Source organism: Rhinolophus sinicus, chromosome 1 (genome assembly GCF_057876585.1).
Source record: "Rhinolophus sinicus isolate RSI-liver-muscle chromosome 1, RSI-T2T, whole genome shotgun sequence".
Classification (NCBI taxonomy): Eukaryota; Metazoa; Chordata; class Mammalia; order Chiroptera; family Rhinolophidae; genus Rhinolophus; species Rhinolophus sinicus.
This window is the reverse complement of record NC_142501.1, coordinates 107,076,800-107,135,404: the sequence shown is the minus strand read 5'-3', so window position 1 is coordinate 107,135,404 and position 58,605 is coordinate 107,076,800. Positions and strand designations below refer to the sequence as shown.

Below are 58,605 nucleotides of genomic sequence, written 5' to 3'. Positions count from 1 at the left end.
GCAGATTTGAACCTAGGTCTCTCTAATTACAAAGCTCCAGCTTTTATCCCAACAACGTGTTTTTCCCAACTCTCTCTCTTTTGAAACTGAACTATACATATTCTTTGTGTGGGGGACCATGTCTCCTCCGCCTCCATGCTACACCATCAACATTCCTTGACTAAACCTACATCCCACCTTCACTGCACACGGAAGGGCCATCATCCCTGCCCCCAAGGGACTTACAATTTAACCAGGTCTCTCTCTCCAGCACCTTCTTTTGTGTTTCGTCACTGAGCAGTGGTAAAGACAGGATGGGCGGGCTCGTATCCGGCAATGTTACCCTCACTCCTCCCCCCACAGCTTCTCGACCCATCATCTTCACAAGTGAGTCCATTTACAGAGGCTACAGCACTGAGAAAACGTCTAGACCACCTGGCCCTCCCCTTCCTCCCAGGCCCGACGAGGCGCGCACACGCAAAGCCATGCAGAGCAGAGCGAGTTACTAAATGGAGGTGATGGAGCCTTGTCTAAGAGGCATGGCTTGTCCGCCGTGTGTCACCCAGGGAATGACGGCTCTTACAACCCGGCTGCTGGTGACTAACCTCCCCTTATTTAAAACCAGGCCCAGCATGTGGCACTTCTACCAGTCCTGAGTAAGATGAGACACAAAAGGGGAATCATCTTAAGGAGAGGTGAAATTAACTTGCCAAGACAAAGTAACAGGCCCTCCAGCGGGAGGAAACAGTGAGGTGTGTGTGGTAAAAGACGACCTGTAGCCTCATTTTGGAACAGCAAAGGGGACGTGGGAATAGTTGGTTTGTCCCTGGGACGGGGAAGGCGATAGAAGATGGGAAGCTGCGTGCAATCTGAGCTCAGGCTGGAATCAGTGGACAAAGCTGTGTTCATTTTGCTGTGGGGTCGAAACCTGAAACGGTGATCAGAACGAAAGAACAATCAGGGCAAAGTTAGTGTCTCAGACTTCTAATTAAACGTGAGTCTAAAGCTAAACTTTTGATGGACTGCTCTGTTTACTTGCCCTTTTTCGTTTCCCACTGTGCCACCAGTGACCTATATGCAGAGTAATCTCCAAATGCATGTGAAACTGAGCTGTTCCAGACATGAGAAGCCTGGGGAGGAAAATAAAATGTTGCAGGAGGCCAAAGGACTGAGATGTCATGCTACCTTAAGGCAGTAATAAAGGCAAGGTGACAGTCTGACAGACATGCTATGAAATTATCATGGCTCGATTGAGGCTACTGTGATTGTAAAAACTAGACATGCTGCAGAGACGAACACGGAGGACCCCATCGAATGCAGTGGAAGCAGGTCCCTGGCTTCAGAAGCATCAATTCAGATGCTGGGTCCTTTGTTCTGAAAACAGTGTCAAGTCTACAGATCTCTTGTTATAGGAAGGCCATGCTTCTGATTCCCTCCCTCCAGATGAAAGTGCTCACAGACGTCAAGCAAATGCACCCACTTGAAGGAGGACGAGAAGGGACAAGCGCCCCGAGGGGACAGCTGAGTTCTCAAACGGCTCTGCTTCTCATTCACTGAAACCTGGACCAAGTCATTTAATCTTTTAGGGACTCCAAATAAGGGGGTCGGCGAAGATAATATCTCGGGGCCCTTCCAGCGCGGACATTTTCTGCTTCTAATCTGAGAAGCTGCAAAAGGTCGATGAGCAATACTTTCCACACACAGACAGACACTCACTGATTCCACCCTCTGCAGCCCTGAGGCAGCCTGAGGCCCCTCCTGGCCTCTCAGCCGTCCTCTCCCTCGTCCTGGGTCCCTGCACACCCCTGCCCGTGGAGCCAGCGTTCTCATTGCCTGGAGACCCACCCCCAGGACCCAGGACACATTTCTAAGAGTTGGCTCTTAAATATAATAACATCCAAATTTGTATCCCCCCCGTCCACAGTACCCAAAATGCCATTTAATTCCTAATTGACTTTATTAAATGTTGCCTGTATAAATTTGCTGGATGACTCACAATATTAATATTCGCCTTGGCTATTAGAGTACACAAAGGACTTACACATACCATGCTGTCCTTACAGGAACCCTGTAACATCATTCACATGCTTACTAAAATACCTACTTAGCAGATGAGGAGGGTGAGGCTCAGGGAGATGGTGACTTACAATCACAGTAGAAAGTTGCCCAGAGGAGATTTGAACACAGATGTCTGCACGTGAGACCCTGCCTCCTCCAGGCAGCAGCATCTCTCCAACAGTGTTAGACCCTGTTATTGACCAGGAAGAGGGGTAAGTAGACTTACCCAGTTCAGGTTCACAACTGGCCTTACCTGGCCCATTTCTAGGGAAATAAGCACTGGGAGACAGTGTCACAGACGCCGGGCCCTGTCACGGCCACCCCCGGTTCTTTCCCATAGGGACTTCTGCCTAGACTCAGTCTTGCCGGGAGAAATGAGAACTTTTCCTTGGGGCCCAGTCAAAGGTATCGGAAAAGAACAATCAGTGCTTCTTTTAGGAAGATAAGGACTGAGCATTTCACTGATTTAATGGACTCTTTACTACGTATGCAGACAAATGAGGGGAGGCGTGAGTGCTTCCGTGTACCAGATATGGGCCCCTGAGAGAGGCTGCCCAGGGTTTTCTCGGAGCCTGTTAGCCAGCCCACCAGGAGCAGCTGCTGTGCTGGGGCTTCGCCCACCAGTGCCTACGTGCACGGGGAGAAGTCGCACAGCACCGGCCAGAACACAGATGGCTTTGCACATGTACAAAAAGTGCAAACAGAGGTGTCCGTATTCAGAACATCTGTCTGGGAGGGCCCAGCAAGGACCCTTGTGAGAGAAAGCATCTGCTTTAATCACCTACCAGGCCCACAAAATGCCAGAATCCATTCACCACAGTGCAAATCAAAAAAGACTTCTCCCACCACCCCTTCCTTACTCTTTACCTCTCCTCTCCCAACTTGGTGGGTCGGGGTTGGGGGGCAGCAAATACCATGGTTATCAAGGCGGAAAAGAAGAAGACTAAAGCCTGGAGAAGTGACAAAGCATAAAGAAGCCGACCACTTCCCTCCTGCCCACAGCGAGCAGCCCACACGCAGCCCACCTGGCCTGGAGAAGGGGTGACGATTTACTGTAAGTGGGTTTGGATTATTCCACGGAACCAAACACTGCAATTGCTGAAATGAGACTTGAGGGGAAACTGTAAGTGACTGAGGACATTGTCAATCACCTGAAAATAACCAGAAAAGTCTTTAGACTCATGAGAATTCAGAGGTTGGAAGAATTAGCCTCACAGAGCAAATTGGAATGGACAAAAATAATAAAGTAGGCAAAACTCATTAAGATTTTTTATTTTGCTTCACCCTATGAGCTCTGCTTGTTTGTACACATACGTGTAATGGAGCCAACATCACGTTGTTCCCACTGCATGAGCGATTTCAGATGCATGGGTCACCTGTCCTTTGTCACCAGTCCTGTCACCCAGGCAGGTGCTCAGCCAATACCTGTTGAGTGAGTGAACTGGAGTGGAGGTGAGCACTCAGCTGTGCCCATCTCTCAGTGTACGGGACGGGCTGCTGACAAGGCCCAGGCGTCAGTGCTCTCTGTCCAACAGCGATTCACGGAACTTTGGGGTCAGATTGTCTCTCTTGGAGAATTTCTTGGTGACCAAGAGCAAAGTTATCAAAGCAGAAGCCACAAGGCAGCACAAGAGATGACCAGCAGAAGCCAGGAGGTGGCAAGCCCTCACAGAAGTCGCCATAGAGAGTCTGTCTGTCACCATAATGGGGAACTCCAAGAACCAATTCGGTGGACACCTACAGTTGCTCTAACATCCTGGAGTTACGGAAGGGTCCTCCAAGCTCAGGGAAGTTAGTTTTGAAGGCGACACTCAACTCAGTCCTGCGTCAATCCTCTAACTCACCGAACTCACTCTAACTCACTCAGGGAGCCATCCTGACAGAGATGGAAGCACCCCCCAAGTGGAAAGCCTGCCAGGGAACTCAAGCTACTGGATGCATTCAATTCCTCAGGGACACACATCCAGTCTCCATAAGGGTTAGCAATGAGGTGGAGTCCTGACTGCTTTGTATCGCCACGTATCCTCATAAGCCCTGAGCCCAGCGTCGTGAGTGTGTCTCATGTGTGTGTATGTGTATGTGTGTGTGTGTGTGTGTGTGTGTGTGTGTGAGAGAGAGAGAGAGAGAGAGAGAGAGAGAGAGAGAGAGAACTAACTAAACCATTACAAACACAACACACAGTTACTAGCATCAGACTCTGTTGACTCATTGTTCCCTACATACCTGATGTGTATTCCTATCCCAGAACTTTGACTCATTTTCTCCACCCAGCCTGAGAGGCCCTCCCACATCGTTTGGAGTAAACAACTCAAACAGACCCACTCCCCAGGGCCCAGCTGATGCTTCAGCCTCCAGCCTGAGGCCTTTGCTGACCACGCAGCTTGACAGTGGTCAGGAATACTTCCCTGCTCATGATGTATTTTCAAATGATAGTGGTTACAGGAGGCCCAAACAGCCCCAAGATATTCAGGGACGGAGCAGGCACCCCCAAGGTTGTTTCTGTGTAGGGAGAACACCCTTGAAGGGGGGCCTGATCGGGAGGTGGGGTGACATCCCACGGGGGAGACAGGGAATCTATGTCCTGCCTCTCCGTTCTCTGCCTTCTCTATCACTTCTCTTGCTGATGAAGGTTTGGCAATAAAATACAGCAGCAGAGAAACGGGTTAGCTACAATAACATTCCCAAGAAGCCCACCCTGTTACGTGTCTCCCAAAAGCAATCACCCCCCAGGGTCTGTTAACAGAACACTGATTTTGTTCCAGAATCATGCAGGCAGCAATATGACCCAGGCAAGTGGACCTTTCCCCAAGGAACGAAAAGACTCACATAAGCCAGAGTGAGTACACTTCTGTAAATGGCCAGAGGGTAAATACTTCAGGCTTTGTGGGCTATGTGATTTCAGTCACAACATCTCAACTCTGCTGTTGCAACAGGAAACAAACGATAGACGATATGTCAATGAATGAATGGAACTGTGTTCCAATAAAACTGTATTTATGGACGCTGAAAAAAAACACATCATTAGAATGTATTCACTTCATTAACTGAAGTGCTTCCTGGTCCAGCCTCTAGCTGGCAAGTGCAGAGTAAAAGATTTCCTTATGGAAAAATTTTGCCAAGTACCAGGTGCCGTGTGAGGTGCTTTGCATACATTATTTCCCTTACTCCTCAGAACAACCCTTTGAGGACAGCATGATTGCCCCATTTTATCCTAAGGACACTGAAGTTTGGAAAGGTGAGATATCTTGCCCACAGTCTTAAAAAAAGAGCTGTTTCATTATAACGCCCATGCTCTTTATCACTGTGAGGGTGTGCAAATCATCACCATGGTGGAGCAGGTGGGTTCTGGAGTCAGAATGGCCATGTCACATCCCTGCTTCACCACTACATGATGCATTAACCCTGGACAAGTCACTCAGGCACTCTGTGCCTCAGTCCCTTCATTTGTAGAATGAGGATGATAACAGTGCCATAACAGGGACTTGTTATGAGAAATGAATGAGATAACACATGCAAAGCACTTAGAAGACCACTTAGTGTATAATAGGCACCCACTAACATATCAATATTGTTGTTATACTAACGTATCCCACAGAAATAATTTAGAGACCACTATTATACGAAAAATAGTTCTGTCTGATCACCAAAGATGGGGATCAAATGTAAATATGAACAAGCAAAAAAAAAAATTACATAAACTCTACCTTATTGTGCGTATGCAGCTATAAAACCAAAGTAACAGTATGATTTGTAAAAGTTAACATAAAACTACAAAAACAATAACATTGAAATTAACAATATTAACTTTATGTGATAGTGACATTGGGAGGCTGAAATTAAACCACCACTGCTGATATAAATGTGTCCTGACTACCACAATGCAAATTCTTTTGAGTTTGAGCATGGTCAGGTGTGAGGACTCAATCCATCCATCGCTTTTCTCCACTGGAACTATCAAAGAAGAATCAGTTATGTGTCTTGATGCACGTGACCATCATTCGTCATAAGTGCGTAAGGGCCCCTCAGCTCTTTTCTATAGTAGCACATGGCAGTGTAATTCCAGCGGTGCCCACGTCACCGTGAACAAGTGCAGCACAAGCTCTGGCTTTCACACTGTCTAATGGAACTCAGTGCTGTGATGGAAATGGACTGTATCTACGCTGTGCGAAACAGTGGCCAACAGCCAGAGGCGGCTATCGCACACTTGAAATGTGGCTGCGACTGAGAAACTAAATTTAAATTTTCTTCATCTTAGTCACCTTATTTTAAATTTAAACAGTCACATGTGTCTAGTAGCTACCGTGTTGGATAGCGCAGCTCGGACATCTCATGGTAATACTTGGTTAAAAGGCAGTCATCTGTGATAGATAGATAGATAGATAGATAGATAGATAGATAGATAGATAGATAGATAGATAGATAGATAGACATAGATATCAGACCAAAATAACATGCATACGTGTATATGCATATGTGTGTACATATATGCACACAAAACTTTCAAATGTGTACCAAGAACCTTCAGACCACTACCACTCTCCTAATTTGAGGAATGCTGCGTTACAGTATACTGTGCTCTTTCTTTTGGGAAGATTTATTTAGTTCCAGACTTGCACACTAAGGCTTCAGCTTCCCCACAGAAGACCTGGTAGTGGGTTAGAGGTAAAGTAGAGAATCTAGGAACAGTAATAATGCCATATGCTGAAATTATCAGGCAGTGCCAAGAGTTTAAGGGTTACAATTTAAGAGGGACCGAAGTTCAAAGAACTGAAGTTCATTAAGAGGAAGGTTACCAAGAAGATGGAAGGACACCAAATTACGTCACATCAGAATAGTCATGAAGTTAGAGAAAGCAGAACACTGGCACAAGTAAAAATGATAGCAACTGTAATTAACATAAGAAAGACACATGTGAATTATATCTCAACTAAAATAAAAAGACTCTTTTAGCTATCATGTTGTCTGAGGGAATAAAAACACAGTGCACTGAACAGAGCATTTCATCCACTGCCTTTCCAATCTCACTTAATTCTTTTTTGAAAGAAAGCTATATTACTTAAAAAAACAAAGTGAACAAGAAAAGAGATCACAGAAATGAGAGATGTTAAAATTTTGGAAGCTAGAAAGCAGTTGTAAAAAACTTGGCCCAGTAAAGAGAGAAATCCTAAATCTGAGGCCTATTTATTCCATAGATTAGAAAGAAGCAGAAATTCAAAGTGCACAAAAGATCCTAGAAGGCAACAGCTGTGTATGGTGAAGCCGAAGATGGGAGGCTAGGCTGAAACTTTTTAAAGGCAGCAGTTACGTCTTCTGGGGTTACCTTCTCCATTAAGCAAAGATACCACTGAATCTAGCAGCCAACAGAAGACGTGAGATTTGCTCCCTTGAAAAGATCTGAACTCAGGGACCCTCAGTGGAGACTGGGGATAAGTTATTATGTCAAAAGGTGGGAGACTAAGTTAAAGTCTATATATTGAATGGGGAGACGCCCGCCACCCCAGTCACCTTCCCTCACTTCATTTCCAGAACAATTATTTCTCCAATAGCTGGAGATTATGGGATTCCTTTCTGAGGAAACTGGTCTGCTCAAGAGACAAGGCCAATAGACCCAGCCATTTAGGACTCTCATGGAAATGGCTGGGTTTCTGCCTCTTTCAACTTAAGTGAGTTCCACCAATGTAACAACTCGTCACAGGCACTGAAAATTCCCAATCATCATTTTAGTCTTTCTCCAAAATGTGAACAGATAACTAAGAATCACCAAGCACTTGAAGAAAAGCTCTCACCTAAAAGACAGAAACCAAACTAACAGGAAAAAACAAAAAACTGGGAGAAGACAAAGACAACAGAGAAAATATGGGAACAAGAGAAAACTAAATGATAACAATTATTATTATCTTCAGAGATACAAAAGAAAGTACTGCTTCTATATTACATCCATGAAAAGATCTGGATGTTATAAAGAAAAAAGAATTTCAGAGAGCATTCAAAAGAAAAATTATTTGGTAAATTTAAAAAATTAATAAGATAAAATTTTTTTAAAAACCCAATAGTTTGGAAAATAAAGTTAAAGAAATCCCCCAGAAAATAGATCAAAAGAAGAGCTAGACAAAGTTAGAAAAAAAGATAAAGTTTCAGTCCTGACGTTCAATGTCCAAATAATAGGAGTTTCAAATAGAGAAACAAAAATATCAAAGAGGAGGAAGTCATGAAAGAAATAGTACAAGAAAACCACTCAGAACCGAAATACTGTTTTCAGTTTTAGCAAACTATTTTGATGACTAGTAAAATTAATGGTGAAAAGATCCCCACTAAAGCACATAATAAAGAAATTTTAGAACACTGGTGACTTGGAGAGAGAGAGAGAGAGACAGAGAGAGAGAGAGACAGAGAGAGAGATCCAAAAACCTTCCATAGAGAAAAAAGAGGCCACATACAGTGGATCAGGGAACAGAATGACATGTGACTATTCATAGTAACACTGAAAGCTATAAGACAATGGAATGATGTCTTCAAAATCCCTGAGAGAAAACAAATTTAAACGTAAAATTCCATCACTAACCAAAACTGTTATTCAGGTGTTAGGATATAATAAAGACACAAGTTCCCAAAAAACTTATCTCCCCTGCACCCTTTATCAAGAGGATGTATTTTACATTAAAAAAAAAAAAAAAAAGTGTGACGGGGGAGGGCATTATAATACCAGGGAAGGGAACTTAAGCAAGAAAGACAAAGACAGAGGAACTTGGAAACAGAGGACCCAACTGAAGAGTGAATGGAGCAAAAGCAATTCGCAGAATAATTATAAAAAGAAGTTGCAAGGCAGTAGCTATGCTGTAGCGGAGCCCTGGAGAGCAACCAGTTCAGACTATAGCAGGATGACAGAGGGCTATAAAAAGGTTCTCCCTTAGGGAAAAAACCCAAACATACAGATGGGAATATCTGGTGTACGTAAGCGCATTATAAGAGATTTCAATTCTGTCTAAGATTTGAGGGTGAATTAGTGATAGATACACCAAAAACCAAGCTTATTAATAAATCAGGTAATTCTTAATCCTAAATAAATATAAAAATTTGTTCAAAAATGCAAAGGTAACCATAATACATTAAATAGATCCACTGTAATAATCACATGACAGTAATTATATACATGCAAAATTAATCAAATTGAGAGTTATAACCTAACTGGGCAAATAGAGGGTGAGTAGAGGGTATGTGTATGGGAGAGAAGGTACAATAAATTCTCATCTTTATCAGTATGAAGCACAAAAATAACTTGAAAGTCTAAAAATCAAGACATAGCAGTACACATATCTGCTTGAGATATATTAAGGAGAAACAGCTAGAGATTTAAAATCATTTGCATTTATTACTTTAAACTCAGACATTTAACATACACTGTGTGTGTGTGTGTGTGTGTGTGTGTGTGTGTGTGTGTGTGTGTGTAGAGACAGAGACAGAGACAGAGAGAAAGGAAGAGAGGTAATAGATCGATGATAGACTGATGATAGATACCATTTCCCTGAAAATAAGACCTAGCTGGACAATCAGCTCTAATGTGTCTTTTGGAGCAAAAATTAATAGAAAGACCCAGTCTTATTTTACTATAATATAAGATCGGGTCTTATATAATTAATATAATTTAATATAATACCAGGTCTTATATTAATTTTTGCAACAAAAGATGCATTAGAGATGATTGTCCAGCAAGGTCTTATGTTCAGGGAAACATGGTAGATAGATAGATAGACAGATAGATAGATGATAGATAGATAAATAGATAGATAGATAGATAGATAGATAGATAGATAGATAGATAGATAGATAGACAGTAGATAGAGAGGCAGGCAGACAGGCAGGCTCCTTGGGAGGTAGGCAGTTCCCTGGAGCTGGAACTAATCAAGCACAGACTACACAAGCACTTTGTCAGAGGCGTTTAGAGAGTTTTCAAACATTCGATTCTAGTTAAAATGGAGTCAGTCGCCAAGTCTCCTTTAACCTCTATGAATCCTTAAGTAGCCATGAGAGTTTGGATAGAGAGGGGCACTCACAGCTCCTGAATTGAGTGCCAAGAGTGGGGTCAGGGTTGGAAAGCACCCTGTACAGAATGGAACGGTAGAGAGGGTTTCCTTCCCCCTTACTGCAGTAGACCACCAAGGCTAGAGAGAGAAGAGAAGGAAATGATGGCAACAAGAAGGAACAACCAGGCTTAGCTTTGCTTCCTGTCTCCTTGAGGAAGTCAGAGACACCCTGACTGATTTCTGATGGGAGAGAGGATGTGGGGATTTACACCCCGCAGAATTCTAAGCATTCCTGTCAGTTCTTAGTAGTTTGCCAGCATCCTCTGGCAAGGACAATTACCAAGAAATTTTATCAATCTGAGAATTTTTCATACTCAAAGACTGATTTGACCTCACAGATTTTAGAGGTGCATCTTTTCCTTTCTTCTTAATAAACCCAAAAGTTCTCTGAACTCACATGGGGTCCTTTCAACTGCAAACGGGGCATGTAATCAATTTAAAAACAGGGATGTTGTTATTTGGAAAAAGTCAGTTTAAATTCCAAAGAGGAAGAGAATTTCTCTGCAAATGCTTGTAATTATGACCGCGTGGTTATTGGTTTTTTCCAGTGTTTAAGAAGCTTTGGGTGTCCAACCAAAGATATAAATCTGAAAAACAAGTGGAAAATCTAAGTCCAGCAAAGCCTACTCAAATTTCAGTCAGTATTTCAAAACAGCAACAGATGACATCCACTCAAGAGTAAGTAGAAACTACCTATTGAGCTGCCCCAGGGTCACACAGATTACCCTCTCCTCAACCCCCTACCATCCTACCCCTCAGGGACAAGACACCCACTCATTGTTGCCGTGGAAATTGTTCTTTTAAGGTTTTCCTGAGATGTCATTTGTTGTATGGTAGAGTGGAGACCTCTAGTGCCCCAAACTTGTATTTCCTCCGAGAATAAATTACACTGTTGGTGTTCATGTGGTCAATTTATTAAGAGGGAAGCTGATCCTACTGTCAGGGTTTGGTCCTAAAATGGCTGAACCCCACAGGGCAACCAAAATAAGAATCTTGTGTATTTTGCACTCATTACATGTCTGGTCGACCATAGCAAGAAGCCACACTGCTTTATCATGGTCAGTGTTTGACTGCCCCAGAAGGCACGTTTGCCGAGTAGCCTATAAACTGGTCCAATCCTTTCTCAAAGGAGAAAAACATTAGACAATTGCCGACAAAGGAGCTCCATCCATACTGTGACCCCACCAACCCCAGAATCGCACAAACGTACAGCCCCAGGAGTCTCACCATCAAGGGAATTTTATGGCTGGAAGTAACGTGAACCAAAGCCTTGCAGTACGATTTGTCACGTCCCCTCACCTTATCCTCGTGCCCTCACCTTCTTGAACTAAACTAGGGGGTTCTTACCTGAGATTTGTGAATGAGCCAATATTTCTTGCAAATTTTGAATGTGTGTGTCTGTATGTATTTTCTTGGGTTTAAGATTTCTCTTTCTCTCTTGTTTTAAGAAATTTGATCATGAGATGTCCTGATGACCTGGTGCGGTTGATTTCATGGCTCCCTGTGTAGGGGACTCATTGAGTCTACTGACTCGGAAGTTTTCATCATATTTGTAAAATTGGGGGCTGTTATTCCTTTAAATATTGTTTTCTGCCTCCTCCCTTCCTTTGGGAACTATATATTTATATCTATATCTATATCTATATCTATATCTATATCTATATCAATATCTAGCCATTTAAAGCCATCCAGTAGGTCATACTAATGTTCAGTCATTATTGGTTTTTTGTTTGGTTTGTTTTTGGTCGCTTTTCTCTCAGGGTTTATCTTGGATGATTTCTATTGCTACTCTCCAGGTTTACAGATATTTTCTACTGAGATATCTAATCTGCCATTAATCTCAGTTAATGTACTGTTCATCTCAGACATTGTAGTTTCCACTTCTAGAAGTTTAATTTGATGTTTAAAATACCTTCCAGGTCTATACTTAACATGTTCAATATTTCTTCTACATTGTTGAACTTATGGAATGCAGTTATAATAATACATTCAGTGTCCTTGCCTGTTAATTTTCTCTGTGTCATTTCTGAATCCATTTTGATTAAATGATTTTTTTCCTCCTCACTGTGGGATTTATGTTCCCTTCCCTTTGTATGCCTGGTAGGTTTTTTTATTGGGTATCAGACATTGAAAGTCTTCTTTTATGGGTCCTGGATATTTTTGTACTCCAGAAAATATTTTTGACCTTTGTCCCGTGCTGTGGTAAAGTTATTTGGAAATTGTTTGATCCTTTCAAATCTTGCTTGAAGCTGATAGACAAGACTAGAAAAATGTTTAGTCTAAGGCTAGTTTTCCCACAGTACTGAGGGGAGATCCTTCTTTGTACTGTAGCCACTGTTCCGTGGAGTATGAAGTTTTGTACTCTGGTTGCTGTAAACGGGCACCATCTCGGGATGTTTGTGAGCTCTAGGCACTGTTCCTTCTAGTCTTTTCTGGTGGTTTCTCCCCCACCGTGGGCAATTTCCTCATGCACAAACGCTATACAGTACTCAGCTGACTCCTTGAGTGGGACCTTCTGATGGTCTCAGGAGATACTCTCTTTCTCCTTCTCTGTCTCTCGGTCTGTGTGTGTGTGTGTGTGTGTGTGTGTGTGTGTGTCTTCCCGCTCCTCTCTCATACACCATCCTCAGGGATCTGGCTGCCTTGGATTCTCTGCCCTGCTTGTTGCATCTACTTACCTCAAGGAAACTGCCAGTCTTCTTGGGTTCCCCCTCCATTCACTATGACCGGGAAACTTTCTCCAGGCAGAAAGCTCGTACAATCCTAAGGCTCCCCTCGTTTGCTTCCCATTCTTACCTGGTGTGCAAGTCTTGAGAGCTGTTGTCATTTATTTTGTTGGTTTTCAGTTGTCTCAGTCAGGAGGGTAAATCTAGTCCTTCTTCCTCCATCTTGACCAGACGTGGAATGCTCAAACATTTTTAATACATTTTCATTTAGACATTTAATGCAATGCTTCCTAACTCTGTGTATGTGCGTGTGTGATAATTTTTTATCTTCCCATGTCGGTATCTACCTGAAGCCTTAAAATACTTAGGTTGAAGAACAGACTATTAAAGAAGGGCCCAAGGAATGCAGAGTCGGTCGTTTTCTTATTCGTGACACTAATAAGAAGCTTTAATATTTATAGTGCATTTGTTTTTGTTTTTGAAGGTAAGCCTAACCTTTTTAGAGTTGTTGAAACGCATAAAAAATTAAAATCTTTTCACAGAAAACTAGGGCACATGAGCAGTTGGGCTCATGAATGATTGTGGAAAACAGCAACAAGCCTAGGAATTCTGACACCACTGGTTGTGCCCAACTGTTGAAGGGATCAGTAACTCGAGCCACTTGTAACAAACGTGTGCTCTAGCAGTGCAGCAGCACACTGGCAGGAAGCCCTGATCTAATCAATTAAGAATTTCTTTAATTATGGGGTGACGTAGGGAGCTAGCCCTACTGATTTTTCAAATGGAAAACCGAGTCACTCAATACTGCTCATCAAATGGATACTTCAACGTTTCCCCACTGATTTAAAATTCTGTCTTTGTCATGTATTATTTTACCATACAGATCATTGAATGTTCTCCATGATGATCTATCAAGCTACTTATCTATTCTTCTACCAAGAACTAATTGTTTTGATTAAAATCATTTTATAAGATGATCTGATATCATGTAAGGTAATTGCTCTTTTTCAAAAACTTCTTGTCCATTCTTATATTTACCATTACAAATAAATTTTAAATGAGCTTAAATTTGACTTTTAAAATTCCCACTTGATATTTTTATTGGGATTGTATTGAATTTATACACTGATCTGAGGATAATGAATTTATTTTACATCTTAAAGCAAATTCCAAGATAATTAAACTCTCCTTTGCCCAATTATCATGTCCTAGATTCTTCTAACCATAAATTGATCACATTTAAAAGTCTCTCCTCAACATCTGGCTATTGCCTGGGTTCACAGGCTGATTTTGCCAGTAGCTAACTGAATAAACTTGAGGGCAGTACTGACAAGCATTATTTTAGGTACTTATTTGAAAGGGGTTAAGACCTGTGAAATACTTAGAAGCGTGCCTGGCCATAGTAAGCAAATACATGTTAGCTATTATCATCAGTGTTATTATCCCTGTAGAGACCCTTTGTTTTTATCTTTTTGAACTATGTTTAGAAATGGCCACCAGGTAACAGTGGTAAGTGGCCATAGCATAAGGTAAATTATGTGCTAGACCACAGGTCAGCAAACTTTTTCTGTAAAGGACTACACAGTAAATATTTTACGCTTTGAAGGCCATACCGTCTCTGTTGCAACAACTCAATTCGTCTATAGGAAAGCCGTCATAGCCAATATGTGAATAAACAGCTGTTCCAATGTAACTTTGTTTACAAAGCAGACTTTCATCTAAGGACTAGAATTTGCCAACCCCTAGACAAAAATCAGAAAGTCAGTTATATTTATGATGTCCCTCTGTTCTCTTACAATGATCCCTTTTGTCCTTTTTTTTTTTTTTCTTTTGCAGTGACTTGGCATCACAGGAATTTGTCTCACCCTAGAGAAAATATTGTTGGACTCTTCCAGAGAGTTCCCATGTCAGAGTGATGTTTCTGCAATAATTGCCGCGCAATGGCCAGTGTTCCCAAGAAGAATGAGGAAAAAAAATAACCATGGCCAGCATTTTTGAGTGCCTATTATGTACTTTAAACGCATTCACTTATTTAATCTTCATAACTACTAAGATTATCCTCACTTAACTGATGAGGAATTGAAGTAGAGAGAGGCTAAGTAACTAGGCTGAGGTTACATACATCACTATGAGAACCGAGTTGGGCTATGAACTCTAGACTCTTCTCTCATTATGAAGTAGAGACTTAAAAATCACTTATTGCCTAAAAGTTTTTGGATTTTCTATAAAACCCAAAGGCCAAAGCACTGACTCCCCAGAATAAGTCTGCAATGTTTCTCAGCAGGGTGACTAGCATTTGGGGAAGAACCCTTATTTGCTGGTTGGAACTATTCAACTCATTGTTTGCTTCCCTGACCCCCCAAGCACTCACTGCCAACAATGCCCATTACCACCACCTCCGGGGCCATTTTTAAAAACCAAAAGTGCCGCTATGCATTTCCAAACACTTAACGCCCTTGTCATGAAGCTGTTTGGGGTCAACCTTGGCAGCTGTTGACCTAGAAATAAAGCTCCACCCTCTGCCCTAGATTTCCTCCCAAGAAGATGGTAGGCATTGAAGAAAAAGGTATTTTCTTGTCAGCCTCTCTCAGCCAGTGTAATGAAGAGTCCCAAACAGAAAATCAGCCGTGATCTCTGGCACTTGAAATTCCAACTTTGGAGCTTTATTCATTTACTTAAAGATTTACATTAGTTTAGAAGCGCATGTCCTGCCAAATTGGTAACACATTAACCAATCCCATAAATATCCCTCAATGAGAACAAATTGCAAATCTTCTCAAAATCAACCGACCAATAAATGAAGACATTTATTGAGAAGTGAGTGCCCAGTATTAAAGGACTGGCTTGCACTCTGTCCTACAACCTTCTCGTACACCGTTAATGAGCTACTACCAGATTTCTTCTAATGGAGGAGAGTCCAGAATTAAACGAGGTCTCTTAAATGTTGTGTTTGTCATAGTATCAACCGGCCTTTTAACACACTTCACCAAAGGCATAATGAACTAAACCTTCTACATTACAAGATTTGTAATTTTGCCATTGGAGTAATTGAACAAAAGAACTTCATCTTGGTTTGCTACCTTAATCCTATGTTTCCCATTCCATGAAAATGATAGCTTCTGTATAACAACATTCTTGCTATAATGTGTCCTCCATGCTACAAAATGGGAGCTACCCATCTGTAGGTTTACTCAATTTAACCCACATGGAGAATATACTGCTATTATCAAAACTGTGGGGTTTGAAAGTTCTTCTAGGAATAGTTGAAATGGAATTCCAATTCAAAATTCCAGAAGGCATACACAAAATGAAAAAGAAATATGTACTCCAACTTTGGGGGTGGACAGAGAGCAGCAGTATTAAGTCCTGTTTTATGAAGTTATAAAGAGCAACAAACATCTGGATTTAATTCTTTCTTACATAAGTCCTATTAAAGCCGACTCAGATTGGATGGTGAGGGACGTCCTTGGTCACATAAAACTTTTACACTAAATTTCCTTTCACTTCTCTCCATTACTGTGAAAATGGAAACTGCCATGAAATACCATCACACACCCACCAGATGGACAAAACAAGTTGGACAAGGGAGTGAAGCAGCAAAACTTCTCCTCCACTGCTGCTGAAAGGATACACTGGCACAACTGCTTTGGGAAACAGTTAGGCATTGGCTAGTCAAGTTTAACTTGAATATACCCTACAACTCAGCCATCCCATTTCTGGAGAAATTCTTGTTCAAGTTATTAACCAGAAGGCAGCAGAACAATATGTATAGCAACATTATTCACAACAGCAAAAACCTGAAAACAACCCAATGCCCACCAATATTTGAGTGGATAAATAGTAACATCTAATGAATTCATCAATCTAGGCATTAAGCATCAACAGCTTCTAACATCTCCAAAAGAAAGACAACCATGTTTTATTTGTCCCATGAAAGAACAGGACATTGTTTATAAAGTAGCCTTGCCATACATACACACATACATACATACATACACACATACATACATACATACATAAAATCTGCATCTGGCCAAATCTCTATATCCAAGTATTAATTTATAGAAAATACAGAACACAGAATAGTATGTCAAAGTACACTCTGGAGATGTAATCAAGCAAGATCCAAAGCGGACAATTGTATATGATAAAGGTTTTCTTCAATAAATAAATTGCAAGGAAAAGGGGGAAGAGGTAAAACTATAGATTTAAGAAGACTTTGTAGGGTATCCGATGGACACTTGTCTTATTAGGGAGACCACTTCATGCATGGTGTAGGTGCCTGACTGCTGCACTGTACACCTGAAGCTGAAGCTGAATAACAATGAATGTCAACTATAATTTTGTATATTATATATATATATAGCATTCATTTTGAATAACAATGAATGTCAACTATAATTTTGTATATTATATATATATATAGCATATATATTATATATATATAATATATATATAATATATATGTATATATATATTATATATATATAATATATATATATTATATATATATATATATATAATATATGTATGTATATGGTCACGGGATATGGAGTACAGCATAAGGGATAGAGTCAGTGGAAATGTAACGGCTGTGTGCGATGTCAGAGGGGTAGTAGATTGGGGGAGTAGTAGATCACTTTGTGAGGGTTATAAATGTTTAACTATTACATTGTTTTGTACACATGAAACTAATAATAATTTATTTTTTTTAAAAAAAAGGAGACTTAAACACATCAGTTAATCACAGTGTATGGACTTTATCTGGATCCTGATTTTTCTTAAAAAAAAAAAAAACATAAAAAAGAAAAACAAAGTGAGTCATTGGAAATTTGAAGAGTAAAATCTGATGGTATTAAGAATTACTGTTTATGGAAGGAGAACTGACTCTGGGTAGTGAACACACAATGGGATTTATAGATGATGTAATACAGAATTATACACCTGAAACCTATGTAATTTCACTAACAAGTGTCACCCCAATAAATTTAAAAAATAAGAAAGAAAGAAAGAAAGAAAGAAAGAAAGAAAGAAAGAAAGAAAGAAAGAAAGAAAGAAAGAAAGAAAGAAAGAAAGAAAGAAAAGAAAAGAATTATTGTTAATCTTCTTGGTATGATAATGGTATTGCGATTGTTTTTTTTTTAATTGTTCAGAGAAATTTAGAAATACATATATACTATTTTATGTATTTAGATACAGTGAAATGATGATATATAGGATTTGCTTCAAAATAATACTGGTGAGAATAAATTAGGGATATGAATGAAACAAGACTGGTCATGATTTGATAATTGTTGAACCTGGATAATGGGTACAGGGGGATTCATTATACTATTCTATGTATATGTGTGGTTGGAATTCTCCATGTAGTAAAACGTTGTGTAAAATCGACAATTATGTATAGCATATTCATTCAATGAAATATAAATACAACAGTTAAAAATGATGTACAATTCACGCCTCAGCATTTTTGAATCACAAAGGCATAAAGTTGAGTAAAAGAACTAAGTCACAGGTGAATATATACACTTTGATTCTGTATATGTAAAAGTCATAAACAAAAGTCAAAGAAGCAAAGAATTGATTTTTTAAAATAAAGAAAAGAAATTAAAATAAAATTCAGATAGTGGTCACCTCTGGGAGATTCGGGGGGGACACAGGATTCCTGAGGCATAGTTATATTCTACTTACTGGCTTTTTTGATGGATATATGGATTTTTTTTTCTTTAAACTGCACATTTGCCTTTGCCTATATTCTTTGTTATGTATGCTATATTTTTTAATTTTTTTAAAGAAACCAAAATATGTTACTCCCAATACCACACAAACCCCAGGAACCTGTTTTTATTATTAAATTTATTGGGGTGACAGTGGTTAGTAAAGTTACACAGGTTTCAGGTGTACAATTCTGTGATACATCATCCATATATCACACTGTGTGTTCCCCACCCAGAGTCAGTTCTCCATCACCACACATTTGACCCCCTTTACCTAGGAACCCTATAACATCCATATGTTATCTGGGAACTAGATGTACAGCTTGCTAAATTTAAATAAAGCCACCTAAAGATTAGTATGCCTAGGGTTTTCTTTTTAATGTTTTACAATTCATATCCTATTCAAAACCTTCAGAGAATGATTTGCTCCAGAAAAAGAACCTTCAGAGAATGATTTGCTCCAGAAAACAGAGTCCTACTTATTCCTGAGAGTTAATTATTCAAGTACCAGAAAGCATTATAATTGCTTTTGACAGAAATATCTGTAAATTGTACTGTGTAGTTCCCTGAATTAAAGTTCAGTTAGTCTTATTGACTCAGGGTAAGCATCAGAATGAAGATATTTCCGGGGGAATCTTGAGTTATGGCTACACTGAGGATCACTGACTGGATAGCTACTATCTCCAACAGTAGTTCTCAAATGCACTTTAAAAAAAGAGAAGAAGAAGGAGAAGGAGGAGGAGGAGGAGGAGAAGAAGAAGAAAATAAATCCCACATTCATATGTAAAGTTTGTTGCTAATTTATCCAACAAAAATGTAGTGAGTGCCATGGCAGAGACAGGCTATCTGTTCTCCAAATTCCTTTTTCCTCTTATCCATGAGCACACAACTAGGCTAGATTTCACAGACTCCCTTGCAGTTAGATGAGGCCACGTGCCTCTAGCCAATAAAATGTGGGAGAACATAATGCAAGTTATTTCCAGGCCTGACCCACAAAAACCTCCCATAACACTCTCCACTCTCCCTTTTTGCTGTCTCCCACAGGATATTTACATCTAAGGATATTATGGAAGCCACACGTTGAATATGGTGGTGCCTCTATCAGCCTGGTTCCTTGGACACTGCACGGAGTAGAATCCTCCATCCACCCAACTGTTCATCAAAAACATCCATTTTGAACTTAACATGAGCCAAAAATGAAGTTTTATTGTGTTAGCACTAAGAGTCCCAAGTTCTCTTACAATGGCCAGCGTTGCCTAACGAATACAAGGCCCCAAACTGAGGCATTATGCTAGGGACACACCTTAAACAAAACAGACACTGGTCGCTGTCCTCATGGAGCTTGCAGTCCGGTAAAGTAAAAAGATTGATATAGCTAGTGATCATGTTAAGTGCTTTGTAAGGAAGAACGGGTGGGGAGGAGAAGAAAGAGGGATTTATGAGAAAGAATAACAGATTTTTAGATAGGCGGTCAGGGAAAGTTTCTCTAAGGAAGTGACATTTAAACTGAGACTTGATGAATAAGTACGCATTCATCAGATCCAAAACGGAGGGAAAGAGCTTGTCCAGCAGAAGAAATAGTGAATTTGAAGGTACTAAAGTAGGACAGAGATTGGCACATTGAAGCATCTGGAAGAAGGTCAGTGTGCTGGAGCCTGAGTTAGAGACACAGGTAGGGCATTGCATGTAGGCACTTTTAGGCAGTATTAAGCGAGTGTTGTTTCCCATTGCAATGGGAAGCTACTGAAAGTCTTAACATGGGAGTAACATGATCAGATTGATACATATAAATGTGCAAAAGTTCATGTGATACTGGAGAATAGTTTGGAGTGGAGAGGAGTAAAACTAGGGAATCAGACAGGAAACTACTGCAAGTATCCAGCCAGGGGAGGAGGCAACTACAAAGGAAGAGGAAAATAAATCAATTTGGGTTATATTTTAGAGCTAGAATCTATAGAATTTGATTATAGATTACATGTGGAGGCAGAAAAGAGAGGTGCTGAAAACAATTCCCAAGTTTCTGGCATGAGCAAGGTTTGGGTGGTATTTACTTAAACAGGGAAGAAAGGTCTGGGGAGAAACGCAAAATGACCAGGTGGTGATATTAATCAATAGTTAGCATATGATCCTGGAGATTAAATTTTTGAGGTGGAAATTTAAAAAGTCGGAGTCTTAGCCTATAGAAACTGTTTCAAGTCACCAGGGAGGATTATATTGGAGGAAATGTTAGAGAGAAGAAGACCCAAGATTCAAGGTTGACTGAATTGGGAGACGAAGAAAACCCGAGAAGGACCAAGCAGAGAGGAAAGTCAGGAGCACATGGTGTCACCAAAGTGAAATGAAAAGAACATTTCAAGCAGCAGGGTGTGGTCAGTTGTCTCCTGCGTTGCTGAGAGATTAATCAGACAAGAACTAAAAAGTGACGATTAGATTTGGCACCTCTGAGGTCAGTGGAGACTGGCGGGAACCATTTTCATGGAAGGAAGGAGCTGGAAACCAGATCGGATGAGAGGTAGAAGACTAAATAGGGACACAGGAGAATAAGACGTTCATGGACAGAAGCTTTAAGATGCTTGAGGTCTTCTCTGTTTTATAAAAAATAAAATCATTATATACACTTTAATGTATATATTTCTCAGTCAACAGTTCTTCTTGGAAATCCCTCCAAGTCATCTGGTAAATTTCTAATTCCCTTATTTTATTGGATGCATCATTTTCTATGGTAAGTATTCATAATTCTGTCAACCATTTCCCCATCGATGGGCCTTTGGTTTGTTTCCAGTTAGTGGCCGCTACCAACAATGTAGTAATAAATAGCCTTGTATATTTGCATTTATTTCCGAGAGACAGATATTCAGGGGAGGAAGTGCCTGGTTGAATGTCTATTGCCACTTTGCACTTAGCAATTCCAACAATGATGACTTGTGAGAACCTGTTCCCACAAACAACATTGTTCTTTTTCATTTTTCTTGTCTGATAGGTATAAAGTGCTACCTCACTGCCACTGGCACTGACTACACATAAACCACAACCTCTTTCTGTACTTCTTGCCCATTCAAATTTGATCTTTTATATTTTCTGTTCATATCATTTGTCCATTTTTCTACTGGGTTACATTACATTATTTGTTCTGTTTTATTTTACTCAATTTATAAGGAGCTTTTTTTCTTTTGCCAAACTAAAGTTTTCATTTTATGCATCAAATATGTCTCTTTTTTTTTTTTTAATAAGTTCTAGGTTTCTAGTTTGGGTTAGAAAAATTACAATATACCTTTATTCATGTATAGGTCTATTTAGGATGATATGAGTGTGGAAAATATGAGGATACAGATTAAATTGTTAACACAGGGACTGAGGGGTCCTGATATGAGGAGGAAAAGGATAGCCATGAAAAAATTTCAGATTCTGCACTAAGAAAAAACAGTATATGCAACCTTGATACATCTATACCTATTTTATTCGTGTGTGTGTGTGTTTGTGTGTGTGTGTGTGTGTGTGTGTAGAGAGAGAGAGAGAAAGACAGTGAGAGACAGAGAGAGAGAGAGAGAGGAGAAATTTAAAGCCATTATAAAAAAAATGAAAAAATCCAAAACTCAAAGTTTATGCAATGCCTTTATTTTAGCACAGGATGCATTTTTGTCCCATTACTGGTAATGTTAACTGTGATTAGTTAGTTAAATTAGTGATCTGGCCAGCTTTTCCACTATGTATTTACTTTTCTTTCCCCTTTATTTGTTATATTTATCTGAGTATTTATTGATGCATTTATTTATATCAGTATGTACTTCCTGCATTCTTATTTTATTTTATGGATTTTATATAATTAAGGATTTTATAATCCTTAATTATAATTATTTATACTAAGGCTCAAATTGCCCCAGACGTGGTCAGTAGAAGCTTCTTTAAGCTGGCTTCTGTTTTCTTTTGACATGTCCCCATCATTCTGAACATTTCCTTACTTTCTGCTAAACAAGATGTTCCAGACTCATCGTATACTCTCCCTGCTCTCGACGGAATCATCCATGTCTCCAAAGAACCCTGGTTCCTTTTAGTAGAAAATGGGATTTAGAAACCAAGATCTGGGAACTGTGTACATTGTTACTGGGGTGTCTTTGTTTTTAGAATTTCTCAGAGGATAGGGCTAAGAAATATGTAACAAAATAAAAGCATGTGCAAATAAATATTTCGATATCTACCTATCTATATATTTATGTCTACATCTATATAATTTAAAAACATAAGTTTATAATGATACTTCCCATTCCAACCCAACACCATAAAGATGGAGGAGAGAAAGAGGCTCCTAGTTACAGATAAAAAGAACTTTCTCTTTATCTATAACTAGATTCCTATTTCATACCATACACAAAAAATAATTGCAAGTGAATTAAATACTTAGATGAAAAAATTTCTGAACTTTCAAAAGAACATTTGGTAGGATATTTGTATCTTAAGAGTGGAAAAGGATTGCTTAAACACAACATACACAAGGTAAAACAAGCCATAAAGGAAAAAAATGATAAATTTGATTACATTAAAGTGTAAAACTTCTGTATGAAAAAAAGGCCATTTTAAAAGTTAAAAGACAAGTTGCACATTGGGGAGAAAAGTGTATATCCACAGAAAATTTCTTATCCATCTGTAAAGAATTCATACAAATAAATAAGACAAAGACACTCAAATCAGTAGAAAAATAGAACAAGGATTTGAACAGACTATTCACAGAGGAACATCACATGGCAAAAGTAGAAAATATGCTTAACGTGTGTTTTTTTTATTTTTAAAAAACTTTATTTGAACACCTAGTACAATTCCAATTATAAGGATTACTCACACACAAAAATAAACACATTTGGTATAAAAATGTATTACTTTAATACCCTTTCCCCTCAGCCCTTGCCATTCCCACGCTCATGAACTGCACTGTCTGGATACAGAAATATATAAAGACTAGTGGCACAGATTAGTTTTTACCTACAGGCATTTCTGTTTATGTACCTAAATACGCTAGAGGATACCAGCCCATTTTATCACATGAACCATTTCCTTCAGCCTGCTGAATTAGTTTCACAAGGAAACAAAGCTTATTATAAAGGCACTTATAAAACCATTGTCTTAAATTCTTTTTAGGAGCACTTTTTTTTTTTTTTTTTGGGGGGGGGCAACCATTTATATAGTGTTACAGAACAGCTCTGGAGTACAGTACTTGCAGCAGGATATACCTGTTGAATATAAAATATATTTCCTAAAATCTTCTTCGTTGGAATTCCCTGAAGTCTAAATTATAGAATGCCCATAGAGAAAATGGTGACGGAGGACAAATATCTGCGTATGTTAGCCCTTGAAATAATCCAAGACTAACTGGAACAATATTCATGGCACACCAGAAGTGCATAAATAATTTCCTTACATTATTAAAATACAGCCCATAAAATTCAAGTTCAAGATCCTACAGGATTGTCTTATGAAAATTTTTAAGTGGTTGCTTGGAAATACAGTGTTTCTTCTTTCTCTTGTCTCCTTTTTTAAAGTCCTCTGTAAGATGTTGAGTTGAAGTTGTTTTCTTCCTCAAATGAAGTGACCGCGTTGGTTTGTGCCACCTGCCTCTGCGCTCCATTGCTGCAGTGCATTGTGGGCAGTACCATTTCCCTCCGGTGCCTGTGTCAGTCGGGGCACCCCTCCTGGGACCATTCCACGGGGTGACCTCGGTGATCACAGCCCATCCCACCATAGGATACCTGATGACCAGGGCAACACCGTAATGCCTCGGGGCAATCGGTCCAATCAACCTCATAGGGGGAATCAGATTCTGGTACCACAGCTGTTTGTTGAGCGAGTTCCAGGCCACTGTGGATGATGAGGGATGTGATGAGGAGAAGTGGAGGAGGAAGATGATGATTCCTGGCTTGAAGTCCTGCTGGTTTTGCTCTTTCTCCCACTGCGCGAGTCCACTGCTGAGGACCTGGCAATCTGTGCTAAAATCATCACGAGTACTGAAGATGGTGACCAGCCAGCCGTTCCCTGGGCACTGGAAATTCTCTTCGCAGCTGAATGCTTCATAACTGGAATTCACACTTGATGTTCTTTGCCCCTCTTTCATCTGAGCTGTAGCGTGAACTGCGGGCTGTTGCCACAGTACTTGCCCCTGCACAAGTTCCTGATTTAATGAGCCAGGATGCCAGAGGTGGAGAGGGGCTCACGCTGTGAGCGCTGCTGCAAGAAGCTGTGGAATTGTTATGCCCACGACCTAGTGGGTTTTCCTTACAGGCATCTAACGTCGGGGTGGACAGAAGAGCTTCCGACATAAGCTTCTTTTCAGGAACATGATCTGCTGTCGGATGCTGGGAAACCGGATTATATTCCCTTTTTCCCGTGGGAGTACGTGAGTGAGCTGGTGACCGTTCCCTGGCTGTGGAGTATCTGATTCCAAAGAGCACCTCGCTAGTGTTTCTGTAATTCCAGCATCATCAGCTCCCAGCTCCATGTGAAACTTAGCCCCGTCCTGACCCAGCTTGGTCACTTCACTGCCTCAGAGATCTCTTTGCCAGCCGCGCCTTCTCCTCGGCCTCTCCTGAAGCCTTACAGGAATCTTTTATGATGACGCCATTCGTTCTTCTCTCCGTTTTTGGTTTGGTTTGGTTTGGTTTGGATTTTACATTCATAAAGAATCCTCGGACTCGCTGTTCTAGTTGAGCCACTGTCTTCTGCACCCGCGGGTTCAGCTCGTGCATCTCGGTGAAGTGGCCCCGCAGGCCGCTGGCAGCTGCTCCATCACCTCCAGGTGGTCCTCTACGGACAACATCCCGGCCTTGAGAGCGGCGGAAGGAAGGGGTCCACAGGTTTATCTGTGAACTTGCTGTGGCTGGAGTTTCGTCCCCTCCCCCACATTTCTCTTCTCTAGTAATGAGGAGAAAACTTATTTTAAGAGATAAAATAGAATTTCACATCAGATTGACAGAAAAAATGAAGTCAGACAATTCCAAGTATCGGGTGAATATGTGAGGAAATGGAACCTCTCCTACACAGCTGTTAGGTTGGTGCACAAGTAATTGCGGTTTAAAAGGTTAAAAATAATTGCGGAAACCACAATTACTTGTGCACCAACCTAATAGAGTTAATGGGTAAAACTAATAGAGTTAATGGGAGGGCAATTTGCATTCGAGATGCACTTACATTGTGACCTAACAGTTCCACTCACAGGTTGAGAGCTGTAACTCTAGGTAATTAATTTTCACTGCTGTATAGCATTTCAGTGTGCAAATATGCTACTATCCCATTGATAGACATTTGGGCTGTTTCCCATTTTTTGCTATTACAATACTGCAGTCAATACATTTGTCAAGGTTTCTTTGGACACTTACGTGAAAGTTCCTCTGGAGTACAGTGAGGACAAGCTTTCTGTGGCACTAATTTGCACTGTTTGCTGAGGGCCTGTGTGGCAATTGTGGTACCTGCATGATTTCATTTAGAAGGGTAATTAATCTCTGTGTTACTGTAGAAGTTAGGTTTCTTCTTGCAACCAGAAATTCTGTGTTTGTGTAACCTGCAATTATAATTTTAGCCACTGGAGGACATCTAAAGCTAACATTATTTCAGAGCTAAATTCTGGAAGCTCAAAAGAACATGGGGCTCCGCTGTGCAAGTTTATCCTTTTAGAGATGCCCCCTAAAAGTAACCTGGTCAGTAGGTGGCAGAGACTGGGCTAGAACACAACTCTGAGTTTTAAAAGAATAATCTTAGAATGATATTTGACGTAGGTATGCTCTCAGATATCTGCACTTCTAACATAAATTAAGTCTAAGCCAAGGATTTTTTAATGTGCTGTCATTTGAAAGCCACACCCTGCTTTGCACTTCGCTCCTTCACAAACCCATGTCAGTTCCTAAGGACATAGTTCTCATTGTGCTTTTTCTCCACTTTGATAAAATATGAAAAGCATTGGTCACCACAACGGCCCAACACAAATGGCCAAACTGCCCTCAAACATGGACACCAATGGTGCAAGCTCTAGGCAGCCAACATGCCTGACCTGAAACGCCACCAAGCTGAAATCATCACTCCCACCAGAGGTGCCCACTGGCAGCAGATAGATGCCTTAGGTTTTGGAGCTGCCGTCGTCCCCAAGGCCACAATGGGAACCCGGGCAGTCTCCCAAAGTAGCCAGCACCCTGCAGCCTCAGTTCAAAGCCGAGCGCCTCCTAGAGCAGCCATCAGCCTCCCCTATGTCCAGTCACGTGATGTCCTTTTGGAAAGAGCAGGAGAAGACCTGAGTCATCTACTGGGAGTGGTTTTGTTACCGGGAATGACATTGTACCTCGGCTCTTCGTCTTCTTGAAGAAAGAATTCAGTCAAGAGACAGAATTTTGTGCAGCATAGAACAGCGAGAAGTTTACTAGGAAAAGCGAGCACACGCCGAGACCTGGAAGGGCTCGCCTCACATGGGGGAAGGCTTTTCTTTATCCCTGTGGGTAGAACTGCCTCCGCTCTCCCTTCTCTCTCCTCCTCCTCCCCTTGAAGTGCCGAGTCCTCCCTCCTCTGGCATTTAACAATGCATTTCTTTGATTTAGCGGCATGTGAAAACACATCTGTAGAGGTATGTGTAAGCTGGAGTCCAGCTGGGCAGTTGCCAGGGGTTGACCCAGGTAGGAGCTGCAGCGAGGGGCTTTCTAACTGGGGCTAAGTCTCTCCTTCCCCTGCTCATTTCTATCTATCCACCTACCCTATCAGTTTAGAAAACACCCAATTCCCTCTTCCAAAATTTCTGCTTCCCACCAACCCAATTTAACATTTTTCTACTAAAAATCTTTCTTTTTTTTTACTGACATATAATTGACATATAACATATAATTTACAGTAGTTTTAGGTGTATAACATAATGATTTGACATACGTAGATATTGCAAAATAATTACCACAATGAATTGAGTTGACATCCTAGATCAGAAAAGAATTTCAGAGCTAGGGCGTTCCCAGGTTAAAATGCCAATGGCACTTTGCAGTCTGCAATCTGACAACCTGACAGAAAGGAAGCCCACAAAGCCCTGGGTTGGGGGGCGGTGGGGGACAGAGGAGTGCCCAGGACACAAACAAGGAGAACAGCTCCTGAAAGTCAAGTGAGAAGAGGCGAAACAGTTGCCTGATGTGCAGGCGTGCCAGAAGAAAAACTACTGCCCAGAATAAGCGTATCTGCTCATTATTCAGCTGTCAACAAGCAAAGCAGAATCCACCCACCATCAGAGTTTGGTATCTTAACTTGATGTGAGAATTTGAGTAAGTCCTCTGGCTATTGCCTGCCTCAGTTTCCAGACAATCCCACACTCTCTCTCCACAATGACACTAAGAGATTGTGCCTTTGACTAACCTTGGCGAGGAAAGGGTAGAATGCTGCATTTTTTATTCTTACTACTAACACAGTGACCATCGTGGCTGGAAACTCTCCCTAGGTTATCAGAATCTGTGGGTACTCTTTATTAGACCGTTTGCCTTTGTGCGTTTTCTTGTTTCATTTATTTATTTTGCCTTTGGAGCCTGGTATCTTCTATCTTTTCTTCACATGTGACTTTATGTCCTGTATCTCACCAGGAAGATTATAAAGTCATGAAGACCATTCTCAAAAGCCTTTATAGCACACGTATCTGTTGGCCTAGAAACCGTACTTAGGAAAAAAATAAATTATTTGTGTTTCTGATTTGAATGACAAAGTATTGCTGAGGTTCATCATTCATTCATTCACTCATTCATTCTTAAAACAAGCAATTATTGAGCACCAATCATGTCCCACACATTGGGGACATAAAGATAAATGTGCATAATTCAAGCTCTGTGGCTGTTTCCATTCTGGCAGGAGAGAGAAACACTGGATTTAATTTCAGTGTGTTTGGCTACAATAATACGAGGTACACAGATAAAAATTACCTGGTATTCTATTTGCAACACCCATAGAATACCTTTCTCAAGTTTCCTCAAGCCACTAGCATGGCGAGAAGCATTATTTCTGTGGCTTTCAAAGGTCTCATCTGAGACCCATAATGACAGCAGTAGGCTGGGAGTGACCCAGGAACAAGTGGTCCAGTGACACTGGGCAGCTCCCAGGGGCAGCAGAGCAGTGATGGAGGCCTGGATGCTAAGCTACACTCTGGGTATTAGGTGGTAGAATGGAGCCACAGGGTCCATTTGTAAAGAGAACATACTAGAACCTCTCCCTCCTTTCCTGGTTTCCAAGTGGAGGGCAGGACGTACATAGAATGCAGTCTTGCCTTGTTCTAAGTGGCTGATTGCAAATTCCTTGGTGTGTATTTGACTCCAGTCATGAGAAGCCTGACTCCTGCCCACCCTGCCTCTGCGTGTTTACCATCTGCAAACTGCTGGAAACTGTCCTAACACACAGGTGAGCGATCGCTGCAGGCATGACAACAACCTCAGGGTGTTGGCCTCAGCTGCCTGGCCTTGGAATCTTGATGATGGGAGGAGATAAAACACAAACGAATAGAAGAGTAGGACAAGAGAGGAAGGGAGAGAGGAGGAGGGAAGAAGAGGGGAGAGGAGTGGGAAGGGGGTTAGAAGAGGACAAAAGTGAGATACAGAATAAAAAAGTGGTCCTATTCCCTTAATGCAAGTCTCAGTGCCACGTGGTGTTTAACTTTATATAGGAAACATTAGAAACAGTAAGAGTAGTTATTTCCACTCCTCTTTGAAATTTTAAATCCTCTTTGTTTCTTTTGGTACAAAGAGGGGTTGTCAAAGCGCCCAAAGTGGGGAAATGCTGGGTCACGCTTTTATCTTTGTGTCCTTGGTATGTAGTAGAGTTTCACAGAGATTAGGCATGAGGGAGGAAAGGACGGAAATAGATAAGGTTTGGCTTTATTCATAGCTTCTGTGTTCTTGCAATAACTCTTACTGCAAATATTTTTATGTATATATATGATAGTAATAGAAATATGTATCAGTAATACATTACCTATTACTCCCACATATAATAGTAGTTCTGGACTCAGTCACTAGGGGGAGGCAGGGGAATGTGAGAAAAGCTGCAAGTCCTGCACCACCAGACAGGACTGTCTCAGACGTGATCTGAGGATGGATGTGCTCCATTGACCAGACAAGATTAGAAATCAAAATAATTAGATTCTTGTGCCTTGCCTTTAATTCAAACTGTGTATCCTAACTTTAATCAGTGTAATCTCGGTGTTTTTTAAAGAATTCATAGGGAAAAGGCTGCTTATCGTACAGCAATGCGGAATGATTGAGTCCCAGTCACACAGGCACTGCCGGGCCATCTGGTGGGAGCTCTGAGCAGACAGTTACTCAGCAGGAAAACATGGCGGAATCCAAGCCTTGGGACCAGTGCTCTGCACGTTCACCAAGTTCTTGGGCCTCTCAGAACCTGTTTTTCATCAGTAAAGAGGGATAGTAATCATTTCCACTTGTTGGGTTGCTGTATAAACTGATAAATGAAAAACAGCTTCTTCACAAAACAGCAAAGAATAGCATGGATGTAAATCCAATTATTCTTCCTAGCCACGTGTTCGAGTCATGTGGTTGTCTACTTAATCATGTTCTTCAAGGTCTCCAGTGGGAGAGTCCACAGACTGGAAGTCATGGAAGGGAACGAACTATGGCCGCTGCTCTTAGCCTCTAACATGGTAGTTGGTAAATAGCAGGTAATTATTTTTAAGTTTCATAAATAGATAAGTAAAAACACTTACATGTAGGAAAACCGTGTCACTTAGCATTAGTCTTAGTCACTTAGCACAAGTCTTCTCTTTTTCTGAAAGAGAGCTCTACTAGTAATTACTCCAGAACATGAGTCTAAAGCAGGACTGTCCCAGGCCAACTGGACATGGGACGTGTGGTCACTTTACTTGTGTAGCATTTACCAGGTGGTGGGCGCTGCCCTGAACCTATTATAGTATTAACCCATTTAATCTTCCTAACTGTCCAGCTGACGTTGGTACTATTAGTAACCACATTGCAGAAATATTTATTGAGTACCTACTATGTGTCCTAAGTCTTCTAGAGTCTTAGGATACATCAAAAAACAACAGCCACAAAAGCAAAGATGGCTGCCCTTTATGGGTGGGCGATGAGAAAGACAGACAGTGAACAATAAACACAACAAATAAATGGCATAGCATATTAAAAGATAATATAATAGTGCTGTGGATAAAAGAAAGAGAGGTTGGGAGTGCTGGATGAGAAAATCAGGATACAGAAAAGACATGTAAATTGCCCAACATCTCCAGTTGATACTAACGGAGCCCCAATTCCAGCTGAGGCGATCAGTCTCCAGTTCCTGCTTTTAACCAAGACAAGCCTTTCTCTTTCATTTCTGCTGTGCAGCTAACCTTGCTCTGTATTCAAATTAATTTCCTCCACAAGTGGCAGACAGGTGCACACAAAACCTGGTCATCCTTTTATTACCCACTCAGGAGCCGGATACTGGCCACAGCAGATCTGGGTTACAGCTGACTTCATGCAGGACTTCGGGCCCCTGGAATTGCTCACCTTCCCAGCAGGAAGAAAGGCTCTGCCTGGAGCACTCTGGGTTCATGAGTGTGGGGAAATGGCCAGAGAAGCCCACCAGACAGGAGTAAACAAATGACTCCGCGAGGAAGAGCCAGGCTTTCTGAAAGTCTAAATTGTTTGAATGAACACTGGCGCCTAAGCATACTTGAGCCATTGAAACCACATGATGGTGAACTTCCTCTGCACTCCCCCCACCCCCACCTCCTCACCCTGCTCCTCTGTCTTCTGGCCCTTCCTCGTCTTGTGACTCTGGCAGAACTCCAGGGTGCTTATTCAACCTGTCTCAAGATACCCAGGCCCAAAAAGAAAGAACCGGCAAATGCAGACTCCAGGGCAAAGCTGACTGCCAAGAGTGCTGCCAATCACCTGAGGCTGAGCCGTGAGCACAAAGGAAGCTTTAAGTGTGGGAGTCAGCCTCCAGGGAGAGATGGAGCATATTCTCAGCCTTCTGAGCCCGTCCTTCCATGGTGAGACGTGCTAGCCACTGGCCTCCACATCGTCTAGTGAGCAATCATGGCAAACATCTGTTGAAGGCCTACTATGTGCAGGGCACTGCGCTCACAGTTACTTACTTGTATGGACACTATTGCTTTCACACAAGCCTCTTTCTCTAGGCTTCCTTTTCAAATCTATAAACTGAAGGAGTTAAGTTGACAATCTGAAAGTCAGCAATCACATTCTGACTGGTTCCTTGCTAGATTGTAAGCATTCTGAATGCAGAGACTGTCCCATTTATCTTTCTCTCCTCAGCTTCTTGCACAGGCATGACATGGGAGGTGCTTGGTAAATGTCTGTTGAACAAATCAAACTTCTGAAGTAAGGCTCTTCAAGGTCTCCACAACCAGCCAAAGGCTGACACATGCCCATTACAAACGGATGAGAAACCATGGTATACAATTTTCTTATTGTTGGACAGCTGGGTATGTAGAAGCTTTGGACCTCCACAAAAGAATATCAACTGATTTCCGCCAACCTTTCAAAATCTAAAAGTTCTAAAAAATAGACAAACTGTATGACAAACAACGCTTTATTTAAAAATAGGCATCATTTTTTTAATAACTACTAAGTTAGAGGACTTACATTCCCTGATTTCAAAACCTACTACAAAGCTACAATAATCAAACAGTGTGGTACAAGTATAAGAATAGACATACAGATCAATAGAAAAGAGAATTCAGAAATAAGCCCTTACGTGAGTGGTTACTGATTTTCAACAATGGTGTCAAAGTAATTCAATGGAGAAAGAATAATCTTTTCAACAAACGGTGTTGGGAACAAATGGATACCGACTGGATATGCGAAAGGATGAATCTGAACCCCTACTTCCCACCATACAAAAAAATTAACTCAAAATGGATCATAGACCTAAATGAAAGAAAACTATAAAATTCAGACACAATATGGTAGTAAATTTTCATGATGTTGGATTAGGCAATGATTTCTTAGACACGACACCAAAACACAGATGATAAAAGAAAAAATTAATAAATTGTACTCCATCAAAATTAAAAATGTGCTTCAAACAACATCATCAAGATAGTAAAAGACAACCAACAGGCTTGGAGAACATCTCTGCAAATCATATATCCAATATGAGCTTATTATCCAGAATATATAAATAACTCTGATGACTCAACGAGAAAAAGACAAAAAAATCCAATTTAAAAATGGGCAAAGGATTTGAATAGACAGTTCTCTAAAGAATATACACTAATACTCAATAAGATCTTCAAAGATGCTCAATCATTAGGGAAAGGCAAATAAAACCACAATGACATGCCACTTCACACCCACAGGGATGGCTAAAATTAAAAACATGGACAATCACAAGTATTGCCAAGGATGTGAAGAAATTGGAAGCACCATACATTGCTGGTAAAAACTGAAGATGGTGCGATGACTTTGGAAAACAGTTCGGCAGTTAAATGTTAAATATGTAATTACAGTATGACTCAGTATCTCTCCTAGGTATCAACCCAAGAGAAACGAAAATATATGTCCCCACAAAGATTTACACACCAAACTTTATTGCAGCATCATTCATAATAACCAAAAAGTGTAAATAATCCCAATATTCATCAACTGATGAACAGATTTATAAATGTGGTCCATCCATACAATGGGCTACTCCTATTCGGCAATAAAAAAGAATGAAGTGCTAATACACGCTACAATATGGATGAAATTCAAAAACACTATGCTAAGTGGAGGAAGCCAGTCACAAAAGACTATGTTTTATAGATGAGGCCATTCTTATGAAATGTCCAGCCTAAGCAAATCTATAGACAGACAGTAGATTAGTGGTTGCCTGGGGCTGAGGGTTGGGGGAATGGGGTGACTGCAAATGGATACAGAGATTCTTTTGAGGGTGATGAAAATGTTCTAAAAATAGATTAAGGTGGTAGTTGCATAACTCAGTAAATATACACACACAAAAAAAACACACAAAATTACATACTTTAAAAGGGTAAATTTTGTGGTATGTGAATTATAGCTCAACAAAGCTTGTTTAAAAAATATCAACTTTTGAGGGAAAACAGTCTTGTTTTTAGCTAAGGTGTTAAAGTCTAGCAAATGATAAGAGGAATTAATGTGGGGACTCTCATACTTAGAGGTGATTTTTTTAAATGTATTATTCAAGTGGGATAATTACGTTCCCAGAGCGGAAATGATATCACTATCAGTAGCTATTTGATATTGGGCAGTTTTAATATCTATTTATTTCTTTGCTCCTTGAGTTGGAAGGCCTTACTACTTGGGGAATCCATTAAGCTTTCATGTATCTTACTGATAGAGAAAATTAAGGAAACATTGCAGTGGTTTATTTAGACCCGTCGTGATAGCTAAAAGAAAAAAAGTGGGAGTGGGGGAAGCAAAATGATGGATGGCTTCTGCAAAATATACTCAGCATGGCGCAGACAGACAGGATGCCATAGCGCTGTCCTGTTCAGAAAATGCTCATGAAAAGCAGTAATGAAAGATACATTTCTGGAGACAAAAATTCTCAAGTATTCGGCCATTCTTATTCTGACACACTCATCATTTGTTCTTGAGAAAATAGAGTATAAAATTGCTCGTGTTCTTAGAGGCAATATTTTTCCCTTGCCTCTTGGGTTTGCAGCTGTAACTGCCTCTTCTTTCAGTCAGTAGTTGAGCTGAATTCATTTAATCCAACGGACTGTCCAGTGTGTATTCCTCTTGCGATAATTTGGTGCATATATTCACGAGTGTCTGAGAAAGCAGGCTCCCCTGGCACATGCATGACCTGTCCCCACGCTGTGCTCAGTCAGGAAGCGTAACACTGCCGCTCACGGACGCTGATAACCGGAAAGCTGATTACTTGGTAGGTCTCTCCTGCATCTTCAGATATTTGTGTTACAATTCTTCCCGTCTCTATTCCAGAAGATAAGTGGCAAGTTAGAAAAATGACTGATCTAGTTCAAGGCCTCAAGCCATCAGCAGAATGTTGTTTGCCCCAGGAATCAGCAAGCAGACCAGGGAGACACAATGCGTCCTATCTGGAGACCACACCTCCCGACACAAGCAAAGAGGCAGAGGGGGGCAGGCCCAGAGCATGTCAAAGTCAAAGTCACGCTGGTCTGTGCTAAACCCCCTCTGCCACCAGAGATAAACATTGGCTGAAAGGCACCTTCACAGATAAACTAATCAGACTTTACTGTTCCACTTAAGTGGCAGCTTCCTTCTCACATGTATTCTAAGAAATCACTTCTCCTTGCATATGAGTATCTGGGGGAGACTAGAGGTGTGGATGAAAGGGATAAATGGATCTATATGTATGCGGGGACCTCCCCCTACCCTTCTTGTCAGAACTCAGAGTCAGGCCTGCACCCCTAGACAAGAGATCGGTTGAGTTTTCTGTGGGCTCTGCTCCAAACCAAGGAGACAGGAGAGCAGGGGAACCAAGGGAGTTCCCAAACTCAGCAACTCAGCCAGCCTGGCCTTCTCGAAAGCTCAGTTAACACACTGCATCCTCATGCACTTCTCTCTCCCAACATAATGATCTCCTACTCTGAAATACAAGGAAACAACCATAGATGGCCAGACCACTGAAGAAAATCTCTAATAAGAAAAAGAGACCACATGAAATAAATAGAAAAAACAATTTAGAGAAACCAGAGCCTGCGTACGAAGAGGGAAATAACCTTCCCAAAGAGAAGCTATCACTCATGGCTTCAGAGAGTCAAACAAGAAACATAAAATGTACTATGTAAAAATAACACAGAAAAGCAAAAGAATTCTTAAAAATTAAAAATGGGATTGCAGAAATGGAAAACAATAGAAGAATTAGAACATACACATGAGGAAATATCCTATAAAGTAAGAGCAAATAAAATAGATGGATATTTATAGATGATATAATACAGAATTGTACACCTGAAACCTATGTAATTTTACTAACAATTGTCACCCCAATAAATTAAAAAAGAAAAAATAAATAAATAAAATAGATGGAAAACAGGAAAGAAAAAAAAATTAGAGAATCGGTCCAGTGGGTCCGATACCTGAATAACAGGAATACAGACAGCAACAAGAGAAAATGGAGGCGAAGAAGTCAACAGTGAAGTAACTGCAGGAAATACTCTGCCCTCTGGGTTGATCCTTGCCCCGGCCAGCTGCCCTCAGGGCCACCTGTGAGAGACCCTGAGCCAGTGGTCCCAGCTAAGGCACACCTGGACCTCAGAAACAGTGAGAGCAATGTTCATTGTTTTAAGCTGCAAATTTGGGGGTAACTGGCTATGCAGACATTGGTAACTAATGTAATATAGTACCGGGCTCAGCATATATATAGTCGGAGAAAACACTAAACATGAATCTGACCAAAACCTGGGAGGAAAGCTGTGGACACACGGTGGGAAGGAGAACCAAAGCTTCCATTGAGGGAAGTCAAAAATGGTGTTGAAGACTAAAAACACAAAGAAGTAGAAATAAACAGTAAAAGCAATAAAAGGGCTGCCTCTGTGAAGAAGATAGGAGAAGGGTGGGATGCGGACACACTGTTTCATTATGAACCTTGACTCTTTAAGCTTGGTGCATGTATAAATTTGATAAAAATTTAAGCTTAAAAAGATTTTCTCAGCACACAATTGAGATGTGATTCCTTTGTTTCTTTTTGTAAACTTATGTAAATTCCTTTTTCTGTCTTGCACAGAGTGGACAGACTAAGGCCAACTTTCCTCTAATAAATTTCCCTTAATATTATGTTTTGACCCTGAGTCTTCATTCAATCTTTTCAGTTTTTACAATCTCAAACTACTTCACTCTGTATCAAAGCTTCTACTTCCCTAAATTCCTAATCCTTTCATCCTTCTTTCTTTTTCTCTTCTTTGCCTTTGTATGTATGTGTGCACACTCCACACTGGGTCCTTTCCCCTTCTTCCTTCTTCCTAATGAAATAGAAGTCCCACCGTTGGCTTTGTAGAGTCTCAACATCCAGCCAGTGCCTGACACACAGAAGACACTCAACCCCTGTCCTGTAAATGAATGACCCTCCACACTGAGCATCCAATCCACCAAAGAGGCCTGGAAAGTGCGCGAACGGGTGAAGCTGAAAGAGAAGGGGTAAGGGAAGGCCGTTGGCTAAGAAAGCCACTTAAGTCCTTGTGAGTGACTGTGGCTGTCTGGCTCAGTGGCAAGCCCCAGGACGCTGCACCAGGTTGCAACAAGCTGATGGCATGAGGAGCAGAAACGAAGCCAGGACGGCAGCCAAAGAGGTGTCATGTTCAACACAGGCCAGTACCAGCTCTGCAGTGGCGTGGAGTAAGAGGTACTCAAAGCTAAGATGGAACCACTCCCCCAAGACAAACAAATAACAAACCAGGGCAAAGGAGGGAAGCCAGCGAGGTGGAGGAAGGAGCCTGCAGAACCCGGGACCTGACTTCTGCTGAGGGTGGTACTGTTGACGAAAGGAAACACTCTCCCCAGCCAGTCAAGGAAACTCCCAGCCAGGCAGGCGAATTCCTGTCACTGTGGGACCTTGGCCTGCCGGGAACTGGTGACTATCCTCTTTATGACTGAGGTTCAGAAATTGAAGAGAACTATTTAATTTTAGAGAGCCACAAGGGACCTCAGAAATCATCTTTCTAGTGCAAAGCCTTTCAGATTATTTGATTAATGTCTGCTGTCCCTCTAAGCCACCAGTGTCAGGGGTGCAGAGGCCTCGTCTGGGTTTACTCCTCATTGATTCTTCAGAATCACACTCTCTATCTGGAACATAATAGGTGCCCAGTACATACTGGATGGATGGATGGATGGATGGATGGATGGATGGATGGATGGATGGATGGATGGATGGATGGATGGACGAGATTGTGATGGTTAATTTTATGCATCAACTTGACTGACCATGAATACCCAGATTAAACATTATTTCTGGGTATGTCTTTGAGGGCATTTCTAGATGAGATTCGCATTTGAATCAGTGGGCCAAATAAAGTAAATGGGCCTCCCCAGGGTGGGTGGGCATCATCCAATCTGTTGAGAGCATAAGTAGAACAAAGGAGGAAGGAGCAATTTACCCTTTTTTCCCTGCTCACTGTTTGAGCTGGGACATCTCATCTCATCTTCTCTGGCCCTCAGTCTGGAATTTACAACATCAGCTCCCCTGGTTGTCAGATGCTCAGACTCGAGCTGAATTACACCACCAACTTCCTGGGTCTCTAGTTCACAGACAGGAAGATCTTGGGACTTCTCAACCTCCCTAATTGTGTGAGCCAATTAATTCCTCATAGTAAAGCGATCTCAATCTCTCTCTCTCTCTCTCTCTCTCTCCATATCTATATCTACCTGCATGTATATAGGTATACACACACACACGTATATGTATGTATGTGTGTACGTGTATTTACTGGTTCTGTTTCTCTGAAGAACCCAGAGAAATTAGTCAATTAGAGAACCGATCTGTGTTCGCTGGTAGGAATCCTGGCTGGATATTTTGAGTTTTGGAGAAGGTTTTCTTCTTCACAACTTTGGACAGGAAGAGAGTCACGTTTTGCTTGTTTCCCTTGCTCAAGCTTCCCACCACTCCACCTTGGAGGGATCAGATGCTGTGACACCCCCTACCCTGGATCGCCTCCAACAGACGCCTCCGTGTGTCCTGAGGGGTGGCCTGGTCATGCCTCCAAGCCCAGGGAAGGAATGTCTCTGTGTTTGCTCTCGGTTCGCCAAAACTGCACTACACCGGTTATGAAATCAGTTGTTTGTCACCCGCTTGAGATGACCTCCCCAAAGAAAACTGATCCAATTCCTGTGAGCCCAGAGCCCAGAGAGCGTTTCCAGAAGAGAAAAAAGTCAGCAAACAAATGGCTGAGACAACCCAACAGGTTCACACTCGGGACACACTGGGGACTGAACGCAGATGTGTCCCCTCATTTCAACACTGTGACGTGACCACACTCAGTGTGGCTACCCAGCTAACAAGTCTGGGGTTTACAAAATGGGGTGATTTTAATGCAACAATTCACTCTAATAGGATGCTCTAAGCAATAATAAAACTACAATTTGCTGAGCATGTATTAAGTGTCAGGTACTGAGCGAGGAGTGTTTATCATATAAGGGTTATCTCTAAATGTCACTGCATGAAAGGTGATGGAGAGCAGAGTTTGGCCCCCAAAAACATGCCTCTTTGGGAAACTGATTATTTTAAACTGATTCTTTTTAAGAAACAAAAGACATAATAACGATACCTCTTCAGAGAGTCATTCCTGGGATGAGGTGACATAATACATTGGCACTTAGGAAGACCATCTCAGGTATAAAGTAAATGCTCCATAAACATTAACCATCATAATTACAACCCAGCGCTGCCCCTTTCACACACGCACGTGCACACACAGTGAGCACCACTCACCGCTTACCCTCCAAATGCAGTCAGGCCATCATTAACTGGGCTGAGCTAGTCCAGGGGTTTAACGTGTTAATACCCATTAAATGAACGAATGCTCTATACCTTAGAACAGCTGCTCTGTTCAGACGGCTGCTCCTGGCAGGAGCACTAGACGTCACATAACCGACCACTTATTGGAGACACAAGCTTCTTTTCACACAACCTTCCCCGACCGTCTAGACTACGTTATGTGCCAGTGCCTCCAGCCTCAGTAGCACGTCTTACTTCCCTTTAGCAGCGCTCAACACTCATCTCATCATGTGCTCAGAATCTAGCTTTCTCTCCGGGCCAGCTTGTTCAACAGAAATACAAAGCAAGCCACATATGCAATCTTAAATTTTCTAGTAGCCACATTTTTTAAAGTAAAAGGAACAGGTGATATTAATTTCAATAATACATTCTATTTAACAACCCATTATGTCCAATATACGAGGTCTGAAAATTAAGTTCACAAACTCATCCTAGAAAAAGTGCTACATACCTCATTGCTGAATATCACTACGGTCACCTTCGAGGTGCCTCCCTTGGGAAGCTGTGCACTGATGTCAGTGCCTAGTCCACCCTTCAGAGCAATTCTGGAACTATTTTTCTGGAATGGCCATCAGAGCTGTCGTCATATTACCCTTGATGTCCTGAATGTCATCAAAATGTCTTCCTTTCAATATTTCCTTGATCTTTGGGTAAAGAAAGAAGTCACTGAGGGCCAGATCAGGTGAGTAGGGAGGGTGTTCCAATACAGTTATTTGTTTACTGGCTCAAAACTCCCTCACAGACAGTGCCGTGTGAGCTGGTGCATTGTTGTGATGCAAGCGCCATGAATTGTTGGCAAAAAGTTCAGGTCGTCTAACTTTTTCACACAGCCTTTTTAGCACTTTTAAATAGTAAACTTGCTTAACTGTTTGTCCAGTTGGTACAAATTCATAATGAATAATCCCTCTGATATCAAAAAAAGTCAGCAACATCACTGCAACAAGTTTGCAAACTGAATTGTCAGACCTTGTAATATTGGTCCAACATGTAATCAATATAAAAATTATTAATGAGATATTTTACCTTTTTTGTACTAAGTCTTTAAAATTGGTGCATATTTTATACTCCCAGTGCATCTCAATAGGTACTAACCACATATCCAGTGTTCCATAGTCAGACGTGCTCGTGACTACCAGGGCACATCTCTAAGAGCCCCTAAGGGTGGGGCCTCAGTGTTCCTGTTCACTGTTGTGGGTTCAGGGTCCAGAAAAGGTCATTACAGAATGCAGTATACAGAGGGAGCTCAGTAAGTATGAGCTGGATGATTGGATGAACACATGACCGGGATTCTAAATGCACAGTTGGTATAAAACATTAAACTTCCCGTCATGCTTGTGAAACAGATCTGCGTGGATCAGACGTTTCACCATGATCTAGTAAGTGGGTAGGGTCACTCTGTTGCCACTATGTCCTGTGTTTCTCAACAGAAAGGTCACAGGCTTCAGCGGAGAGTAAACAATAAAAATGTGTACCAAAAACATCCTCTGTAATGACCTGGGAGCTTTTCTCAACATACATCGAGTTTCCTCATCTTTGAAGGTTTGGGGGGGGGGGGGGGGCAGGGTTGGTGCAACATGAGAACGTCTGAACCCTAACCCTGCCTCCGTCCAGCTGTGGGACCTTAGGCAAATTACTTCACCTTTTTATATGTCAGTTTCCTCATCTGTAAAACCACATGAGGTTGCTATGACGGTTAAGCAAAATTACCCAAATAAAGCCCTTACTTAGCGCACGGTCTGACGCACAGTAAGTCCTCAGTGAGTGCGCTGGCTTTTCTTCTTCCCGGCACTTCCCACGGCCCCACGTTGCTCTACTTTCCCACTGCTGCGAATGCGAACTGAGGCCAGTGTCGCCACCAGGGCCTCTCTCCTCACCAGGGTCCTTCATTCGCTCCCTCTCTTCTTCATCCTCCTCTCATTGTTCAAACTGCTGATACTTGATCTTTTCTACTTTGCGTCCCAGTCCCGGAACAACTTCGCATCCACTAGCCAGGTCCCTCCCCAGGCGACCCTCTTCCTTCAGGTGTCTCGGTTAACCGTTCAGCAAGGGTAACCCTTGATTTGCTGTCATCTTCTTAAGGAACACGACAGCTGAAATTCTCACCTGCATCTTATTCTCCTCTACACCACAGCACACCTTATCTGGCTCTTCGTGCAGGATACCCATCACTGTCCAAGAGCCTAAATGATCCCTGAAAATGGGAGGTTGAACCACATACAGAACAACAGCATGAAGGAACTACGTGCGCAGCCAGGTAGCTACAGACAAATATTGCCAGGCTGCAAAAGATACCCAGAAAGTCTGACTGCAATAACTGAAAACCCACCTCCATGTGTCACTGTCGTTTCTACTGAACAAGCCACACCCAACTTCTCCTTCCAGCTGACTGCCCTTCCAACAGACTCTGCCTTAAGGAAGGAAGACTAGTGTTCTTTGTGCCTGAGACGGCCACAGATCTCAGGCCTGCCCATCGTACACTCACCAGCATCCATGACATGACTTGATTCTTCAAATTTGCCCCATAAGTGTGAGAGTCAGTGGCTCAACCAATTAGTTTGGCTCCTTATGAGATTTGGTGTAAATAATCTAGAAATAATTGGCTAACCAGGAAGAAGAGGAGATCAAAGCAAACACATATAGAGAAGCAAATATGCCATCACAAAGAAAACCAGGGTATTCACACCCGAGGGCAAACTGAGTTAGAAAGAATAATTGGGTATGGATGCTGAGGGCTGCCTGGTTATACTTACAAACCTCGTGCAACTTTACAATGATCTCCTGCATAGGAAACAAAACCGGAGGCAAATTTTACATGGTGATGCTTTCTGGGGAGGTAGGTGCAATCCCAGGGCAACAGAGAGAAAAGGGAAGGAAAGGGAAGTGAGAACATGGGAAAAGCAAATACAAGGTGTATGCTACCTGGCTACACAGCTGTCATGGCCTCGAAAGACAACACAACTGGTTGTTCAGTCACGTGGGACATTTCAGGGAAGGTCAAACAGCATCACTGCCCCAGAAGAGTTCGTGGGTGGGGGCAGGAGGAAGGTGGGGAGGGAAGGAAGAGGAATTTACATGCCAACTGCTTCCATCACCTGTCTCACTGGTCAGAACTCATTGCATGGGGGCACTAAACCTCCCTCGTCCCCACCCCATACTTTGATCAATGGTGTGTGAACTCACCTATACTTCTAGGTTGAGTCCCCCCAGGAAGCAACTGGGAGCCCAAGTCTCACACCCCACAGTGCAGCGCCTCATCTGAGTCTGGATGTGATGGGAGCAGCTGGGGCCACCACGAGACCATTGGGTCAGGACTAGGGACTAGGCGCCAGAGCTGCTGAGCTCCCACCACTGAGCCAGCAGCTGAGGGCCTGGGGTGGAAGGCAGGTGGGGCGAGGTGACACTGGGAAGGTGCGTGCATGCATTCAGCACGAGGTACCCCTTTTGAGCAAGGTGACATGAGTTCTACTTTCTTCCAGTGAAGAGAGCCCAACTCAAAATGTACACTGTGTTATTATCACCTTCATCGTGCCTCCTCGCCTCAGTGCCGCTATAGTCACACCCAAATCAGCTCAAGTAGCAATCTGCTATCGCTTCACACATTCCAGGTTCAAGTCGCCTTATGATAGCACCGCCCATAAACCATCCAAACATTCCTGAATCCAACATTTCCATCTCCAAAGACTGTATATTCCACCTAGTCATGGTCAGTCATGCCCCAATAATTGTAATCTGAAAATACGACGGCTGTCATCGTAGCACTATGGTATGCCAGAGGCAGGAGGCCCCAGTCCTAAAGCCTTCATACATATTCTTGTTGGGGGATGTTTATTATAAAAACCTTATAATGCTTTTTTTTTTAATATTTCAAAGTACACGGCCTGGGCCGTGACATGTGCAGTTCACTGTACTTCGTTACATGAAGTTGCATGAGGACGTGGCTAGAAGGCAGGCTGTGGGATGCAGCGAGGCTGTTCTCACGAGAAGCCAGGCTGGCTGGCTTCTAGACCTGCTGATGCACTGACCGTCTGTACTGTGGGGTGTTACAGCCTCCTCCAGGGTTAGGGTCCTCCTCCATAAAAGGACAGGGTTACAACGGATCCCGCAGGGCTGGACTCCTGTGATTCTATTCTACCATGACTGAGCAAAAGAAAGCTCGTTACTGCCAAAGGTTCTTACTCCTACTTTCAAAGATCTGCAAGTCCTTGGGTTCAAAATTGAGAGGCATACTGCTTACCACGTCTGTACTTTCCGATGAAGTATCAAACATTCTAAGCAGGGGTGGCAACCATAATGGTTTACCAACTTTCCTTTGATTCTAATGACTCACAGAGCCGTGTGATTAGAGCCTGCAAGTCTGGGTTCCTGGCCTGGACTCTCCCAAAGTGACATGGGAAGCCTGCCTTCTGGGCGTCAGGTTGTCCGTCTATCAAACAGGCCAAGCGGTGCCTAATGAAGCCCCACAGGAAGACCCTGGTGCCTGGGGAGGCTAAAGTGTATACACGAAGGTTCATCTTAAAATACCTGGAATTCTGCTAGTTCCGCCCATCACTATTAGAAAATGGTGCTAGCTCACCATTAGAAAAACGTGACGACCAAAAAGGAAGATCAGAGATCCAATGAAAGAAGAGAAGGCCGGCTGCATGGACCAGTAGCACAAAAGTGGGCTTGTGAGCTGGGTAGGAGGGAAGGAGAGGATTAGATGTGTACAACACAGAGTGTGGAAATGAAGCTCAGCCCTCCTCTTAGATGCAAGAGCTGTCAGTGAGGGTCAGAATGCTAAATCTGAGAGCTGCATGCCCAGCAACGTCTTTTTGAAATCACATTTGGGAAATGTAGACACGGAGGGTTGGTCACTAAAATGTCACTCACTGCTACACAAGGTTATGTCAACTTTAACAAGTATTAAATCTACTACCAGCTATGAATGACTTACCCAAACTTGAAAAAAAAAGACACTAAACCCGGATAGAGCTTAGATGTTCTTACAGATAAGAATGGAAACCTTTCTCATTGTTCTCTAAAGCTCTGCAAATCTAAAGAACAGTCATCAGTCTCTGTAGATGACACACCACTTAAGAATCTGTGTTATGAACTAACATAAGACATGACAAGTCTTTGGATCTCATTAAATAATGTTACATTCTCAGTGATGCATAGCCATACTGTGTGTGTGTGTGTGTGTGTGTGTGTGTGTGTAAAAAGTAACGTATGTGATTCTGCTTTTCTTAACTACAGCACATGTGTTCTATTAAAAGCCTTAAGATAATTCCTTAATTGTGTTCATAGTTGAAGCACTTCCTTACATTTACAATGGGTAGAATTCGGGGGTGAGAAATATTTCCTAAATCCTTCATTCACAAGCTTGCAGTTATTCATGCAAGTCAAGAGAACAATAGTAGCTAAATACCAGAGATGATGGCTGTCTTTTGGGCCAGGAATCATGTGTGGCTTGGCCAGATATCAACAAGGCGGTGTGTCTAAGGTAGATTAGGGATTATGGTGAACAACTGAACAGCAGCGTGATACTTACTATAGTGGAAATGCCACTGGATTCGAAGTCAAAAGACATGTGTTACAGTCTTGTCTCTACCACTTGTCTGTGTATGAACTTAGTCATTGATTCACTTCTCTAGACCTCCCCAGTTTTCTTATATGTCAAATGGAGATTAGACCATATGACACCGACACTCCCTTCTAGCTCTGAAATTCTAGTCTGTGGAACTACATGGCCTTCCCTGGTCATAAGAGACATCTTTTCAGATAGCCAAAGGCAACATTTAGCAAAAATTAGTCATAGGGCCCAATGCAACCCTAGAAGCCGAACAAGGCACCTCCCAGAATACCTGTGTACTGACTCAGGTGACCATTCATCACCAGGCTCTGTAAATACCATTTCCCAAACTTTTTTTTACAGGTTAATGATGTCTAAGGAAGCAGTGTATGTGACTCGATGAAAATGAGGTTCTAGGTGTGAGCATTTCAGAGGAAAAGGCCTGAATTCAGGGGAGGAAACCTTTCATTAGACTCCACACTGGCAGCCTTCTGAGCAGCAATGGCTCCTTCTTTTTCCCACGACTTGAGAGGAACATGGTGCCCAGAGGACTGTGGTGCAGTCGACATGGCAGAGGAGCGCAGACGAGAACAGCGACACCTGAGGACAGAGAAGCTGGAGAGGGCCTCACGACCGGTCTCCAAGCGCATGAAGAGTTAGGGCTGCTACCCCGCTGCTCTCCTGCCCACACAGCAGGAACGCCTGCTGTCATTCTCTATTGCTCCCCGGGCTCTCCACAGCGGGGCCGCACATCGGAATCCCCGGGAGAACCTGGACATACATACGGCGGGTCCTAGAAACTAGGACTTCATCAGTCTTCCCGGGGACAGGGCACGAGCTGTGTTGGTCAGTCTGTGTGCTTGGCCGGGTTTCCCAGGCATCATTCACACTTGGCCCAATCTGACACATCAAATGTTCTCCGAGACTGAGTCAGGTGTCCCGAAAGACAATGACTTGTCACATCTGAAGATCTAAGAGGCCCTCAGGGCAGCTACCAGGGTGAAGAACATGCCTCATGCCATTGCTAGGAAGTTAGACACCCACATTCTCTAAGAAATTGTGGGCCAGAGGTCTACCTCCTTTTTCTTTTCTTTTTTTCTTGGCTCTCTTTATGGTTTTCCTGACTCAGGACAGCCTGTATTTCAGAGACTTTACCAACTGCCCGACAGACCAGGAGCTCGAGGATGGCAACTCTGTACCCCCGTCCTCCTGCCATGCGTGTCCAGCAGCAGCGCCCAGGGAAGCAGGGGGCGGTAACAGAGGGCGCTGTCGCTCTCTCCATCCTCGCAGCCAGAGGATCAGCACTGGGACAAAGCAGAGGCCGCTCCATTTCTTTTGGTGGGGAAAGTTCCTTCCTGCCTAGACTCCACACGGAGCTCCCTTCCCCTCCCCCCATTCTCAGGATGCCAGGCCTCGTGCACACCCCAACCCCACAAACCCAGGTGTTATACCGTGTTTCCCCAAAAATAAGACCTATCCGGAAAATCAGCTCTAATGCATCTTTTAGAGCAAAAATTAATATAAGACCCGGTCTTATTTTACTATACTATAAGACTGGGTTTTATAATATGAATATAATATAATATAATATAATATAATATAATATAATATAATATAATATAATATAATACAATACAATACCGGGTCTTATATTAATTTTTGCTCCAAAAGACACATTAGAGCTGATTGTCCGGCCAGGTCTTATTTTCAGGGAAACACGTTAGTAACCACTTAACACTCAGTCTTTTAAAGCCTCCATCATGCTACCAGGAATGACATTGTACCTTGGCTCTTTGTCTTCTTGCAAAAAGAATTCCGTCAAGAGACAGAATTTTGTGCAGCATAGAACAGCCAAAAGTTTGTTAGTAAAAGCCAGTACACTTCGAGACATGCAGAGGGCTGCCAAGGGAGGGAAGCAGCCTCTCCTTACATAGTGTGAGGATTTTTATCTTTATGGGTAGAACTGCCTCCGCTCTCCCTTCTCTTCTCTCTCCTTCTCCCCCTGAGGTGCCGAGTCCTCCCTTCTCTGGCATTTAGCAATGCATTTCTATGATTTAGGGGCCTACAAGTATGTAAACACATCCCTTTGATTTAGGCGTGTGTAAACACATCCCTTAGGGGTACTTGTAACCCTGGAACCCTTTTGGGCTAGTAAGGCACTAGTGGTCCTGACAAACAGGTCTTCCTTCCTTCTCCGGGCTTTAACAATGCATTTTTTCGATTTGGAGTATGTGTAAGCCACACTAGGCTCTTCATACACCAGCCAATCATTAGTTTGTCCTAATGGAGCAGCGATATGATAAACTAGTTCCTTCCAAGGCACCATTTAGGAATGGCAGGTAGTTTCCTTCTAAATCCCAGAGCAGTTTGAGGGCTTGAGGGAAGGGGACGAGCCGGGCCGAGAGCGTGACACATAACTCTCCTGGTAGAGAAGGCAGCTAGCCAGCGACCGGTATGACCGGAGGGAGCCCCAGAAGGCCCCCCTGGGCTGGAAACATCTTCGCATCAGCCTCATCATTCCCGACAGGAGAGCCAATGTTGTCACTGCCTAAGTGCTAAGCACTGTTTTGAGCTAACGCATCGCGTTCCTTTCTGTTAAAGGTGCTCAAGTTGGTTAGCTGACAGTGGCAGGATCCACCAGACGGTTTAACTAATGACAACACATTGCAAGTGCCACCTGCCGCAGGGTCTGAGGCCACAGGGCAGAGAAGAGGCACGCGGTGATGAGGGCAGCCAGCTGTAGCTGTTGGAGGCAGTCTGCCTGGGAGCGATGTGGGCCTGTAGCTGCAGCAGGACGGCGCCGGCCATCTGAAGTGAACAGAAGACCCTGGAAGCAGTCCTCAAGGGCCATCAGAGGAAGCACAACTGCACCCAGGAGGGCTCTGTCCCATGGTGACATTCCAGCTCCCCCCAGTGAACCGAAGCCCCGGAGAATGAGTGGGTTTTATTTGGCTTTTCTGAGATGCATCTTAATTCAACTGCTTCTGCCCGAATGAGTCAGAGGCAGGAAAGTCTCCAGCTCCCCTCCAGCTGGTACTTTTCCATCCCTTCCCCTGGATTATATAACATGGCACATTTTTAGAAAGTTGGTTCTAGCGGCAGAGTCTTCTGTGCTAAAATTTCAGCTTTCCAGTCTTCATACATACTCTCAAATTTCCAAGACAGGATACGCTGGTGCTTGCTGAGCTACGAAGGAGAGTTTAAAATAATATACTCTCCCTACGTGTAAAAAAGATAAGGAGTTTTACGCAGTCACCTCAAAACAGTCCCTTCCTATCCCTTGTGTTTCGATAGGGACGTGGTCACAGGACCTGCACATGCTGGCCTTTATCTTGCTGCTCCTAGGGAAGTGCCCTGCTTGGAGATTTTAAGTGTGGTGTCACACACAGAGGGAGAACATTAGCTTGAATTCATACTAACGTGTAGATGTTTATCAGAGCATCCGGAAAGAAGTTTTGTGGGGACATCTTGAGAGAACAGGGCTCCTGAAGTAAGGAGAGATTGAAGGCAGAGGAGAAATGTGTTGCTGGAGATGGAGGTAAATGGGATCGGGCTAAAAAGGGAAACTGAGGCAGAGATTGCTTCAGTGACTATCAAGTTCATGGCTCAAGATGACAAATTACAAGGACCAGATTCCAGGTCTCTGGTTTCTCACCTCACTTGTTAGAATGTCCAGCCTATCCCCCTTTGAGCCACTTTTCCAAAGCAGCCCCTTATCCCAAGTGACCATGAAGAAGGAAAGCAACAGTGCAATGCCAACCTGTCCGCTCAATACAACTTCAGGCAAAGCATGTGCACAGGGAGACGTGTCTAGATCAATGTCTGCTTAGCCACCGAAGATGATGAAACCTTAGTCACAGCCCAGAACACTGAGCTGAACAAAGCCAAAGAGGAATGGAAAGCAGCAACAAAGAGGGCAGAACAGAAGGGGCTGCAGCTGTGCAGACGTCCATGCCCGGGCCGTGTCTGCTCTCCTTCCTTCTCGTGCCCAAGTGCTGACATCTGGTGTACATGCCATTCCCCAGGGTAACCATGTCACATAAACTATGCGAGCCCTAAAGCTCAGTTCTGGCCTAACGCAGTTTTTAGGAAATGCGTTTTGCAGCAAGTGGCCACTGCGTTCCCACCTCTCCTCTCGTGCAGCCTTCGCAGTGCTCATGGGACCTCCCTGTGCCACCAGTTTCTGTGGTAGCTACATTTCAAATCAATGTTCATCTTAGACCCTGAGAAGCAAACTAGTGGAGAAGGGTCGTGATAAAGAACTGTCCCTGCTCACAGAATCAGGACAGTTACGTGCATAATACTTGTCCCGCATCTCATTGGGTAAAGTGGTTTTCTTTAGGGTGTCCTCTCTGCGTAATGATTGCTACATGGCAGTCACAGTTACCCTCTCCAAAGATCTGTCCACCCGGCAGGCCCACGGAGAGACATGGTGGCCACCTAGTTATTCCCATAACGGATATGTATAGCCAACAGCCACTGCATGCCGGTTACGTGCCAAACACAGGACTGGGCACTAGTCACCAAAGATGAACAAGAGACACTCCCTGGCTCCGGGTCCCAAATACTTGGATGGGCTACATGAAAACTGTGCCTATCTCTTCCCAACTCCACATTCAGAAATGTCAGATCGGTGGCCTGACATCCGCCATGGTAGGAGCAGTTACACTACAGAAATTGGCAGACCCACAGATCAGGGTTTGGTTCTTGTTGCCTGAGTTTCTGGTTTGTGAGTCTGGCGGTTTACCCGCCCTCCACTGTCGATAACACGGTGCGACTTAAGTGCTGTAACAGAGCACGTTTTTCTGCTTTGAAGGGAGGGGTGAGGCTTTACATAAGAGATGACCTACTGATTGTGCATTTAAAGCTGAATAACATTTCACCGGGAAGTGAAAGAGGAACAAGGAATTCCAGAAGAATAACGTAAGTAGAGGCACAGAAGTTTCTAATTTAAACAGCTCTAGGGATTCAGAGAAAGAACCCAATGCAATTGTTGTGCTGCCCAGAGAAGACTCTGGGGCCTTCTAGAATAAACAGGTCTTTGGCAGATGGACGGGGGTGGGCAGGGAGGAAGCACACGAAAGGGTGGGGCTGCCACTGCTATAGCACAGACAGTACAGAGCAAAGCTGTCCACTCAGCTGGGGCACAAAAGGCTGACATGACAAAAGGCAGCATCTCTCTTCTTTGCTTCCCTTGCTAGGAGGATTGGGCCCTGGAATGAACTGGAGCCCCCATGGTAGATTTTACAGAAGTTGTACAGAAAAATCACAGCTTCCACATGTCTGCAAATTGCAGGGATGGGGGGAGGATCTGCCGTCAGATCAGATTCTAAGCAGAATTTCTATTTCCCCAAGTTTCATACGAGGTACCAGGATCTCCTCCAGGTGAGAAATTCCTTCCTTTAAAAGCACCTGCTTATTCCCTTCCTTCTCCCCAATAACACAAATAGTGAGTGGAGAAATTCTGTTTCTATGGTTTAAAATTTTGGTTTGAAAATGAGAACAAAGGCCACTGCATGCCTATCAGAATGACCCAACTCCAGGCTGCTGACAACAGCAAATGCTGGCGAGGGTGTGGAGCAACAGGAACCCTCACTCACTGCCGGTGGGGATGCGACATGGTGCAGCCACTTTGGAAAATGGTTTGGTGGTTTCTTACAAAACTAAACACACTGTCACAATGTGATTGGCAACTACACTCCTTGTTATTTACCCAACAAGCTGAAAACTATGTCCACACAAAAAGACTGCACATGGATGTCTAGACTTTATTCATAACCACCAAAACTTGGAAGCAACCATGATGTTGATGAATGGATAAATAAACTGTGGTCCATCCAGACAATGGAGTATTATTCAGCACTAAAAAGAAATGAGCTATATAGCCATGAAAAGACATAGAGGAAAGTTCAGAAGCCAATCTGAAAAGATTCCATACTGTGTGATTCCAAATATATGACATTCTGGGAAAGGCAAAACAATGGACACAGTAAAAAGATGAGTGGTTGCCAGGGGTTGGGATGGGGGAGGGATGAACAGATGGAGCACAGAGGCTTGTCAGGCAGTGGAATTACTCTGTATGACACTATAATGGTGGATGCATGTCATTAGACATTTGTCCAAACCCACAGAATGTACAGCACCAAGACTGACCCTAATGTAAACTACGGACTCTGGGTGATGATGACATGTCAGTGTACGTGGTAACATTGTACCAGTGTAACAATGTACCAGTGTACATTGCAACAGTGTAACAAATGTCCCATCTGGTGGGGATGCTGACAGTGGGGGAGGCTGTGCACGTGTGGGGGCAGAGGGCATACCGGAAATCTCTGTACTTTCCCCTCAATTTTGCTGTGCAACTAAAACTGCTCTAAATATATATATATATATATATATATATATATATATATATATATATATATATATATATATATATATATAACTCACCGTATATCTACAGACAACACTTAGCACAAGGGAAGAAGCCTGAGTTTCAAGGGGTCCCTGCTCCTCTGCTCCTCTGGAACATCTACTTTTTGCCTTTGAAGACGGTCTGTCCCGCCCATGGCACCTGGAGGCCACCAGATGGCGCTGTCACAGCCATAAGCCCTTCCTTGGCTTGGAGGCCAAGTTGATGAGCAGCCTGGGGACCCCGCAGCAATACGTCTCGAGGATTCCCAGCCACCGGGACACAGAGATTCCTTAGGAGGACGAGACAAAAGCTGGGCGAGTAAGGAGGGAGTGGAGAAAGGAGAAAAGAGAAGTCTGATGTGGGGAAGAAAGCGATGATCATGTGTGACAGCTACAGGTTAACTCGAAATGCACCAAACTCTTTCATCATGAAGACTTCCCTGCAGGCATTTTTGTTCATAAGGATGGAAAAGAACAGTACATTGGAGGGAACGCATTTCCGTCCACGTTGTGCCTGACTCTTGAGGACAGTTTAAGAATCCCCACTGGACTGTGAGGAATGGTGAACGCCCCAGGTTCAGCTCTAGAGAAACGGTGTGATGGGGTGAACAGAGCACATGGTAAAATACATCCATAAAATTTACCATCTGTTATAAACTGAATGTTCATATCCCCACAAAATTGATGTGTTGAAGTCCTAACCCCGGTGTGGCTGTATTTGAGGATGGGGTTTCAAAGGAAATAGATTAACAGGCTATATGAAGCCACGAAGGTAGGACCCTGTCCCATAGGATTTGTGTCCTTAGGAGAACAGACACCAGAGAGCTTGCTCACTCTCCGCACACTCAGAGGGAAGGCCCTGTGAGGACACAGTGAGAAGGTGCCGACTGCAAGCCCGGAAGGGGGCCTTCACCAAAAACCGAGTTTGCCTTGATCATGAACTACCAGCCTCCAGACCCGTGAGAAAATAAATGTCTGTTGTTTAAACCACCCAATCTCAGGCTTGGTATGGCAGCGCAAGCAGACTAATACACCATCTTACCCATGTTTAAGTGTGCCTGGCAGCGGCATTGTTATGCAAATTGATTTTTAAATGCTATTTAATTAAGAGTAAGTGTGATTGGTGAAAAATTGTGAATAAAATAAAAGTCAATGGAACTCTGCTTTCAGACTGCTTTTCAAGCACCTTTAAATTCTTACTCCTTTATATGGACTCACGCTGGAAAACAAACTTTCTGACTATGGTTTATGAAGAAAGTCAATGGAGAACTTTAATCAGTGAAACCATACTCAAAAAGCTTTACACCAAAGAGTCAATAAATGAATGTTCTTGATGCCTGAGTGAGAATGTTTAAGCACGTTGGTTTTATTTTTTAATTCCCTTCTTTAACTCGTTTGGTTAACCAGCCATTGCTGGTGTCGGTCGTGTAAGATAAAAGGAGTGTGTACAGGTTCCATCCCATTGGGCTGTGCACAAGGGGTGAATGGGTTTCGCCAGGCAAAGGAGGAAGAGAATAATAATCGGGGTGGAGGAAACAGTTTGAACCAAGTCACAGAAGCATGAACGCACACAACATATTAGGGAATTGGTGAGATGTCAAGGGTAACTGGAATGCTGGGTCACAAGGCCATCCCAGGAGGAAAAGCCAGAAAGACACCTTGGGCCCGCTGTGCTCAAGGCTTTGAAAATCATGCTAAAACATTGGGACTTGAGCCTGGGGGCAGCCACGGAAGGCTTTCCTTGGGGTTGTGTTCAGGTGAAGTTATATAGTTCGATACAGCATATAAACTAAAACGGAAGGGATGGCTGGCATCAGGCATTTTCTGCAAGACTCCACACAAGAGATAACAAAGGTCTGAAATAAACAGTAGCAGCAAAAAATGGAAACATGGAAACAGACATGGCAGGCATTTTTTAAAATAAAATTGATACTTCATGAAGAAAAAGATAGAAGACATTTCCAAGGCTGGTGTGGAGGTTTCCAGTTTGTTTCAATAATGGTTAAGATCAAACTGGCAGGCAATTGGCCTCTAGCTTTCTCACAACCACGTATCTTTTTACCAGGGATAAATTCATTTTAGCTGACTGCCGCATATTCCTCTGATACTGTCACTGTGAGCAGACAGTGAGAACAGGCTGGAAGTGGGAGAATTCAACTCCCATCTGGTTCAAAGTGACCTAAAACATCAAGCAGAATAATAGCCAATATCCTGAACGCTCCTGGAATCAGCTGCACAGGCAGACGACAGTCGAGGTGCTGCCTCTGTCATTTACGCTGTCGCTCAATTGATGGGGAATATAGAATGTATACCAAAAAATACATACCAAAAGAGTATGTCCTCAAAAGTCCTCCTCCAAAAGAGCTTGGCAAAATACCATCTTTCTTTGCACACAATAGAACCTTTCAGTTGAAATCAATTGATCTGCCCTGCTCGTGTACTCTAAGACAAACCTTATCCTTTCCCATTCCTTTTCCGTACAGGACACCCTGGAGACATTTCCAAGAGACTTTGAGCCTTAAGCCCTTTTTCATGACTCAGGGTATTCAACGGTAGTTACTCGACCAAGAATATTAACAGGTACACCGGCTGCTACGTCTTCTGTGTGTGTGTAATACCTGGCAGCAGGAATGACCACATGAATGTGAGGTAACACTATGATTTGCGTTGATCCCGCCTGTGAGGTGCTTAGAATCTAATAAAAGAGATAGGAGAGAGATATACAAATCATTGCAATACAAATATAAAGTAAACAATGGCATAAAGGGGTAAAGTGCTCCTGTAACTAAGAGAAGCCGAAATTTTATCATCTTCACCTTGTGAAAATATTAGCCAGGCTCCCAGTACTCCACAAGTCCTCCTCTTTCATTTCTAACTCATCTGACTCTCCTCTCTGGCCACTCCAAATGCTAGTTCCTACAATGGCCTCTGTGTCTTGTATAAAGTTTTCGTGTTCTGTCTTGCCCTATGGCACGGTCTGTGACAGGCAGTGTCTAGGGGTCTGGAATGGATGCATGTGCTGGGACTGGTGTAGCCCATTAAGGGAGATCAAGCCTCATCCCGGCCGTGGCCCAGGCTGGAATTCACTGGAACCGGTCTCCTTCTCCCGAGTGCAGACTTCCTGGCGGTGGCCTGAAAGAGTACACACTATGGGAAAATCCAAGAATGTCTAGCCGTGGTAAAAGTTCTGGTGTTCCTCTGGTATGCGTGGCCAGACTCTGGTGCAGAAGAGGGCGCGGATGTTTACCCTGAAGGCATTTATGGCTGAGTTCCTCTGGAACATGTCGTATTCCTTATGTCCTTCCTAGTGTGAGCACACAGTGCAATACACAGATGATGTGTTACAGAAATGTATACTTGAAACCTATATAATTTTACTATGCAATGTCACCTCAATACATTGAATTAAAATTATTTAAGTATAAAAAAAGAACTATTTGTGAAAATTTTCATGATAGCTTCTCAGTCTGCCAGCAGTAAAATGAACTGAAGTAAGAACAATTAAATTGTAGATCAAGATGCTGAAAGTCTTACAAAATTAGGCGTACAAATTAAATGCTCTAGGTAAGTGTAGATGCAATTTTTGCCTGAGACCAGTGATCTCGTCTAATCCTAGAATTCTATAATCCTAAATTCACTGGCAAAAAATTAAAGATCAATGAAAAGGCTACTATGAAACACTTGATATATGCCAGCCTTTTACTTAACGGCCAACACACCCCTATGAGTATGTATGAACAACCCCATTTCAGAGACAATCTTATTTCCCTCTATAATCTCCTCGAAGATGGAAACATGTCTCATGCACCCACAGATTTGTGCTGCACAGAAGACCATCTAGAATGAGTGAGTACACTGACTGTACACTTACAATGTCACTACCACCCTATGAAGTAACTTGCTTTTTCTTACCTCCATTTTGCTGATGAGAAAACCAAAGCTGAGAAAACAAGCGACCTGCCCAAGATCACACTGGGAGTTGCCAAATTCTGACTCTCCCCACTCTGCATATTACCCCCCCCCCACCACCACCACCACCAAATGCCTGGCCTTTATAATGTCCCCCAAGAGAGGTTTTGCTGAATTTGCTCCTCAGATGACGTAATGTGACATGTCCTGTTCCACAGATGATGGCTGGGTCACACACAGAAGAGCCACGATTTATCTGAGCTCCCAGAACTGGCCACGGTCAGACAGCAATCTGAATCCTAGTCCACGTTCTCATGCATCACCAGCACTGGCTTCACATCTCCACCCTTCCTGGGAACCAGCTCATGCACAGGGACCAGTCCCGGGTGCAATTATAGTGCTTAACCCCCATGGTGACCAGCCAGGGTTGACTGTCAACTTCAGAACTGGATTTTACTGATAAAAAGTGACTGTTCTTACCTTTCAAGTGGCTTGAGTTTAGTAGAAAAACACTTTAAAATGTGTACTATGTAGTATTTTCTTCCCTTCTTTGGTATTTTAAATTTCCATGTATTTAAGGGAAATTCAATATGAGAATAAACACAAATTAACTCATCAAAATGAAAGCAGTAGGAAAAGCCAGTTATTTCCAAGACATTTTGCCAAAACCTCCGTTTACTCTCCCCAGAGAGGCAGAACTGGGCTGTCTATTGATGTTTAGCATTCAGGTGACACTTTACAAACCCAGCATCCATTCTTAATGAATCACTGCACATAAAAGCCCAAAAAGAGAAGTTCTGGGACATAGTTCTATAAAAAAAAAAAAAAAAAGACACATAATACATCTAATTAGCAGGAAGAGGAGTTGGGCTGGTGATACTTTAAATTCCTCTTTATGGTTTAATTTTTGCCTAAAACATGTATTAGTTTTCGAATTTTTTAAAAAAGAATTCAAGTAAATAAAAGACTTCTAAAAATAAAGTTTACTGGTAACAGGCCAAGTGACCTGAATCAATTCAGTCCTTCAAATTTATCAGACTCTGCACATGCAATAACTAAAGGTGGATAAGAACTACAGGTCTCATCATCCATGACATGCTCCTAGGAGATGTGTGATTCAGACAGCAAATCCCAGACCAAATCCTGCCACACAGAGACATATTTACAAGCGAGTAGGCACAAAAACAGCCATTCCTGTAAGCTCAATGAAATACCAGAGCTCGGACCTTTCTGTGAAATGTTAACTCAAAACTGATGTAACAATATTCTAGCAATAGTATTCAGCTACTACGCTAGTGGGATCAAGTTTCTAGAACCTTCTATGAACACTTGGACACCGGACAAATTGGTGTACCTGGTTTAGACATCGCTCGAAAGTTTATAATTTGCCAGCATTACTGGATTCCTAACCCCTACTCATGCAAGGGTGTCTCAATAGTTCTAGCCAACTCATGATTCTTGAACACCACTCAATTCTCCAATGAAAACCACCTTCGTATGTTTATTAGGCTCATTAGGGAACCCTCTGGGACTGATCAGAGCTAAAGATCACTAAAGACTTAGAGTGGCCTATCGATACTACCAACCACTCCTACAGGGTACGTCCAGTTAGGATATTCCAAATGTTAACTAATAACCCCATAGAGGATTAAGCAAACACACGCACACACGCACACCACTATGTATACTGAAATATTTGCAAGTAAAGCTTAAAAGAGAAATATTTAAAAGTAAATTGTATGGATAATATAACAGCTAGATAAGACGAAAGAATTCACCAGTGATGGAAGGGTTTTATAAAGATACACCAAAAATATAATGATAAAGTCTCTGGGCTCCTTCAAATAAAAAATGAGCACATTTTTAACTTTAATTTGGTTCTTAGTAATACAAAAAACCACAGCTTAGTCTCTTCATGTTTAAATCCAAACAAACAAAGGCCCAGATAAGTGACATGATTGGCTCAAGGCAGTCCTGAGAATGACAACCAAAACTGGCACCAGTCTTTAGTCTTTCCGTGGCTGCTGTGAAGCCCTTGGGAAAAACAAAACAAAACAAAAAAAACTTCCAACTACTAAAATAATCCATAACTTTTTATAGGAAGTGTGTAAGAGAAAGTGAAAACGTGAAGATTTTTTAAAAAGTTATCATAATTGTCACCCCAATAAATTTAAAAATTAAAAAAAAAAATGGTTATCCATAATTCCTCACTCTGCTATAACCACTACTGGTCATCTCCTACATAGTAACACATATATATCCATACCTTGTCATTTTAATTTATAAAATTTACATGCATTGTGCATGATTTTGTAGACTGCTTTTACTGAATTTGATTTTATATTGGAAACAATCCCCTATGACATGTAATAACCTTCAAAAGTGTGATTTCTGTAATGGTTACATGAAAATTCATCATATTATCATTTATATACCCATTCCTCTATTGTTAAACATAAAGACTATCTCTAACAGGTTTGTTCATAAGCACTCTAAGATGAACACTTCGCCACAGTACCCTCAGCCCCCATAGAAACTCATAAGGATGGATGGATGGATGGATCGATGGATGGATGGATGGATGGATGGATGGATAGGGATGAATGGACAGCAATGGATAGATATGGATAGACATTTATATACATCTCTAACTTCTCAAAACTCATGTTAGTTTGAGCACTAACATTGATATTCTGGTTAAGTTTGCCACATAAAACATAGGACACCAATTTATCTGAAATGATTCATCATCCCATTTTACACGAAAAACGTATCCATTCTTTATCTGACATTTATCTGAAGTGCTTTATTTACCTGAAACTCAAATTTAAGTTGACATACCATATTGAGGTTTGCTAAATCTGACAAACATTAATTCTTGATGTACCACCTTCACAGAACAGGCTGCCTAGAATACCCCATTGGTCCCTGAGCAAAAACTCAGTCCTTTTAAAGAATCTGAACCCAATGGCCTATGGCAGCCAAACAGTGAGTGCACTAAACAGCCACTATCTTTTGAGCCCCTGATTATTTTCATTAGCCAAGATAATTGGGGAACACAATAGGAAAGAGAACACCCAATAATACAATGCAAACAGCCAGAGCAGGATCTTCCCAACACAAATCCCAGCACATGTGTGTTTTCTCAGCACTGCTTTCTCCTCTCTCCCTACCTCTCCTCCTCTACCTCTGACACTAGTCACTCTTATGCCTTCCTGATGCTCTGGCCGTGCCTGTAAGGAACTGCAGGATCTGGTCTCTGCCTCTCTCTGAACCGTCTGCCTCTCCCTTCCCCCTCACCCTACGCACTACAGCATCCCTGGACTTGTTTCAGCGCCTCCCATGTACCAGGCTCCTTCCTACCACAGGATGTTTGCACAGGCTCTCGCTTCTGCCTGGAAAGCCCTCCCTTCCTATTCTGATGACTTAGTTAACACTTAGTCACCCTTCACCTCAGCTCCAAAGTCACTTCTGGAAGGAAGCTGTCCCTAACTAACTGTGCAGACTAGGTCAGTTTCCTTTGTTCTAAGCCAGTAAAAGCATTGTGTGCTTTTCCTTCTCTGCACTTATCATAGTTGACATTTTATTTTTGTTTTTGTGATTATTTGTTTAGTATGTGTATCTCCTATCATCGACACTCCATGAAGGCCAGATACCATCTCTCTTTTTGTTATCAGTCTGTTCCCAGCACCTAGCAGAGTTTCTGCCAAAATAGAAACTGGACACTCAAATAGTCACTGAATGGTGAGCGAAAGTCCCCAGGCTGGCTAATA

The 58,605-nt window shown here is 42.4% G+C and overlaps 1 long non-coding RNA gene and 1 pseudogene across 1 annotated transcript; both read right to left on the bottom strand.

Annotated features, from left to right (window-relative positions):
• Positions 1-23,661: 23,661 nt before the first annotated feature.
• Positions 23,662-25,412, bottom strand: LOC148759180 (inhibitor of growth protein 3 pseudogene; annotated as a pseudogene).
• Positions 25,413-32,034: 6,622 nt separating this feature from the next.
• On the bottom strand, positions 32,035-39,767 carry LOC141570039 (uncharacterized). The gene is made up of 2 exons (XR_012493783.2): positions 39,410-39,767; positions 32,035-34,418 (listed from the first exon to the last, which is right to left on the bottom strand). It is a non-coding gene; the product is annotated as an uncharacterized LOC141570039 (long non-coding RNA).
• Between the last annotated feature and the right edge of the window lie 18,838 nt (positions 39,768-58,605).